Here is a 72,089-nt window from a genome sequence, read left to right on the forward strand (position 1 = left end):
ATATAAAAAAAGATTCTACAGTATCCTCCTTGTATAGTAAACTAAAATGTGTACAGGTGGATGTGGTGATGGAAACAGCCCGTCAGAAGAAAAGGCATTTCCTTAGGTTTGTAACCATTATTTGGGAAAAAGAAAGAGACAAGTATGACCCCCAAGTTTCTGGCTAAAGTAATGATGATGCTGTTACTTAGGGAGGAACAATTAAATCAGTTTGATATTATGGGACTAAGAGAACTAATTGGTGCATTCAGTGATTTTAGAAAATCTCCATCATTTCTTTAGGTGTTGGGTAGACTTGTTTTTAAGTTTGACCTCCTTTCACATCTGTAGGCACCATCTTCTCCACTGATAAGAAATAGCAGCTGTCTGATTCCCTGAGGAGACCTATTGGCTCCCACACAAAATCCGTCATACTGATTATGGATAATGACCCTGCCCTTTAGCTGTGTCCTCGAGTTGTGTGGTCAGACAGACACAATCAGATAAACAAGAAAAGATGTGCTGGGAAGTTGCATGGTTAGATCAGGAAAGGGCAGGGGGAGTTTTCTCTTCCTCTTAGAGTTGACCTACGTGCCTGCCATTTACCTGTTTTCTCTCAGAACCAATTCCCCCTCTTCCCTTGCTCTGCTCTGTATCACAGTGAATTATATCTCCAGATAGTTTTGGCCAGTGGGAGATGCTAGCAGAAGATCATAGGTCAAGAGGAGGGGAGAAGTTGCTTATTTCTTCTCTTGACCTGTCCTGAGTGAGGCTCATCTCCCATGAAACAGCCTCCTTCACGATGCCCACCTTCTGTATATGGCAGCCCGCACCCTGGCCCTATCTCTTCCAGTAGCCTGTGCTTCTGGGCTCTGACGATGCCACATCTTTGTACAATTTCTCCTGCCCCAGGGTGATAGTGGAGTCCTGCTGTGGCCTTGCTTTTTCTTCTTTGCTTCTTGGGCTCTTCTATTACCTGTTTAATCAATCCCCTGAATTCAATTACCTCTATTTCTAAGATCCAGAGTAGTTTCTGGTTTCTTAAGAGGCACCTATCTGATGATATATATTTTGTCTGATGGATACTGAGAATGTAGATGTTAGGCCATCAGCTTACAAAGCCCTGCATTTTCTAGCTCTACTCTAGTGCTCTGACTTCCTCACCTGTGACTTTCCTTCTTGCTCTCTCCTTGTCTGAACATTCATCTCCGTTTTGCTTGATGGCAAGTCAAGCTCATTCCCTACTCAGGGCATTTGCATCATTGTCTTCTCTGCCTAGAAAGCTTTGCCCAGATCTACATGAAAGGCCTCACTCCGAAATCAACTAGATGTCTAACTTCAGAGTTTTGACAGGTCTACTCTGAGGCTCTTCTCCATTGGACTGGGTAATCAAGACCTCCCCAGGGACTTCCCTGGTGGCGCAGTGGTTAAGAATCCACCTGCCAATGCAGGACACATGGGTTCGAACCCTGGTCAGGGAAGATCCCACATGCCATGGAGCAACTAAGCCCGTGAGCCACAACTACTGAGCCCACGTGCCACAACTACTGAAGCCTGCGGGCCTAGAGCCCGTGCTCCACAAGAAGAGAAGCCACCTCAATAAGAAGCATGCGCACTGCAATGAAGAGTAGCCCCCACTCGCCGCAACTAGAGAAAGCCCCGCGCTCAGCAGCGAAGACCCAATGCAGCCAAAAATAAATAAATAAAATAAAGTTATTAAAAAAAAAAAAAAGACTTCCCCAAATTAGCTTCTTTGCACATCCTGTTTCCAAAAGCAACCACACAAGCACGTATTTTGGAGAATCTATTAGCTGTATTTAGGGTTCTGTTTAGTTTTACGACTCTTTAATAACATGGGCCTTTGAAGTTTACACACCAGAAGGAGTTGTCAAGTTTTATGCATTAACTGACCTTGCTCAGCAGTTGAGGAGAAAAAAAATCTCATTTTGTTTTCAGCTTATAATATTTTCTGGATGTATTGTGCAATGTCTTTGTTTTGGTTAAAATGTCTTAGTTGGAGAACAGTAAAAACATCTGAAAAAGCTTTTAAAAAAAAAAAAAAAGTAGAGAAAGATGTGATTAGAGGAGACCAGAAAGGCTCTTCTGATAGAGCACATTTTGCCCAAGGGGTCTACTGTTAGATTTCCATATATGTGGAATAAGTCATGCTTTTAAAATGCAACTGCTCTTTGGAGAGGTGCTATCAATCCTTCTCCTGCTGGTGGAAATAGTACAATTAACTTTCTTTCTGACTTCTGGGTAGATCAGATTCTGAGGACACCAAGAGTTTAGAGGGAGTGGTAAAGGAAAGTAGGGTTGATTTTTCAGGAACAGGGGCTTATCCAAAGAAGGCTCATCAGGGCTTGCTGGGGTGTATTTGCACGTGTGTGTGTGTTTGCATGCCCTTTGAGTGAGCAGGTGCCAAAAAGGGTCGTGGGCAGAAATCAAGGCTTTTCTTTGACTATTTTGCCTAGGTCCATATCTAGAGGATGGTGTCCTCTCTAGAGGACAAGACATTCTGGTATATGGAGGATGTGTTTTATTGCCTCTTGCGCTCCTCCCATAAACAGAAATTCTACTTTGGAAATCCTTGATTTTGATAAAGAGAAGAACAACTTGGAATGAATGGAGTTAGGTTTCTCACCCTGTTTATACATTCCAATGAACATTTATGTACATTAATACAGTAATTTCCTCAAGTGGTTGAGTGTTAATGAATCATTAATAATAAATATGCAAAGCTCATTCCTGAACTTACAGGTGCTGGTGGAAAATAGTCAAGGGCTAACCTAGTTGTCTATGAAAAAACCCCTATTCTCATATATGTGATATGCATAAATAAAGTTACGTGTACTGCCTTCCATCTGGGGACATCAAGATGCTATGCTATCAGCAAGCCCAGACTAGATGGCTAGTTCAATATCCAGCCTGTTTACTTTGGGGAAGAAACAGCTGTTCATAAAGCACTTTATATTAAACAGGTGCACCATGGCTCTATCTAATGGACGTGAAAAGTAGAGTGGAGATCATCTGTAGACTGCCATTCTGCCATTTCCTCCTGGAAAGAAAATGGGTTTCTAAAGAAAATGCCATTTGCAAACTATTTCTTAGATTTTTACATGTTTAATGGCTGTTCTTTTTTTAAATTAATTTAATTTAATTTATTTATTGTTTTTGGCTGTGTTGGGTCTTCGTTGCTGCGTGCGGGCTTTCCCCTGTTGCGGTGAGCGGGGGCTACTCTTTGTTGCAGTGAGCGGGCTTCTCATTGCGGTGGCTTCTCTTGTTGTGGAGCACGGGCTCTAGGCACGCGGGCTCTAGAGCGCAGGCTCAGTAGTTGCGGCACACGGGCTTAGTTGCTCCACAGCATGTGGGATCCTCCCGGACCAGGGCTCGAACCCGTGTCCCCTGCATTGGCAGGCGGATTCCCAACCACTGCGCCACCAGGGAAGCCCTTAATGGCTGTTTGCTTGATTTTTTGGAACTAGGAGATGATTTACAACTAGCTAGCAATCAAGACTGTGTTTTTATTTTTCTTACCACCTGTATAATAAGTGGATGGAGAGAGAAGAAGAGGCTTATATATTTTTGGTACTTATCCTCCTTGTTGAATTAATGCATTTCATTTAATTGTTGATTTTTGATTATATTGGAGTTTAGGAGACTCATTTTAGTGATAAAAGTGGGATGACAAATGGCAGTTTAGTCAAATAACTGACATATACCCTGAAATTTATAACATGAGGTGACAAGCATGAGGACAAAATGCCAACACGACAAGACTGGTGGAATAAAGCATAGATTGAGCCTGCATCCTTGATATTGTTGAACCACTGTGCTGACCTGGCCTGCATTTATCCAGATTTCATATTGTGGTAGTTAAATGTCTGTTGCTTGAACTCTGCTATTTGAAGTTGTTTCTTGCAGCCAAGAAACAAACGCATTCCTAACTGATCTGATGTCTCAAACCAAATTCCTCCCTTCCCATCTCCTCTCCTATCCTGCTCCTCTTCTTATATCCCCTAAGTTAATGGCATCCACCAATTGCCCAAGTCAGAATCTCAGGCATCTTTCTCAACTTCTTTCTCTATTTACCTACCTCCTTGAATATAGGCACTATTTCTTGTTCATCCTTTTTATCTCCGATCCCTAATACAATGCTTGGTACACAGAAGACACTCAGAATATGTTTGTTGAACTAAATTAAAGTGACTAGATATTTGATTTCATGGATTAGTAGTACAGTTACCAAGTAAAGTGAAGAGGATAATCTCGGGAGGTATTTTATTTAATAGGCTATGGTGAGTTTTGATAAGCCAACCTTGCCTCTTATCATAGAATATTTTTCTACTGACTAAAAGTTTTTGCTCTTTTGATTATGTTTTTCACATAGACAATGTTGGACGAATACTGTTTTATTTTTCTTCTTGGACCCTTGTTTTAAAATTTTCCATGTTGAAATTGCCCTCTCATGACATTTCTGCTCCATAAATCAATACTATTGATTGTTACAGTTAGTGTTGTTCTTCCTATGTTTACCCTGACAGGCATTGTGCATCTTTATAATGGCTTCTGCTAATGTCTGCTCTCTTCTCTTATATTGGTTGATTATATTAATCTTGTTCTCAGGATCTTGGGTAAGTTCTCTGCCTTTCTGTATACAGGGTGAGGATATAATGACAAGTGAAGGGGTTCAAGATCTGGTGGGGAAATGGAGAGAATACCAGACTTGAAGTGGAAAGAAACTCCAGGGTTTTTGTAGCTGCAGCTCCTGTATGTATGATTTTAATCAAGTCAAGAAACCCAATCAATTTTTAAATTTTTATTTTATTCATTTATTTATTTATTTTTAATTTTAAAAAATTGAAGTATAGTTGATTTACAATGTTGTGTTAGTTTTAGGTGTACAGCAAAGTGATTCAGTTATATATATCCTTTTTCAGATTCTTTTCCCTTATAGGTTATTACAAAATATTGAGTATAGTTCCCTGTGCTATACAGTAGGTCCTTGTTGGTTATCTATTTTATATACAGTAGTGTGTATATGTTAATCCCCAACTCCTGGTTTATCCCTCCCCTCTGGGGATTTATCTATTTCTTTTCCTCTTTGGTAACCATAAGTTTGTTTTCTATGTCTGTGAGTCTATTTCTGTTTTGAAAATAAGTTCATTTGTATCATTTTTTTTTAGACTCTACATATAAGCACTATCATATGATATTTGTCTTTCTCTGTCTGTCTTACTTCACTTAGATGTTAATCTCTATGTCCATCCAGGTTGCTGCAAATGGCATTATTTCATTTTTTTTATGGCTAAATTATACTCCATTGTGTATGTATACCACATCTTCTTTATCCATTCATCTACTGATGGACATTTAGGTTGTTTCCATGTCTTGGCTACTGTAAATAGCACTGTAATGAACATTGGGGTGCGTGTATCTTTTTGGGTTACAGTTTTCCCCAGATACATGCCCAGGAGTAGGATTGCTGGATCATATGGTAATGTATGTATTTTTCATGTATTTTTAGTTTTTTAAGGAACCTCCATACTCTTCTCCATAGTGGCTGCACCAATTTATATTCCCACAAACAGTGTAGGAGAAACCCAATCAAATTTGTTTTCTTACATTTACAACATTTCTTACATTTACAACAGGAAGCAGAGTTACACCTCTCCTGTCCATCTCACAAAACTGTTGTGAGAATCAAGAGTCCTTCAAGTGTAAGGCTTATGTCATGTGTCTATTCCAGGGTGCAGTGACTTGCACTTGAACCACAAAGACTGAGCAAGATTATTATAGAAGGGGAGAAGATGGATCCCCAGTGGGAGGAAGTTTGGGCAAACAATAAATAAATTTCCCAAAGAGCTAGCTTATAGTACCCAGGCATACTATGAGATCTCTTGTGCTTGAGAAAAGTTGCCAATTTACTCTTTTCTATATGATGTAGGAAAAGTTACTAAAAGAAGGGATGGGAGAATAAATTGTTTTCAGAGATATAAAACCCCTTGATAAGCTCCAAGTCCTGTTTAGCTTTTCCTGGGATGGCCACACTTAGCTCCTAACGTCAGAATCCAAGGAGGGCTCTAAACAGGACCAGTAATTAGAACTGAAGTGGGACCCTTGTCCAAACTTCTCATGTTACAATAAAGAAACTGAGATTCAGTGAAGGGAAATGACTTGCTTTAGATCATAGGGCTAATCAGTGTATGAGCAGGACCTAGAACCCAGGTCTTTTAGCTGCTGTACTGAGAGATCCAACGATGTTACAATCATTTGTGATGTATTTCCAAATAATTCATTACTAGTTAGAGTTCAAGCACCAAGAATTTTTGAAAGACTTACTTTTTTATTTTTTCAAGGTTATCCCTACAGTCATGCTTATATCCCTTATTTACAATCAATCAATTTGTGAAGAGGAGAGAAAGTGGTGGGGATTACATTCCACCTTGGATACATCCATGAGAGTGTTTTGCCTATGGGAGCATCAGTTGCGTCCCAACAGAAAAAGTTTAAATACTACAATGCCAGATCATATGATGCTCAAGAGAGCCTCTGAGCTCCACCTTTTTGTGATTTCTTTTTCCTTTAAAGGGAAAAATATGACTCAATTTTCCCTGGACACAATGTTGAATGGAAGAGGATGCTATGTGCCTAACACCCACTACTCAAGAGGCATCAGCTAATTTTTATTCTCCCTTTTTTCATCTGGAGCCTCAGATCTCATTGGATATTTTTGCTACAAACTTTTGCATACTTGTTTATTAATTTCATTCATACTTTCATTTCTTAGCAAATATTTAGAGAGCCTAAATGTGTCTGACCATAAAATATAGATTACCGAATAAAGAGATAATTTGCTGGTGTTTATACTTCTATAATTTTAGGTTCCAAAACTGAGTAAAAATGATGATTTTTTAAAAAAAGTACTGGAACAGTATTAAGACTCTAGTGTGCTATTTTCGTGATTATCCTTCTTTGGCAAACTCTGCTGTAGGACACATTAGAACACATAGTGAAATAGAGTACATTTAAGTGGACATTTACTAACTATTGATAATGATGATGATGATGATGATGTTGGTGATCACAGTGAAAAGGATAACATAATGATGGCACCTTGCAATTTGTGGTAAACAATGACAATTACATAGCAACTTCTGTTTTTGTTGTCTTCCAGACAAGTGCCTGAAAACATTAACTGGAGAGATTGCTACAAAGTCTCTTGGTAACAGGCAGCCTTTAATCCAGGCAAATAGTAGAATCAGTATTAGCTGGATGTCTGGAATAAACCATAAATTGTAGGAATTACAGTGTTTCATGGTAATTATCAATCTCCAAAGAGGGACCTCTTGGGAGATAAATATCTTTGGGGGATTTCAGGGTGAGGTCAATGTGGTAATGAGAACTGGACAGGGTCATTGTGGACTCTAGTGTTTGATTCAACAGCCATTAAGCAGTATCTTTGATGAATCATCATGGCATTGGATCCTAGTGGTCCCATGGCAGTTGCTGTTGTTAGCTACTCTGAGGTCATGGGTAATTGGTAACAGGACTGAGTCAAGTGCAAAGGAAGAGTAGCTGCTCTAATTGCATTACGGAAGAACCTGGATCTGTTGCAAAATCTGGGTCTTGTCTGTTCCCATCTCATATAATTATTTGTTGGAGGGATAGATGAACACTTGCTTCTCAGATCACTAGGGTAATAGAATCCTTTGCCAGCCTAACAGACTCAGATTTTGTACACAAGTCTATAAAATCTTATATAATGTGTCCTGACATGGCATTTTGGCTAACACATTTTCTTTATACTTTAACTTATTTCACAGAGTGGGGGGATACTTTAAATCATATGTCAAGCAAAACAAGGGCACTTGATATGAATCCGTCCTCCCAAGTCTTGGGCAAGAACTCATCTTCCTCAAATTTGGGCCTTTGGAGTATTTATTTCAAATTAAGACTCGAATAAAGAAGTGAAATATTATCAATATTATTTTGTTGCTTGCCGTATCTGCCTTCTGCAGGGGCAGCCAGGGCTAATGAAAGTGAGGGGTGGAGATGGAAAAAGCAGGAAATGCTCAACTTTGTTGGGCGTCGGAGGAGACACGGGTTGAAGTCTGTGCTGACACAGCGTCAACTCACTGGCCTGGGAAGACAATGTAAAGGGGTCCAGGCATCTAATCAGTAGGGAAGGGAAGAATGACTAGACATAAATTATAACATGATACATTTTTTTCCCAGAAAAAAAATTATTTTACAGTTATGCCATGTGTTACCACAGCTCAGGTGCCCGCCCCTCACCCGATCAGCTCCAACAGCTGCCTCAAGAAGGCAGTGAATCTTCATAACCACCATGTCAGGCAGGGAGTTTTTACCCCTTTTCAGAGATGAAAATAATAGCTAAGAGACTTTACAAGTGGTTTGCATGAGTGATGATGTCATTTAATCCTCCAAACACACCTGTGACGCCAGTTGCGTTACTAAGTTCATTTTACACATGAGGAAACTGAGGCTTAGAGATGTGACATCAATTGCCCAAGGTTTCAGAGGCACCCCAATCAGTCTTCCCTGAAAGCCCGTCATGCTGATCCTTTGTTGATTCAGATGGGGAAACGAGGTTCAGAGAGGTTCAGTGAATCACTCAAGATCACACAGTACGTAGCAGAATTAGGATCAAATTTAGGGCAAATATTTCTAAGTTTAATGCAGTGGTGTTCTAGTTTTCTCATCCTTACAAACTTGAAGGACATGACTTAGCAAGGTGGTATCAATGGTGGCATCCTCATCATTTGAAAGGGCTCCCTGAGTCTGATATCTTTTTCAACCCATATTCCCTAGAAAACAGAAAATTAGGCAAAGCTTTAGAGGCTAAAGTTTTACTGGGAAGTGTAACTGAAGAATACGAAGAGGGAAAAGGGATGTGAGGCACAGAGGGACGGGAGGCAGATATAAGGTGGTGATTATCGGTTTGGCCACGGCTTCATGAGAAAATACAGCTGGGTACTCACTTACGTGGCATGCTTCCAGCCAAACCATAGAGGACCACAGCACCTCAGAGAAAGGAAGGGAGAAGAATTCTTCTGACGGCTCTTTCCCATTTTCCGTCTCTTACTGTTTACTCTTTGCCCCACGAGGCATGAACTAACTCCCGCACAGTTCTGGGTTTGCTCCCTGGCTTCTGTGGGTAGCTGCTGGAGAAGTTAGAGCTTTTGTGGGTCTGATTGGGTTAGATCCAGGGACCTGAGCTGTTGCTTCTAGCAGAGTCTGGCCTTCACCCAGAGAGAGGCCAAGACAGCCAACAAAGCTGGACGGTGAAGTGGTCAGGGGCCCAGGAGGCAGATGAGGCTGAACAGATCTGGGGAGACACACAGCTGTGTGTAAGACACTGTCAGACCGTCCTCTGTGCTCTGGCTTTCATGCCATAGCAGTGAACCTTCTCACAAGACCATTTGCCCCTCATTTTGTCCCTGACATGCTCTCATTTTGTCCCTGAGAGGGGAGGTACAAACTCAGTTGGTCACAGAATCCACGTTACTTGCAATCTCCTAAAAACACTAAAAGCGGGTTAGTGAACTAAGCTACTAACTATAGCTGATCCCAAGGACATAATTGATACCCATCACCAATCTCTTTAACCACCCGTTTTAGATTTCCTTCTTCCTAGGCAAACACATTGGCTGGTCTTGGTTGCTAGTCTGGTAGGAGTTCCAGCTCTTTCTCCCTAAGTGGTCTGAGTGCTTAGTCGCTTTGTCTTTGTGGTCTGTAGGAGTTACCGTAACTGTCTGTGAATAGCTATTACCGAGCAATGTGAGTATTAAGAAATGACCTGCTGAATCCCCTGGGTTCAACAAATAATCCTTTCATCTTATTGTGTAGTAGCAACCTGAATGCCTCATGGTAATCATTATTGATTACGTCAGCAGGAAGTACCTTTTTCTCTGCCTGCTGGTTCATCATCAAAAGGAGCCCAAAGTGGCCAGGTGCTAATAATCACAGCTTCCAAGTCAATGGAATCCTTCTCGCGTCACTTGGTGAAAGTGTTCGCCACCTCACCCCACTCCCCACCCCAAAGAGAAATAGAAACTCTAACTTCACAGAGCTTGACTTTTTAGGACAAGAAATAAAAATTCTTCTAGGGAGAGTAAGAGAGGGAGGAGCAACTCCTGCCACCACCTCTTGGCTCCTGAATGCATGGGGTTGAGATATCGGAGACAGAGCGCCATATATTACATTGCCATTTGATCCTGTGCATATAGTTAACCCTGGAGAACAGTGCCCCAACTGTGTATCCCAAGCAGGCTCTTTATCTGAGTCTTCCATAGGCTCTGCCATTGTTCTTTCAGGTCTTCTGCTTCTGGTCATGGGGGACGTAGTAGGACTAGTGAATCTGTGGTCATGGGTTCATTGTCACACCTCCTTTACCTTAAAATGGACCCCTTTGTCTGAGGTGTTATAATATGGAATACCATGTTGGTGGGTTAGGAATCCTGTAAACCTCCAGATGCTGGAGCTGACAGAGGCAATGCAGGCAGGGAACATGATCTGGAGTAAATATTGATTCTGATAGAGATAAAGCACTGTCCCTTTAAGGTGGAAGGTGTCTAATGATGAATGGTGCCATACTGAGGGCTCAGCATTGGTCTCTGCATCTGGGGGTTGAGTACTCAGCAGTGGCAGTAGCTAGATTCATCTTGGTGGGAGGGAACCTATGTTTTTGAGCCCATGCAGAGCTGCCATCCCTGGCACCACAGACACTTGGTTCATTCACTCGGTTCATATTGAGGTGTCCTTCAGAGCTTGGCTGACACCCGTAGGATGCGTCATCTTGTCCATCGCTCTCTGAGCTCCTCCTCTGCAGTAGATAATTTCTGGTGAACAATCCCAGGAGACACAAACATTCATTTCTGTGCCCACTCTCATCCATCCATCCATAGCCCTTCTCACCAGACCTCACTGTAACTGATCTTTCAGACCTGCTGCCACCAAGGCCCTGAACAATTAGCCAAACCATTAGTTAATGTCCAAGTCCCTGTTTACATCCATACCTCAGGCCAACTCTCCAACCAACTATAGTTCTTGGAAATCTGCCCACTGGAGGATTTGCCCTCACCAGTGTTTTCTGAGGCGTCCCCAAGTGAAGCTGTAATGTGGCAGCAGAACATTGCCAACTAACACCATCATATCATGCTGACTCCCCTGTGAACTCAGTCTTTCCTTCCTCTGATGTTTGTTCACAGAGAGCGTCTCAAGAAGCCGTGCATGTGGGGAGGGAGAGGCATCAGTCCAACAGCAGTAGGAATCTGGGTCTCCTGTTCACGTGAGTTACACCTTCTGGACCTGCCTAAGCCTGGTCTCCAAGTAGCATAGACACTGTGACATTGCCCAGCTTGTCATGGGCAGCTCAGGTTGTTTCGTCCCATGTGGATGCTCAGCCTCTAGCCAGTAGAATGTCAAGAGATGTATTTCAGACTGAGAGCAGTTCTCTGCCATAGGTCATAGGTTTGCTCCAGGGCTGTAGGGATCTGTGCTGTATTGCCTGGAAATGTAATCCTGCTTTCTCTCATCCCTCTTTGGATTATCTTAATTGCATTTATAACTTGTTTGCTCCTCTGAACATAATGTCATCATTGTATATGATGTCACTATAAATTATTGGAAAAGTCTAAGACCCTTTACTGGTGACCATTTATAGAGTATTGGTACTTTGTTTTAGAACTATTTTGTCATCCATCAAATAAATTAGCATATGCATTTCATTTGGAGGGAACGACTGTTTGCATGTCAATACAAACAGTAAAGGGGAGAGAGGACTGGGAAAGAGAGAAGGTGAAAGAGATGTTTTGCAGTTTATCAAGGTATGATAACTCTCCTTATGCTCTTAATCTTGGAAGGGTGGGGTGGTAGAGAACACTATTGGGAGAAAGTTTCATTTTAGCAGATCCAGGTGATATGCAGGCAGATCTTTACTGCAGGCTGAAGTCAGAGGTCATCCATCCAAGTTAAGTCCCTCCTTGGGGTGGGAAAGTGTGAGTGGTTCAGTTACTTCCTTCAGCTCATTCCACCATCTTGAATGGGTGTGGTGTTCCTTCACTAGATACTGTGTGGTCCCAAATGCTACCACCTCTTCCAATCTAGTCCAGGAGCAAGCATCTCCCTTATGGCTTCCTTCTCTTCACCTTGATCCACCTTGTCTCCCCAAAGACCTCTTCGCATGATCACAGCTCTAAACCTCAAGCCCTACTCTATTTTTGGCCCTGAGTATCAGTCATTCAGCTGCATTTGATTTTCCCCAGGATGAAACTGGAATAAAAAAGGATGAATGGAAATGTCACTCATTGGTCTAGCCTCAGGATCAAGTATCTATACTATCTTTGGATCTTTCATAATTTTGGTTTTTTTCCTGGGTGTTTTTATGGAGATCATGTGATGATTAAATTGATGAGCTCTGGAACGAGATTGCCTGGGTCCAAATCCCAGCTCTGCCAATTAGCTGTGTGACCTGGGGCAAGGCTTTAACCTCTGTTCCTCAGTTTTTTCTTCTATAAAGTGAGGAAAATAAATACATCCATAATGTAGGATTTTGTGAGGATTAATAAATTAATGTGTGTAAATTACTTAGAAGAGTGACTGGCATGTCTTAAGTGACTTAAAAGTGTTTGCTATCATGTCGTCTTTTCCTCTTCTTCTTCTTCTGCTAGAAGTCAATATGTTTCTTCTTTTTTCCAGTTGTATTTCAAAAGATCCTCTTCTACTATCCCACATAATATGGAACCAGGTCTTAGAAAGAGGGTGGATATATACCATGCCAAATTTGGGAGTGGAGGAGAGAAAACAAATCCTATTACTAGAAAAAACATTTGCAAGTTAATATGTAAAGTAATAGGGAAGACTATAACACTTTGTTAGGCCCTGGAATGTGTAGACATTAATTTGCTTAAAAGCACTAATGAATCTAGATAGTCAAGGGTGGAATTATAAATGATTTATTCTGGTAAGCTTGATCATGAATGTATTAATCATTTGAATAATGATTTATACATTTGGAGAAAGAGAGACTGGGAGCCAGAACACTGTTAGATTCTTTTCCAATTTTCATTATTATTTATTGTTTCTACTGTCCAGTAGAGGAAAAAAAAGTCAAGTTACTCTTTTACTTTTGAAGGTGATGTGATTGGTATATTGCAAAGTTGGGTTTAGTACATTGTGCAGATGTTCATGATAAGTTAAAAAAATTAGGAGATAAAATTTCCTTTTACTTTACCCATTTAAAACGAAACTGGAATTTTATTTTTTAGTTTTATTTAGAGAGGAATTAAAATTCAAGAATAAGTTCAGCATGTTGCCATAGATGGAAAAGAGTGAGGATCAATGAGCTGAATTTGATGGTTTGTTATTACATGTGTTCAGACGTTCTCCCACAAACACACAATTACTAAGAACAAAAGAATTAATTTCTTTCTAAAAGGGTTCTTTTCAAATAAAGTTTTGAATTTCAAAAGTAAAGAAAAAAGCAAAGCCATTTCGTATAGTGTTGGCATTTAATAAGTACTTAAATATTTGTTTGATACTTAGATTTAAGTTAAGATATATTAACTTAATGTTGTAGATTGTTTATATAAATGACTGCAATTCTTCTTCCCGGGATGCATGCCGTTTTGCAAAGTGACTCTCAATTCTCTCATCAGGAAGTGAAGTCTATGTCCCCATTCTTTGAATATGAACTGGTCTTGTGATTTGTTCCAATAAAATACACTGGACATGGTGCTGTTCCAACTCCAAGCCTAGACATTAAGAAGACTTCAGTCTCTTTGGAAACCTCTAACCACCATGTGAAAAGCTAAGCTAGCCTGGTGGGGAATAAGAGGCTTACTAAATGCCACATGACCCATGGCCATGGTGACAGGTAGTCAGTCACTGGATATATCAATGGGACCATCATGGATCAGGCAACCTGCAGAAGCAAAATTACCTAAATTTGACTGCAGCTGTTTGCAGCTGCAAGAGCAAGTCTGGCCAATATCAGACGAACCACCCTACTGAGCTCAGGCTAAATTGTCTACCTGTACAATAGTGTGTTAAGTAAAGGTAGTTGGTATCAGGTTTGGAGCAAGAGCTAAGATTCACTGAGCACTTACTATGTGCCAGGCACCTTTCTAACTGCTTTACAGTTATTGGCTCACTTTATCCTCATAACAACCCTGCGATGGGGTTACAGAAGAAGGAAGTAGCCTGAGGCTACTTAGATTGGTGTGATGCATCTATAAGCCAAGGAATACCAAAGGTTGCCAGTAAACCAACAGAAGCTAGAAGAGAGGCATAGAACAGATTCTTCCTCATAGCTCTCAGAAGGAGTAATCTTGTCGATACCTTGATCTTGGACTTCTAGCTTCCAGCACTGAGAATAAGTTTTTGTTGTTTAAGCCACCCAGACTGTGGTACTTTATTACTATACCCTAGAAAAATAATACAACTGTGTTGATACGCTCCATTTCTTTGGCTGTTTCACTGTGATGCAGAATTCCTCAATCTGCTCTCAGAGCTCATTAATTTGTTCTACAGCAATGTCCATTCAGTTTGTTATTTGGCCATTTACAGTTTCAAGACTGATTACAGTTCATTTTCATAACAGCCTGTTCTTATTTCATGGATACAACAATTTTTTTCAAAGTTCTTTTTCTTTGAGATGTATTAGATAGGATGGTATTCAGTTTTAAGTAACAGAAACCACAATAAACTGTAACTTGAACAAGTAATAGGTGTATTTTTCTCATGAATTAAAAAGTCCGTAAATGAGCATCTAGGGCTGTCATCTGGGGATTAGGCTCCTTCCATCTTTTTAGCCTACAATTCTGAGTATGTGGACTTCATTCTCATGGATGTAAGGTGGCTCTTGCACTTCACAGCATTGGGTATGCATTTCAGGCCAGAATAGAAAAGATAGAATACAAAGGAAGTTTTGGTGTCTATATTAGAATAAAAAACATCAGGACAAAATTCTCAAATTATAGTGACTTAAAGAAAAAACTTACCTATCTTGTGTATTAATGAAATCTGGAGGTAGGTGGTCCAGAAGTGACATTCCACCACATGGTGCTGGAACCTAGGTTCCTTTAATCTTTTTGTTCTTCCATCCAAAATATGTGGTTTTAAAAATTTGACCCAATATGGCTGCTCAAGATCCAGCCATCATTTCTTTATTCCAGCTACCAAGAAAGTGGGAAAGTGAGGAGGATATGAACTTACATCCACTGGCCAGAACTTAGTCCCCTCTCCCCTAACGCTGTCATTGGCTTGGCTAAAATTAGGGGTTCTGAAATAAAGTAAAGAAGAGAAAAATGAATATTAGGAGACAACTGGTCATCTCTGTTACAATTAGGGAAGCAAAACTTACCCAGAAATATCCAGCAGACTTTCATCTTACTGGCCAGATCTATGTCCTCTGACATGGTTGACAGATAGAGTTTTGTTAAATCGTTCAATCAATCAATCAAGATTCTGGTAGTAAGGAAAAGGGGAGAATGGATATTGGTCAGGCAACTAGCAAGTCAGTCACATTTGTTTATAAGTTTCTCAGTTTATGCAGTGATGCTTCTTTCACGGTATTTCTGTTTCTTATACTATTAGTTATTCCTGGTTATATGACCCCTCCTCTTATAATTGGTGTGCTAATTTATGAATGTAGGAGTTCCTATTATCATGCCTCTGAATGTTGCATCTGTTTATCACAGATTGACTGCCTCCAGTGATTTCAGGGAGGATTCCGTGCACTCAGAATACTCTGGTCTTTTGGGGGTGGAGACATCACCATCCAACCTGGGTCCTTGCCAAGAGCCCACATTCACTGCTGCTACCTGGGGACTAATGACCTCACTAGTTCACCACCTGCCCACGGGGAGAATGGCTGACCTCCCGAATGGACCTTTGGTAGAACCTCAACAAATCACCTCAAGAATTCATCTTCAGGCTCCTGTAGGCTCTCCTTATCCACCACTTCAGAACTGAGTGTCCCCAGAGTAGCTGCCGTCTTTTGCAGAAGTTCTCTGAGGTGCAGGTTTGGGTCACTTTTTGAAATTAATTAATTTCCCCCCCAGCTTTATTGAGATATAATTGACATATAATATTGTGTAAATTTAAAGTATACAACGTGTTGATTTGATCCATTTATCCATTGCAAAATGATTACCACCATAGCATTAGCTAACACCTCCATCCTGTCGTATAATTACAATTTCTTTTTTGTGATGAGAACACTTAAGATCTACTCTGTTAGCAAATTTCAAATATAATACAGTATTATTAGCTATAATTATAATGCTGTACATTAGGTCCCCAGAACTTGTTAATATTGTAGCTGGAAGTTTGCACCCTTTGACCAACATCTCCCCATTTCCCCCACCCCCAGCCCCTGGTAACTACCACTCTACTCTCTGTTTCTATGAGTCTGGCTTTTTTAGATTCCACAGGTAAGTGATATCATAACAATATTTCTCTCTCTGACTTATTTCGTTTAGCATAATGCTCCCAAGTTTCATCCATGTGGTTGCAAAAGGCAGGATTTCCTTCTTTCTCATGGCCAAATAATATTCCATTATATATATGTATCACATCTTCTTTATCCATTCATTGACACTTAGGTTGTTTCCATATCTTGGCTATTCTGAATAATGCTGCCATGAACACAGGGACCACGGCAGGCAGCGGTGATGGCCAGAGCAGGTGGAATGCGCGTCCTTGGCTGCGGGTGTCTGTGCAGTGGCAGGGGCCGGATGCAGACGCACATGTTGTGAGGGGGGCCAAGGCAGGCAGCAAGGGCCGTGGCCAGCTACAGGCTCACGGGCAGCTGTGGAATCTTGGCTGTCGGCGTGTTTTCCTGTGGCTGCAGTCTCCTGGAGGTGGGGGGAGGCGGCTTCAGGTACAGATGGAGTACCTAGCCCTGAGCGTGTGCGTGGCGATGGGGCTCAGCTGCAGGGGTGTAGGCTGGGGTCTTGTACTCATGGAGACACAGAGGCCTGAGCAATGCGAATCCCAGGCTCCAGTGGGGTTGCAGGGCTGGGGGCATCAGCGAACATGAATACCTGTGGGGCAAAGGCTGATGAAATCTGCAGGGGGTCCGTGGTGGCTGTGCGGGCCGTTAGTCTCTTCATTGGTGAAATCTCCTGGGTTTGTCTGCAGGTCACTGAGAACCACAATCCCTCCAGCTCTGTGACTGCCCTTGGCAGCCCTCACTTTTCTTCCGTGTTCTTAGCCATCTCTGTACCTTTCAGCGTTGCCCATCTGGGTGGAGTGAAACTAAAGCAGGACCTTTGCGCCTGTCCCAGAGGCTGGGGAATCTAGTCGCTTGCCCTGCTCTTCGTTTCCTCTTTCTAGCTGGGAAATTCCCTCTTGGCACTAAGCAATGGGATGGATGTTGAAGGCAAAATGAAGCAGTCTTCCTTCTTTTCTTTTATTTTTTATTGTTTTTTTAAGATTGATTGATTGATTGATTGATTGCTATGTTGGGTCTTCGTTTCTGTGCTAGGGCCCTCTACAGTTGCGGCAAGTGGGGGCCACTCTTCATCGCGGTGCGTGGGCCTCTCACTATCGCGGCCTCTCTTGTTGCGGAGCACAGGCTCCAGACGCGCAGGCTCAGTAATTGTGGCTCACGGGCCCAGCTGCTCCTCGGCATGTGGGATCTTCCCAGACCAGGGCTTGAACCCGTGCCCCCTGCATTAGCAGGCAGACTCTCAACCACTGCGCCACCAGGGAAGCCCTTCCTTCTTTTTCTTATGTGGTTACTCTCAGGTTTTTTGTTCCACTGTTCTGCTGAAGTTTTTTAAGTGGACTCCACGGTTCTCCCAGAGCTGTTTTCGTTTGTGGATAGCTGTCTAATTGTTGATTTTTGTTGGGGGACAAAGGTAAGGTCTTGTATGTTGGTGGTGTCATTTTGGTGACATCACTCCTCTTGGGGCTTTGGTTTTTATTTGAAATCCAATCTCATTTTACTTTTATATATAGGCAATATATAAAAGTAATGTATGGCTCCCTGAGAGTACCTCTGTGGTAGATAAAATAAACACAAAAGTTTTTCTGTCATTTCTAGGGATTTTGGGCAGATCTGTGTATGTACTCAGCCCACCCACCCTATTAATCTAATCCTCCATTGTCATTCTCTACTATGTATTGATCAATAATAGGTTGAATATAATGTTGATGTCATAATGGGTGTCAGTTTCCTTTGGCTAATGTAACAAATTGCTATAAACTTGGCGGCTTGAAACAGCGGAAACCATGTTATCACAGTTCCGGAGGTCAGAGCTCTGAAATCAAGGTCGTGCTCCCTCCAAAGGCTCTAGAATCCTTCCTTGCCTGTTCCAGCTTCTGATGGCTGTAGGTACTCCTTGGCTTGTGGCGGCATCACTACAATCTCTGCCTCCGTCTTCACATGGGCTTCTGCTCTTTGTCTTTGTGTGTCTGTATCATCTCTTCTATCTCTTATAAAGATACTTGTCATTAGATTCAGTGCCTTCCTGGATAATCCAGGGGGATCTCATCTAAATATCCTTAACTTAGTTATATCTGCAAACACCCCTTTTCCAAATAATGTCGCATTCACAGAGTCTGGGTATTAGGATGTGGACATATCTTTTGGGGGGCCACCATTCAACCAAGTTGAACATTTGGAAAGCAAAGTTAGAGATACTCTAGTGTTACACGTTGCAGCATGGAGCCGCCAACATTAACATTATACATCACACAGTCAATATCAGCTCCCGTAGACTCATTTAAACTTTTCTCCAACTTCTCTTACATTGTTACCTTATCTGCAGAGATATCTTATAAAGAAGCAAAAGAAGAGTATATGCTCTCTCACCTACCAGAGAACTTTAACTGTTAGTTTGCTGTACCCTTATGTCCTGAGAGGAATAGATAATAGTAATCAAACAACTCATGCTTTTCCTTACATCTTACTGAATCTTATATCAGCATTCACTCAGTAACTAAATCCTATATCAGCATTTGCTCAGTAATCACACATGATTTCCTCTTGTGAGGTTAGGGGGAGAGCTGTGAAAGGAATTAAATAATAGTGAACCAGAGAGGAGCCTTTGCCTTGCAGGTGACTCAGTTACAAGTAAGGCTTTTCAAATTCTTGAAGCAAGATCACTTTGGATAATGTCAAGCTGCCATTCTACCCCAGCAGCTGATCATCTCAGCAGCAGGTTCTCTGGGGCTTTGGTTTAACTCAGCTTGGGGGTCATTTCTTCCTTTTGTAAGAGGCAGTCAGCATCCTGCTGTGAGAATTTCTTTTGAATGGTCTGGATTCTCTGTGGCCCTACACAGCATCGCATAGGGTGCTCTTTTTCCTGGGGGCAATTTGCAGGTAGAAGGATTGAGGTGATGCCGTAAGATGTGAAAGGACTTTACTGGTAAGAAAACTTCTGGGAAATGTGAGGCCCCTTAGGGAACTGGAGAGTTGGGTTTGGTGTGGTCAGACTACCTGCCAGTGTCTGGTTTTCTTCCCAGCGACTAAATAGTCATTAATTTATCCTTGACTTCAAACCCCAGGAGGTTTAGATACCTTATTGGATGGAACCTGGCATTTCTGGCCCAACAGTGTGGCTGGTTACCTTATAGCCACTGCTCCAAAGGTGGTAACCATGTGATAGGACCAGAAGATGGGACCATTTATGATTAAAGAACCTGTTTCAGCAAGAGTTCGTGGTGCTTCCCTCCCTCCTCTCTCAGGGACACCACCAGGCAGAGGCAAGGGGTACAGGGGCTGTGAAGGTTGACAGGAGATAAGCCAGGTCCATTTCATTGTTCAGGGTTCACTGAGCCTTGAACTAGGGGATAGAATCAAAGAGTGAATTCACTGTTTAGATAGATGATGTAGGACTCATGGAGAAATCATTACGTGTTTGTAACAGGATGTTGAATGGGACTTTTCACCTTGGTTCAGAATTTTGGCCAAAGCACAGATCAGCGAACATTATAGCAAGGGCCATCTCTGAGCAGGATGTTCTAAGATACGGCAGAACTGGTATAACCACCGACCACCAGTCCACTGTCCGCCCTCAGCCGGTATAACAAGAGGATTGGGAAAGGGAGTGAGTCATTTGAGAGCCGGGTCTCCTGGAGGATGCGGTATTTGTGATGAGAGGTTTACCATCTTCCGGAAGCTCAGGGTGGGGACAGTGAGAAGAGACTCATTTTTAAAGATCAGGAGGTGCCCATGAGTGGAGGAGGCTAGCTCCTCCTTCCCTGTTTGGACATCTGCTTGGGCAGTGGAACTGACAGTCTACACCTGTCCCTACCTGAGTGGAGGATAAGCGAATTGGAAAGCAATGGCAGGGCCAGGTGGTGGGTGGGGTGATTGGAGAGGGCCGTGCTCACAGCAGTTGGCACGGCCGACTAATGAGGTACCCATGGGTCATCTGGACCTTGCCGAGGGTGCCTGAGCCATTCGCTGGGCTTCACTCTCCCAAGAGTTTGCCAGCTGGACCTTCTGGAACTCTGGCAACAGAAGCTGTCGGTGGATTGCTGGTGATGGAACCAAGGAGAAGGGTGAGTGAAAGATTTCGAGGGAACTTGCTCTCCCCCAGCAGGGAACCAGGCTGGGTGGGGAGGCCTTAATCAGCATTTGGATGTTTGGATGTCCGAGGGCACAGTGGGTCAGAGGGATTGTGGCAACGAACAAGAAAGAAAAGTGACCTTTCCCAGTCAGGGAACCAGACAGTCTGAGACAGGTGCTCTTTCTTTCCTCTGCACTGGAAAAGCTAGAAGCTTTAAAAAGGTAAACAGGAGGAGTGTAAAGAAGAGACCGTGCCCCTTCTCTGTTTCAAGTCCCTGGAGCCACAAGCACGGTGTGCTTTGGGGAAAGGGAAAACCCAAATTATATATGAAATTGATGCTTGCAATTGGACTGGACTAAGTTTTCACAGATGAAAATACTTGGAAACAAATGGAATCTGACCACGATATCCTTCAGCACCCCACAGGGATACAAGCGGTGACTTGTATGCGCAGGTTAAATTGAACAGCTTAGTACTTTCGTCCACTTCCAAGTCAATAGTGGGTTTGAGGCCGGATGGAGGCTCACACTCAAAGCTCTTTTTATTTTTTTAAATTAAAAAAAATTTTTTTTTAATTTTTAAATTTAATTTAATTTATTTATTTATACAGCAGGTCCTTATTAGTCATCAATTTTATACACATCAGTGTATACATGCCAATCCCAATCGCCCAATGTAGCAGTTAATAATAGACTTCATCTACCTTATGACTGGGTGGGGTGAATAATAGTGTTGATGCAGGGGCTAGGATTATTTTTTCACTTGAAAACTGATGTTTAGAAATAACATAGTATTTTCAGAACTCTTCCATGAATTTTTTGTCATTTTTTAAGGAATTTAAAACATGGAGCCCTGGAAACATCTTCACATGTAGCACCTGAAAATATTGTTTTGTTTTCTATGTTATTTGTATTTTCAAAGAAATCGCTCTTGATCAATTCCACTATTTTACTAATTCCTACTTTTACGAATTTCTTTCTTTCTTACGCTTTTTTTTTTTTACATTGATTTTGTTTTTTCTTTGCTTCTTTAGTTCAGTACTCTATTGTGAGCCACTTTCCTCTGTACAAACCTTTAGTGATATAAATTTCCTTCAGATAACAGCTAGGGTTGCTTTCATACATTTTAGGATGTAGTGTTATTATTATTACTTAGTATTAAACATTATGTAAGAGTTGATTTTCTTCTTTGACCTAAGAATTACTTAGGAGAATGGCCTTTAATTAATTTCTAAGTGGTTAAATTTTGTTTTGGTCAGTTTCAAAAACTTACCAATTGTTTTTGCATTGTGAACAAAGAAGTTGACAGACAACTTCTGCTCTTTGAAATTTATAAAAACTTTCTTTGTAGTATAATATGTGACAAATGTTTATGTTTTTTTCATGGGTGTTGAAAAGTAAGTTGTTTTGTCTATAGAATTGAGGGTTAGTTACCAGCACTTAAATCAGTCTTACTAATGACAGAACTTAAGTCATATTTATCATTATTTTGCCCAGTTGGTCTGTTGAAAATCAGAATGGTAAGTGAAATCGTTCTACTGTTATTACATTTATGTGACTTTATTCTTGCCTTATTAGATGTTTTTGCTTTATGTAAAGAAAGTTCATGGAAATAATATCCCTAATTTGAGTTGTACTCTTCGTCAATATAAAATCATTTGATTTCCCTTGAGTTATTTAAAAACACTTATGCAGCAGCAATTTTATTATGATAAATGTTTGTTGTAAAATTTTAAAATAATATAGACTTGTGTAAGTGGAAGCCAAGATCTTCTTGTTGCTCCCAAGAATTTTATTCCCCTGATGTTCCATTATTAAAAAAGTCTGTTGTATAATCTTCCAGACTTTAAAAATTCATATATAGATAATTATTTTTTTCATATTATATTATGTAATCTACTTTTGAAATTCAATAATATGATATGGATAGCTGTGTCATTCGTTAATGGCCACCCATTACTTAATTTTTTAAACTTACCATAGTTTATTTAACAATTCTCCTTTTAATAAGTCTTTAAGTTAGCATTTTTTTTTGCTATTATAAACAACTTTAGATCTTGAATTCTGTTTTTGTCTGATAATAATTTTATGAAACTCTATTCTCTATTTTCATGAGCCTGATGTACCTTTACACATTCATTTAAAAAAATGTGCTTTTGAAAGCTTACAAGTACAGTGTGTTTTTCTTACGTTCTCTATTCAAATGTCACCTTATCCATAAGGACTTCCCTAAGTGTGCTTTAAGAAATAGCACTCCCCTCCTCCACCTACTTGTGATTCTTTTTCCTTGCTTAATTTCCCACATGACATTTATCAACACGTGACACTTGTTTGTATATTTGTTGTTAATTTTTGTCCATTACCCCCTCTAAACTAAAACGTAAGCTCCATGAGGTGAGGGACTTTGATCTGTTTGGTTCATTACCTTACTCTCAGTGCCTGGCACAAGGTCTGGCATGCAGCAATTCCTCAATAAAAAATTGTTGAAGGAATACATGAATCCCTTTGGTTTTAAACTTTATCTCTTTATTTTTGCAACTATTGTATTAAAAATTACTAAGGTTCTAAAGTTTAGCTTCGATCTCATGATTCAGCTCAAAATATGCCATTTAAGCTGTGGCTTTGGTGTTCGGTTTTAGAAGACAAATCACCAAATGCCCACTCCAGTGTCATTTCTGGAATTTCTGAACTGACCACTTCTGGCTTACTAGCTTGTTGAGAGATGCCTGGATCTCAAATAGTTGACAACATAGCAAATCTGATAGAAGAAATATTCTTAGAAAGGAGATTCAATGCAACATCATGTATTGTCATTTACATTGCAAAAAACACCATGAAGGGTATGAATGATTTAACACTTAGAAGATAAGATGCTATGTTCACATCCTTAACTTGTGTGTTCAGAAAGGAATTACAGTACGAGGTACCATCATAAGATTACTGGCGGTAAGGTAGTGGGCCACTTACTATCCTTCCTCAGCAGGCAGACACCATGACATCCAAGAAGCTTTGGAATTGCCTTGCCAAATACTCATACAAAATATTCAAATAGAATGGAAGAAATACTACACGTTTAAAAGTCTACCTGAACACATAACAATACCAATAAGCAGGACTTAGAATCAATGGGTTTCTTGAAGATAAAACAGTTCATTTGCCAATGAACTGCATGCTGCTGAAGAAGTAACCTAACAGATGAGTTGAGAGGGCAGGTATTTCTGCATGATACCTGCTATAAGGATTCATTTCTTAGGCTTCTCCAGGGAAGATGCTGAAATTGCTGTGCATCCAGTGAAAGCTAAGGTTGTGAATAGAAATTCAGAGACTATTTTGTTATCTTGAAAGTCAGTTGTGGTGCTCTCTTGCCACAGTTTTAGATCCAAGGTTTAAGGGCAAATTAAAGTAGTACGTTCATGCATAATATTAAAAATAAAAAAGTATAAGTGAGAGCAAAAAAATTCCTTTGCTTCTGAAAATGTTCAGAAAGCATCTTCTTCAAGCAATGCACAGAGATTCTGTTTGTGAGGTGGTTTCAAGGAGACTGCATAATTACTATTGCCCAAATCTTTAAGTCCAGAAGGTGCAGAGGAGACAAGATGACTTGAATCCAGTTGCTACTAGAGTGGGAGGGCAACATTACTACCAGCAGTAGCCTATTCTGACTAGAGTTGGCAAAAAATATCTTCCTCTTTTGCTAACCTATTTGATATTGTCAGTGTGTGGTACATTGACCACACATAGGAGCAATCTGGAAGTCAACAGAGCTAGAAAATGATTATTTCTGCACTATAATGCCAATGTTAAACATTTGAGAAGTAATGTTTTAAGCAATAAGATTGAAGTGATGATTCAATTTATTTTGTGGAAAAATTTTCAGATGTATTCTTGTCTCAAGAATTTCATTCTGTGATGGTGATCCCAGCTTTGGTTTTGACTTCATCTGAATATTGAGTTCAAACTTGGCCCTTTGGTATTGAGCCAATGTGTATATTTGTTGCATTTCTATTAACTTGTGAATGCATATGAAAGAATAATCAGAATACAAAGACTATCTAGCACCTACCACCTGATTTAAGAAAAAGAACAACATGCTATTATTGTCAGTGCCTTTCCGCATCCCGTCCTTCTTCTCCAGAGGCATCCACTCTTCTGAATTTTGCATTTATCAGTTCCTTACTTTTCTATAGTTTTATGATATATGTTTACATCTTTGAACAGTATATTTTTAGTTTTGTACGTTTTTTATCTTGTATAAGCAGAATCATATTTTTGTTTTTCTGTAACCAAATTTTTTAACATTGTGTTTGAGATTAATCCATGTTGTAACATTCATTTTCATGGCACTATAGTATTTCACTGGCTAAACATTCCACATTTTATTTCTTCATTCTACTCTTTATGGACTTGTGTTGTTTTGATTTTTAAAAATTGTACTCTTACACACAGTATTTCTATGAACATTCTTATGTCATGCGTCCAAATGTACAAATGCAAGAAATTTTCTAATGTGTGTGTGTAGCGTGTAGGTAATGATGGAGTATGAGGTTGGAAGTCAAGCTTCATTTTCCTCATACGGATATGAAATTGTGTCAGCCATCCTTTCCCCACTCCCATGAGTGCCACATCTATAATATACCAAATGTCATTTATGAAGGAGCCCATGTCTAGTCTCTATTCTGTTACATAGGTTTATTTATGTCTTGGGGCATTGACACAATATTGTGTCTTTCAATCCGTGAACATAATATACCTCTCCATTTATTTAGGTCTCCCCTACTATCTCTCAGTGAAGCTTTATAAGTTTCCCTATCAGAAGTACTTACTGCACATTTTGTCCCTGTGAAGATGCCAAAACTACTGCCTCTTCTAGATTGGACAACTTGCTTTCGGCAAAATGCCAGACTCATACCTTTGGATTTCTGTTTTCTTGTAGATTTTGGCTTGGTAATTCCACACTCTCTTTTTAGCTTTTTGATACTTTAAAGATCATGATTTTTATATTTTGCCAAGATATTTTAGTTTCCTCCAGCAAGAGAGTTGGCCCAAATTACCCAGTCTGCCACCACTGGGAGGAAGTCCCTAAATCTTCTTGTACTTTCATCCTCTAGATCTTTCCATTTTATCTCCTCTTCTTTTCCCCTCATTCATGGCTTATCTCTTCTGCACCAAGCTTCACTTTATCCTTCACTTCTTGCTTCCTGTTTGCTTAAATTTCTTTCAGCTTCTCTGATGGCCTTTCCTTTCCCCCTTTCTTTGTATTTTAATACAAATATAGCATATTTCATGATCAAGCGAAACAGAAATGAGCTTAGTGGAAGCTAATTACATTAGCACCTCTCTCAAAACAAAACAACAAACCCCAATGTTCATTGCAGCACTATTTACAATAGCCAGGACATGGAAACAACCTAAATTCCATCGACAGCTGAATGGATAAAGAAGATGTGGTACATATATTCAATGCAATATTACTCAGCCATAAAAAGGAATGAAATTGGGTCATTTATAGAGATGTGGATGGACATAGAGTCTGTCATAGAGAGTTAAGTAAGCCAGAAAGAGAAAAACAAATATCATATGTTAATGCATATATGTGGAATCTAGAAAAATGGTACAGATGAACCTATTTGAAGGGCAGGAATAGAGACATAGATGTAGAGGACAGACATGTGGACACAGTGGGGGAAGGGGAGGGTGGGATGAATTGGGAGATTAGAATTGACATATATACACTACCATGTGTGAAATAGATACCTAGTGGGAACATGCTATAAAGCACAGGAAGCTCAGCTTGGTGCTCTGTGATGACCTAGATGGGTGGGATTGGGGGGGGGATGGGAGGGAGGTCCAAGAGGGAGGGGATATAGGTATACATATAGCTGATTCACCTCATTGTATAGCAGGAACTAACACAACATTGTAAAGCAATTATACTCTGATAAAACAAAAACAAAAACAAAACACAACAAGAAAACAACACAACAACAATCCCACCAGGATTTAGCCGTAAAGCACATTTACTTATCATGTTCATGATTCAGATGAAAACTCCTAGAAGAAAATGGGGAGGAAGTGTGGCTGTGTTGAGAGAGCTCGGCTTCAGACTAGGATAGACTTGGACTTCTGTCTCTCTCCACAGTTTGTAGCTGTGGAAACATGGGCACATCTAAGGTCTGTGATTAATTAATGTAAGTTGACCTCTTTCCCTCCTTTTGGTTGGCTAATAGATCTATATTTATTCCATCTAGGCTGCGTAACTGCCCTGATGCTCTTTATATTCCACAGTGGACAGAAGAGTTCAATTTTTTTAAAAAAGAAAGATCACTGCATATACTTTATCTGAAGTTCCAACAGGTAAATATTATTGGCTGTCAGATGTTTCAGGTCCTTTGAGTTATTTTGAAGTTTGAAATGTCCAGTTCACTGGATTGGCTGATGGCACCACATTACCTAATTAAGTAAATGTCTGTCCTTTGGTATTTCTTTGGTTGGCACTAGGAAAAAGAGTTATGGTTTTGATGTAGGAGACTTCTGGGAGAGCTCACTGAAGATTAATTACAGAAGATTTAGGGTGGGGAGGAGGAGAGGGCTTTTGAGAGATTAACATTTCAGGAATTGAAAATGATTATAGCCCTAGCCAGAGGGCTATAGCTCAATTTACACAAAACACAGAATTCTGAAAATTTGTATATGCATTAACTTTTGATAAGTGTAATCATGTTAGAATTCCCAAAGGGTCTTAGTACATAATGAAACCTGGCTGTGAATCTTTTTGTAAAGAGAAAAAGGTTCTTCTTTTCTTATTTTTAAAATATCAAATTCTATTAAAACAAATGTTGTATGGGCTTGAAATGTTACCTATTAAAAATATACTTGAAATATAAACATAATATTCATTTACCGAGGAGCAGATTTTTCTAAAATAGACCAGGATGAAAAGTGGCATATTGTTACCTGCTTGAATTCTGGCATATGCATTTTTTCTAAGGAATATATTTGCAGTTTAAATTTCAGCAGATCAAGTATTTAGGTTTTCTTCTCCCTCTCTCCCTCTTTCTCTTTTTCCTTAATTTAGCAGTTAGTTTTCAAAGCTGAGAACTCCTACATTTTGCCTCTTCCACTTGTACAGCTTGTACATGTAGTACCATGTACAAATAGCTATACAAGAAACATAGAGGACATCATAGTCTTATATAATACCTTATGTTTTTTTCTAATAATTTAATTACTTCTTTCTTCCATTTCCCTAAGATCCCTGGGGAAATTGTATAATCTTGAGTAAGTAAACTACAACGACTTAAAGTATAGTTTTGTTATTTTAGGAAGCTTCATTCCAAATTCTAACTTGGCATCCAGTATCCTCTTTGGATGGTGTGTGCCAGTTCAGCACACTAGCACCTTTTGTTCAGAGCTAAATTGACAGAGATATGCTTAAATAAATTACCATTCCCGTTTCAATGGATACCTCAGCAGGGATATGAGATTATAAACTAGTGGAAATATGAAAAGGGGAATCGGTGTGGGTGAAAGGATGGGGTAGAAGGAATATTTTAAATCTTATTAAGACAGGAGTATTGACACTTCAGACTGAATGGAACCTTGCCTTTGAAGCTGCCCTTGGAAATTTGAAGCTCTCTGGGAAAGAAAATATAAGCTCTGGAATCCAACTGTGGTGAAATTAACAGATAAAGGTTTGATCCACCCTGGTGTTTACAAAGAACAGATATTCATGGCTAATGGCAAGTCTCTTTCAGGAGGTCACTTCTGAACTCTTCTGCCTCCTGGAAAGTGATATTTATCTTAGAGAAGTTTCATCTCTACAATACCCTGCCTGTGTTGTCAATCTGTCAAATTAGGAGTTTCCATTACAGAGATTCATCAAGAGAAAAAGACAAGGATGATAGTGCAGCCAAGAATAATGTTCATTTACTTATTTTCTCCAGATCCCCAAAGTGTTACATAAATAGGACAAATTAGAGAAAGAATGCTGACGATTCCTACATTAACTGTGCTTGGTGGTAGATGACAGTTTTCTTTGGAGCCCCTTCAAAGCCAAAGTATGCAGATTTATCACATCTGGTTGCATTATTTACATCAAATAATATCATATAATTTTATAGGCCTTGTAAGCTCATTTTTGGTATGACCTAATGCAGCCCGTTTCTTTGAAGGCAGCGTGAAATGCCAGGGAAGATATTTCAACTCATAATGAGGATCAGGACACACAGGAAGAATACAGTTCCTGCCTTGTGATTAGTGAGGCTAACCTCTGAAGTCCGCACTCTCCCAGAAGTAAGTGCTCCTCTTGGACTTGATTCATAGCAGGGGGTGTTTGGGTCTGGGGGATGATGTCTTTGATTTTCTCAGTGACTGGAGAGCACAACTGAGATTTAGCAGGTAAGGACCAGTGATGCGGAATGTCCTGCAAAACACGAGGCAGCCCCACAAATGAGGCATTGTTCTGCCTGAAGTGCAAATTACATTCCTCTTGAGGAAAAGACAGCGAGAACCACAGAAACACTGTCTACATGTTGTCTGAGTTACCAATTCCGTGTTATAAGCTACCACAAAACTTAGTAAATTAAAACAACAACGCTGTATTTTTCTCATGATTCTGTGGGTTGATTAGGCTCAGCTGGGCTGTTCTTCTGCTCCAGGTGGTGCAGCTGAGGATATTTGTGCAGCTGCATTCATCTGGGAGCTCAACTGGGCTTGGAACATTCAAGATGGCCTCCCACTCTCCAGAGTCTTTCTCTGAAGTGGCTCCTCCTTATTCTGTAGCCTAGCCTGAGCTTCTTTATGGCATGGTGGCTGGCTTCCAAGAGATTTTCCAGAAGTGCAAATATGGATGCTACAAGGTCTCTTGTAGGTTAAGCTTGGAAACCACACATCGCTCTGTCTCATTCTACTGGACAAAGCAATTCCCAGGGCTGGCCCAGGTTCAAAGGGATGGTAAATAGAAGAGAGGAGCAGCAGTCTCATTGCAACAGCCATGCGGATGGGAGGGTTTGTCGTAGCGTCTTAAGAAATGATCCTCACACATATGATCACATTTAATTCTCTGTGAGGTAGGAGTTATTATCAATCCCATTTTACAGAAGGTAGAACTGAGGCTTTCAGAGGTTAAGTGACATGCTCAAGACCATACCACTGGTAAGCAGTGGGGCTCAAAGCCAGGTTGCCTCACCCAAGGTTCTTTTGTCTTCTTATTTTATTTTCTATTTTCTTAATTCAGAAGTTATTTCAGGGTTAGGCAAAATGAATGAGGCTTGTGAATTTGGTGACTGCTTCCCTATCAGTGGCTGTTGAGTATCTTCTGGACTTTCATCCTAAAATGTCATGCAAATTGCCCATGGCGCCTATGCTATGGTGTCCCCTCTAAGTCCCACCTCTTTGGACTGTAGTTGAAACTTTGAACACTATCCTCTATTCAAATGATGACATTATTTCCCCTGTCCTGCTTTCAGCTAATACTGAATCAGAAAACAGCTAATAATCTGACTTGAGTGTCACCCAAGTATAGTGATTGCCTGATATTGCCTCCCTATCCAGGATCTGTTTTCCCTCCTGGTAACAGAATCCCAATTTTCCTTGGGGAATCCATTTCTCCCTTCCTTTTATTTCATGTGGTTCAAATGGCACTGAATGCAATCCCTACTCTAGGAGTTGGCAGGTGCTGAGTGCTGGCTAATCAGAGGTTTGAATTTCTTTTGTTATAATCATTGGTTCACAGGTGAGCACACGACTTGAGCTAGGTCAATGATAAGCCGCTAAAATTAAATTCAGTCCAGGACTTTTGGAAGGAGATACAGAGAAGAAGCATTTTCTTTTCTACTGGGGTTTCTGGGAGGATGAGAGGTAAGCCCAGAGCTGCTGGGAGCCATCTTGTCCCCACAAGGCTAGAGCATACAGGAGAATAAAGTCAATCAGGAGAGAGAGGGGAATTGGTAATGAGGGTGAGACGGTCCAACAGCATCATTTGAGGATTCTGGAAAGGGCCAAAGCCAGATTTACCCCTGGATTTTTCAGGATGTTAGCCAATAAATCCCCCTTTTTTTTGCTTCAACTAGTTGCAAAGGAGTTTCCTATCAACTATAATGGAAAGAGTCCTGATTGATAGATCATTTCTGGTGGCCAAAAGGACTCTTAGAAAAACACTCCCCAATAAATATGCCTATGAAAAAGAAATAACAATTCAGGAATTCCATTGTGATTCAAGTGATGGAGATTCTAAGGTAGTATAATGATAAAACTCCAGGTAAATACAGGCAAGTGTGATGTGAGATCAGAAATTCTATTCATAAGAAGCAAAATAGCAATAAGTGGTATATATTGTATTCCATAGCCGGCTAAGATTATGAATTGTACATTTTGTTTCTAAATGCAAGATTTCTAGTTCATTGCCTTGTACATAGTCATTTCTAAAGCAATAACAACAACAATGCTAAACCTCAATGCATGGAACAGAGAGCCTCTCCTGAAGAGATGGCAGATAGGTTTTTCTGTCATTTGCCAACTCTGATCTTTGCTAGTGCCTCCCTGGGGCACAGGCTGGAGAAGACTTCTGAAGCCTGGTGGAGGTGTGGGAAAGGGTGAAGGAGTATAGTGTCTGCTATGGGGGAGGAAGGGTACAAGGAAGCAGCATCTAGTTTCTAGTATATGGTGTCGACAAAAGGAAAGAGAGGAGAGCTGCATTTTAATTTAAAAAATTTAGGTGATTTCTTTGTCTAGTTATCTAAGCCTTAGGTCCCAAGGTATGTTTGGGGGTTGCTGTTCACTTGGGTCATTTAGTGGCGCATATCAAGAGGTTAAATCTACCCAACAGGCAAATATTTTCTGCCATTTTATTTGGTTGGTTTGGGTTAGAGACTGAGTCTCAAGTAACCCTTGGAGGCCTGATATCCTCTTGCCAATTCCTTATCCTCTCCCCTGTGATCGTTAGAGAAGGCAGAGTCACACACCAACTTGAACTCGTGGGATATACTGGTGGTATTTGTCAGAACGTCACTGGGATAGTCAGAATAATGCCCTCTTCCTCCCCCGACTCCAAGTCAACCATGTCCTAATCCCTGGGATCTCTGAATATGTTATGTTACATAGAAAAGGGGAATTAAGGTTACAAATGGAATTATAATTGCTAATCAAGACATTTACATAGAGACACTATCCTGGATCATCTGGCTGGGCCTAATGTGATCACAAAGGTCCTTAAGAATGGAGGAGAGGCAGACAAGGAGGTTGGAGTGATGTGATATGAGAGACTTGGCCTGCCTTTGCAGCTTTGAAGTTGGAGGAAGGGGGCCATGGGCCAAGAAGCTGGCAAAGGCAAGGGAATGGATTCTCCCTAGAGCCTACGGAAAGGAAGGCAGTCCTGCTGAATTCTTGATTTTCACCCCATAAGATCCGTGTCAGACTTCTAATCTACAGAATGGTAAGATAATAAATTTGTATTGTTTTAAGCCACTAAGTTTGTGGTAATTTGTTATGGCAAATAGGAAACCAGTACAGATTGCCTTGCAATGAGAGAAAACTCTATTACATGCAGTTAGAGTCATAGAATCAGAGTTGAATGAGATCTTGGAAGTCTTTAGCCTGCTCTTAATGCCTCATCCACAAATCTCCTCTAACATATACTTGATAAATGGTCTTCCAGGCTGTGTGAACCTATCAACAATGGGAATTGCCAACGTCCAGAGGTGGTTTCTTCCATTTTTGGATGGTTTGAACTGTCAAATTTCTTCCACACAGCAAAAGCGGAAATGAGCTTTCCTGTAGCATTGCTTCTTTAGTTTTGGCTTTGTTTTCTAGAGTTGCACAGCAATTTTTCAAGTATCTTGTTCACAAAAGATAATCCTTTAAGTATTCGAAGATTTAACCATGATTCCTTAAAGGGTTCTCTTTTCCTGACTGAATATCCTCATGCTTTTCTTGTGGATTCCACAGCACACATTCCCCAGTGACTAAAACTGCAGCCAACACTACAGATGTGGTTTGATCAATAGAGAGTCTGCAGAGGCTTAATTATCTTCTTTGTTCTGGATATCACACCTCCATGTGGCATTTGCTCTAGCAGAGACATCTCTACCACAAGCCCCATGCTGGGTAATTAGCTCTTTCTCCTGCCATGATGTACACTCCCTTTTCCCTTCTCCAAAACTCTGAGTGCTCTGCTTTACACCTAATAGATCCCTGATATGTTTATTCTTGAAACATGCCATGGTTTCCATATCCTTCATCTTCCTGGGCTCATTCCTTGTATGACCTGTGCTTGGGTGTGAAGTGGAAGAGGAACTAAAACTGATTCCATAACATAGAGGAAAGAGCAGGGACTGTGTAGTCAGAAACTTGGGTTCAAATCCTGACTTTTTGTTTTCCTGGCTCTGAGCTGTGGGCAAGTTTCTTAGCCTCTCCTGAGCCTCAGTCTTCTCATCTGGAAAAAGGTGAAAGATAATTCTTACCTGAGGACCGTGGCAAGGTTAAACGAGAGTGCCGTGAAATGTGCCAAATACAGTCCTTGGCATGATTTACTGGCTCTTCTCTCCAGCTTCTCCCACTACCTCCCACTTTGTTCCTCCTTTACCTTATACAATTAGAGAACAGTAAAACATTGAGCCACAGGGGCTCAACCAAGAGAGTTCAGGATGATCATTACTGTGGGCTGGGCCAGTAGCAGACTTATGGATGGCAGGGCCTGGACTCAACCTTGTAGGTTGGGTGGGAGTGGGCTGAATACAGGGATGAGTAGGAAGGTTTGTTCTCTGACTTTGAAAGTGCTGTTCATTTTTAAGCCTTCTGGAGATGAAGACAAAGCTGCTAGCATTCTAGGTAGGAAGGAACATTTTGTTTCTAACTCATTAGTTTTGAAATCTAGCTTAAAGGAGTTGGGACATGATTTGACTGCCGTGATGAGACAAACATGAAACAACGAAACAAATAAACAGGCTAAGGTTGGAATTGCCTAGGTTCTGAGCAAGGACTCCACTGAGTATTTGCAAGCTAGAAGAGCTCATTTTCTGTTTCCTTGGGGCAACTTTTTTTTTTTTTTTTTTTAAACTTAGCAGTCCTGGTTTGGGTAATGAAGACCAGACCACTGATGCTACCATGTCACCACGATGATGGAAAATCAGGTTCAGGATGGAGCACTCAGAATGGCCAGGAAAAATGGAAAAGTTTTACACTATTGAGAGGAGCTAGACTCTATAGGCCTATCAATGTTTAGTTTCTAAGTTTTCCCAGAATTCGTCCTTTTTATATAGCTTGGCAAGCAATTATTTTATTTTTTCTTATGAAATCATAATCTGGGACATCATTTTGGAAGGCTTGCCAGTAGCTATTCTTTGGTCTGCTCTGCCTCCGCTAGTTTTATTTTTAACCCTCTCGATTATTTCTAAACCCCTTAATCATAAAAGCTCATTTTCTTTTATTAGGAGGGATTTATTCACAAGGCTAACTCAGACGTACATGGCATCTTTTAATATACATTGCTGAGTGCTGACATGTTCCTGCAAGCATTCAGAAATGCTTCTGATACAAGATACACAAACTATATGGAAAAATAAAGACGCTCAGACCTAAGCTCATAACTTGAATCAGTTCAGTTTTATATATGCTGAAGAAATTATTTTGACAATAATAATGAACTCAGCAGCAATGGGACTGACAACAATGACCTCTTACCAGGTGCCAGGTGCCAGGTTAGGTGTTAAAGATGAAACAAGATACATCTCTGATCTAGGAGGGATCCCTGACCTCAGAAAATTATGTTCCAGTATGGAAGGTCCCTCCAGCACCACTAGTAAATAGAAAATAAATGAAGTAATTGCAAACTGTATAAATATTATGATGAGAGCAAAAATGAAGACGAGATTGAAATTAATGAATTGTGCTATGGACTGAATGTTTGTGTCCCCCGACAAACTCATATGTTGAAACCTAATCGTCAATGTAATGGTAATGGTATTTGGAATGGGGCCTTTGGCAGGTGATTAGGCCATGAGGGCAGAGCTCTCACAAATGGGGTTAGTGCCCTTATAAAAGAGACCCTGGTGAGCTCACTCACCCCTCCCAACATGTGAGGGCACAGCCAGAAGACAACCATCTAAGAACCAGGAAGTGGGTTTTCATCAGATGCCAAAGCTGGCACCTTGATCTTGGACTTCCCAGCCTCCAGAACTGCGAGAAATAAATTTCTGTTGTTCGTAAGCCACCCAGCCTATGGTACTTTGTTATAGCAGGCCAAACAGACTAAAATAGGCTGTGATGGGGGCACCTACTTGTAACAAGGTGCACAAGAAAAGTTTCACTGAAGATTAACATTTAAGTTAAAACCTACAGAGAAGAAGGAGCTTATCTTTCAAAGTGTGAGTAGAAGAATACTCAGGACAGAGAAAATAGCATGTCCAAAGGTCCTGAGGCAGGAAAGAACTTGGCATATTCAACAAACTGAGAGAAGGCCTAGGGGCCTGGAGCACATTGAGTGAGGAAGGAAAAAAATTAGGTTGGAGAGATTTCATCAGATCAATGATATTTGAACTGATCCTACCCCAATAACAAATGCCACTTCACTTTCCTCCCATCCATCTGGCGCTTCCAAATTTTCCCCAACCCTTGCCAAGCCAGGGGAGTAAAAGAATCAGCCCATTGCAAATACTGTCAGTTTGCCTGACTTCTGTCTCTGCTACCCAGCCTTGAGGCTGCGGAACATTTATAAACTCAATTTCATCTCAAAACCTTAGACAAACCTTGACTTCCGGTAGCAGCATTTTAAGGAGTAATTGCCCAGGACTCTGGCACTCAGTCTCATATGTCTATCGATGGTCTAGCTCTGATTTTGTGCCTTTTCTGATAAATAGCTTCTGCCTCTTCTTGAAGATCTGGTCCCAAACAATTCTTGTCAGTGAATTCATTCATTCAAGTCATTTATTCGGTGTTTATTGAGGGGCCTACTTTAGGCAAGGCACTGCTTCAGCCCTGGGGATATAAAGATAAATCAGATGGCTCCCTCCTCTGGGTCCTGGCAGGGTAGCAGAGAGGCAGGCGATGTGGTGAGTGCAAGGGCAGGGAGCACAGTCTGTGGGGTTCAGGGAGGAATTCCTAGAAGAGGGGCAAAGATAAGTAAATTTAGCCAAGCACAGGGACAGGGTGAGAGGAGCAGAGTAGACAGTGGGGTAGAGCCTTCCCAGCAGAAGAGATGGCAGGAACCAAGAAGACCAGAAACAGCGAGGTGTGATGAACTCTGAGCGGCAAGCAGACCCCTGCCACGTGTCTGTGACGCCAGGGTTGGGACTTACGTTGCCCCCCACCAAGGTCCCAGTTGTGCACCTGAACTCAGATCCACTGACCTGTGCAGACTTCCCTCATGCAGACTTGGTGCCCTTCAGAACCTGCTCTGGGATCCCCCTTTGTCGTCTTCTGCCCATTTCTGGGGGCACAGTGGCCTGTCATCTGCTGTGCTCTGATACTGCACTGATCTCCCTGCACTCATGCGGAAACTTCCTGACTCCTGGGGTGTTCTAGCCTCTTCTTGCTATTATTAGGTCATCTGGGAGTTGAGTGAGAGGGGCTGTGACTCTGATTGCACCCCAGAAGACATTTTTCTTGGCTTCTTAGGGTGGGAAGAGGGTTCTTGGCTTCTTGTTTACAGAGGGTTTCCACTGGCCTCCTCTGGTCTCTGCTCTGGGGCAGGGCTGTCATCCTTTTAGAGTGACAAGGACAAGAGGAAAGAAAGGTAAGGAGAATGTAGGCAGTTTGGCAGTGACAGAGATCATCTCTGCCTTTAGAACAAGAAAGGGTTATTGTGAGAAGCTCAGGAAGGAAACCAAAAGGCCAGGATTAAACTAACAGTGCTGCTTACCCCTGGGTGTGCACCACTCAAAACAAGCAAACAAAATAACCACTGGGGCATGCCCAGCAGAGATGCAGAGGATGGAAATCTTGGGGACAACTCTGTAGCAATTGACTGGCACTTTTTTCTTCCCAGAAAGGCCCAGGCAAGAGATCCTGGAGAGAAAGTTCTGGAATAATCACTCTGAAGGCAACACAGCAGCGAGAAGGGAGTAGGACCTCTTGAGCAAAGTAGACTTTCAGGCAGATTTGAGTGATGACAGATGCTTTTGCCTTCCTCATCCATTCATTTGTTCCTTCATTAGTTTATTTAACAAGATGCATTCATTAACTTTTGTGCTGGGCACTGTACTAGGTTTGGGGAATATATCTGTTAGAGTAAGTTTCTTTTTAAAAAAATTTTTACTTATTTTTTATTGAAGTATAGTTGCTGTACAATATTATATGTTACAGGTGTACAAATAGTGATCCACAATTTTTAAAGGTTATATTCCATTTACAGTTGTAAAATATTGGCTATATTCCCCATGTTGTACAATATATCCTTGCAGCTTATTTTATACCTAATAGTTTGTACCTCTTATTCCCCTTTCCCTATATTGCCCCTCCCCCTTTCCCTCTCCCCAGGGGTAACTACTAGTTTGTTCTCTATATCTGTGAGTCTGTAAGAGCAAGTTTCTTGACCTCATAGCGCTGATAGATTGAACGGTGTGTGTGTGCGCGCGCGCATGTGTGCACGTGATTAGAGAAACGCATATTTAAAAATATATATATATGTGTATAAAATGTGATACATAGCACAAACGAGCCATACGGTGTTCCTTGGGTGCACATAGCTCGGGCAACCGATCTCCCTTGGGGGTCCAGGAAAGCTTCCTGGGACACGTAATTTTTTTTTTTTTTTTACATGTTTTTCTTCCTTATGATGAGAATTCTTTTTTTTTTTTTTTAATTTGTTTATTTATTTTATTTTTGCCTGTGTTGGGTCTTCGTTTCTGTGTGAGGGCTTTCTCTAGTTGGGGCGAGCGGGGGCCACTCTTCATCGCGGTGCACGGGCCTCTCACTGTCGTGGCCTCTCTTGTTGCGGAGCACAAGCTCCAGACGTGCAGGCTCAGTAGTTGTGGCTCACGGGCCTAGTTGCTCCGCGGCATGTGGGATCTTCCCCGACCAGGGCTCGAACCCGTGTCCCCTGCATTGGCAGGCAGATTCTCAACCACTGCGCCACCAGGGAAGCCCGGGACACATAATTTTTAAGCTGAGTCCAGATAGCAAGGTAGGGTGGGGAAGAACGGGCAGGGAGAGGGTTCTAAACATCGGCAGCAGTGTGTGCAAAGGCCTGCACATGAAGGGACGTGATTCTTCAAGGTCATCCAGGCATTATGACTTCTAATAAGGGAAGTGATACTCAGGTGTTGTTTACCACCTCTGAGGATTGGATGAACAAGGGAACGCTGTGAGAGAGCCTCAGGTTGGGGTAGGAAGCACTCTGGTGCCCCCATTGAAGCCCCTCAGACCCCACTGATCTTAGCCTCAGCTGTGGAAGCTGGTTCCACGGAGCGCACATCACTGGACGGGGCGTGTGTGTGTGTGTGTGTGTGTGTGTGTGTGTGTGTGTGCCTAGAATCCCTCCTGGAGCTCTCACCCTGGGTTTCTCCTCATCCCACCCAGATCCTCTCCAGCTGCAGCAGGATCTTGCTAGAGTGAGTGCCCCTGGGCCAAACTTCAGCCAATGGGGACTGGAGTGATGGATAAATTGCTCTGCCATCTTTCAGGTGAGCCCTTCTGGGAGGCATTCTGTATTCTTTTCAGGGATCCTGATGCAATTGAGCCCCAGTTGCTCACAGCAGTGACCTTGGTAATGAACCTTTGCATTGGCTTCCCCTCCTTTTCTGACTCTCCCAATCCCTCTCTCTTGCTCCCTGGGATCACATGCCAAATAAGCCACCTGTGCGCCAGTCCCCATCTCAGGGGTGCCCAAATTTAGAGAGTTTGCCACCTAAAGTCAAGAGAAACTTTCCTTAACTTTTAATTGGGTCCTTCTTTATCAAGTGCTGCATCTTTATTTTTTTTTTCACACACACACACACACACACTGTATTTTATTTTTACAAGAGATAAATAGACTGACACCAAGCATTGTAAATGGATGACCACAACAAAAGCAACAATGATTGCAATTACCAAACACGAAACACACTCATACTGTGTCATAATATTGACATTCAGTCCAGTAATCCTCCACTGTAACAGCTCCTTTACTTTGCAGTGAAAATTGATTTGTATATTCTTTGCCTCTGAGTCCTTGTGGGATTTTTTTTTTTAAATTCAAACAGAAAGTCACAAAAATTATAATCATCCTCATCAGTTCACTCAGTCCCATGTAATTAATTTTTTTTTCATCTTTTGTTAGCACTTTTATGAGTTCATCAGTTTTTCATTAGAGTTCTGAAAATGCTTATTCATTCAGTTCAGCAGTACAATCAGTTACCAGAAACCTGTACTTGTCAGAGTCTTTTCCATGAATTCCTTGAAGATGAAACCCTTTTATAGGAACATTTTTGCATAAGCATCAGAGTACACCCAGAACTGTCTGTAAATGACAAAAGACTTAAAAATGACCACAGTTAAAGATTTGATGAAAGTTCATAATAATGCAATTGACAAGGAAATTTAGTTATTTCTGAGATATACATTTTAAAGTAATAACTAGAATTATGACTTATAAGATTATACCAGAACATATAAGATTTTTAGAAATTTCATGTAATGTCTGAAACATTTATATTAACGTATTTCCATACAAATAACCCAATGAAAGTTTAGTATTAGTTGTTTTGTTTGTTTGTTTTTTTATACTGCAGGTTCTTACTAGTCATCAATTTTATACACATCATTGTATATATATCAATCCCAATCGCCCAATTCAGCACACCACCATCCCCACGCCACCGCAGTTTTCCCCCCTTGGTGTCCATATGTCTGTTCTCTACATCTGTGTCTCAACTTCTACCCTGCAGACTGGCTCATCTGTACCATTTTTCTAGGTTCCACATACATGCGTTAATATACGATATTTGTTTTTCTCTATCTGACTTACTTCACTCTGTATGACAGTCTCTAGATCCATCCACGTCTCAACAATTGACTCAATTTCATTCCTTTTTATGGCTGAGTAATATTCCATTGTATATATGTACCACAACTTCTTTATCCATTCATCTGTCGATGGGCATTTAGGTTGCTTCCATGACCTGGCTATTGTAAAGAGTGCTGCAATGAACATTGGGGTGCATGTATCTTTTTGAATTATGGTTTTCTCTGGGTATACGCCCAGTAGTGGGATTGCTGGATCATATGGTAAATCTATTTTTAGTTTTTTAAGGAACCTCCATACTGTTCTCCATAGTGGCTGTATCAATTTACACAAGTGCTGCATCTTAATTGTGTTCCTCAAGCACCTGTGTTGCCACCTTCTCTAAGGAATGCTCTGCCCGTCCCCCCCATTTTTGCAAGTGGGTGAAGCTAAGGCTCAGCCCACTTCAAGTAAAGCCCAGGATTAAAGCTCAGGATTTCTGATTTCAAATGAATACCTTCTGGACTGCTCTATTTTGGGACATCATACTTCTTCTCAGGGGAGTGACCATTCTGTATACTTGCTCCCTGAGTTTTATTCTACCTCTTTCGTCAGAATTCATCCCCTCAAAGGAATAATCCAGTCAAATGTGAAGCATTTGAAAATGCTACCTGGCCCTCATTCATGATGTTTTGGAATTATTGATGCACAAAAAACCACACCACTATGTTTTAGGGAACTCAAAACAAGAGAATCCAGAAATCATTTTGTTTCAGAGATGCCAGCTTCCATCCCCAATTCCATGTCTTGAGACACAAGGTCATTGACTGCCATCCCATACTAAGACTCAGCAGTGTGGTGACACATTTAATACACCTGCTCCAGTTTAGAAGGATGCTCTAGCTTTCAGATGGGGTCTTTCCGTTCATATTTTGCAGGGAAATGCCGTAGTTTCCACTATGTCGAAAACATGCTAACCTCCTTTCTGGGCTGATTGTAGTTTGACTGGTCTGAGTGGTCCAGCTTCTTGTAAATTCTCATCAGCAGCATTACAGTGAGATACTCCGGGTCTGCTCTCTCCTTTCTCAAGTCTGCTTTAAATGCTTGGTTTATACTGAAGGAAAAGAAAATCCCCTGACCTAACTAGTATATCAGAAAGAAGAAGAAAATAGAATTTTTGGCTCTTGGGCCATTCCAGTTTGTCATTTTGTGAAATTAGTGACAGATGGGTGCTGTCTGTGTGTTGTGGGAAATTCTGTCCTACATTCCAGCCGATGCTGGAAGTTTTGGAAGAGGACAGAGAGGGGAAGGAGAAAGCTATTTGGACGAGGCAGAATATATGCTAATTCTGTGACAAAAATAGCATCAAATCTGCAAACATTAATTTTCAGCAAGTCTCATTCTCAGCCTGTGTTCTTTCCCTTTTCCAGATTTCACAGTAGAAAATGAATTTAAACTGGTTGTTAATGGAAGAGGATTCAGAGGTCATCTGGCTTGTCTCTTACTGCAGAATATCAGCTTATTATAAGTTCTAGGAGGTAGAAAGGACCACTGACGGTCAAATAATCAACCGATATTTAAGGCAGATCCTATCTAATCTGATTAGATTGTTGTTCCAAAGACTCAAGTAGGTGGCAGTATGTGGGAAAGGGGCTGTTGTGTGGAAAGAGTTGGGGTTTGGAGAAGAATAGGGTCTATACTGCAGGGTTTCCATAACATAGTGGATCTCTCTACAAATAATCCCATCCCTTCTTACAGGCGTCCTGAGACTTCTGGGATCATGTCTGGGGCTGAAGTGCAAGGGATCAGGTGGATCCATATGTTGGAGTGAGGAAAGATACAGACAGTGAGGTGCTGTAGAGGAACTGGCAAGGTACTGACGAGGCTCAAGGAGCATGCGTTTAGGTAGAAGCAAATAAAAAGGACCCAGGTATGAAATGCTGAGGATTCAGGAGCCTTGAAGTCACCCAGGCAGGGTCTGGGATGGCCCTGGCGTGATCCCTGCCAGGTACAAGGCAGTTAGATGTCTGATTTACAGAGCAAGGAAAGGGGATTAAAAACAAATCAAGGTCTGAGGAGTCTCTGCCAGCATTGCCTGAAAGAAAGTGAAGGGAAGTCTTCACAGGAAAAGACAGAGAGTCAGTATAAGGTCAAATTACAGAGAGAATGAGTCAATCTCCATGGAAGGGAAGTGGAAAGTGGCTATGTATCCTTGGTCCAACTTTTTTTGAGCCTCAGTTCCTCATTTGTGAAATAGACACAAAAATTCTTCCTACATCCCATATTGGGAATGAAAATCAAATGAGATCATTTTTGTAAACCATAAAAAAAGATGGCTATACGAAGTTCGATGATGTTCTATCATAGGGCTAATAGGCAGGGGGAAAGGAGGCATTCCTATGGTGAACCACACACTTTATTGGCTAGGGGATGGACTCCCCACCCCACAATAGATCCTAAAGGGGGCTTCTCATCTATTCTGTAGTTCTGAACATAGAATTCTTTTTAGTATTGAAATTTTTGCTAATTCACATTAATTTTCATAAATATCCTATTATAAAGTTAAAAAAAAGAACTTTCCAAGGATGGGAACTTTCAGAATGGGGTTAAAAGCTATTGGCCCTTTGCCCAGGAAAATATCTGGACAGGATAGTCTCTTCTTCCATCACTGATGCTTAGATTGGGCAAAACTAGGCAAGCAGACTCCTTTGCAGAATTCTGTTCGACTGCCCCGAGCACGGTGTGTGCTGAGCGGGCCAAGAAGTGAACAATCTGCGGTAGGCAGGGTTTGCTTGGATCCAGCACACCACCCTTACAGGAAGAGAATAAAATGGAAGACAAGTGAATTCTTAGTCATTGTTGTGAAACTCCTGCTTCCCTCCTAGGCTACTTGGGAAGGGCCTGACCACTAGCGGGGAACCACCATAATAAATCACACAGCCTTGAATGATTTGGTAGTTCTTTGAAAAAGACTACTTATATGTGAAAAGAAGTCTTCCTTAGTGGGCTGATTGGAAATAATAGCAGCATGTCATTCTTTCATGATGTCTCCCTTGAAATATTTCCCCACTCTTTAATTGAAGGATTCACAGTAGGAAGCAGTTAAGATAAAGGGTTTGGTTTTGATCTATAATTCAAGCTCAAAAGGGATCCTAATGGTACCTGAGAAGCCATGTAAGTAGCTGGGTCATGTCTGCACTTCCCAGTTTCATCTACTCTCTGTAAAATAATAGGCTTTCTGGAAATTGGTCATTAGGAATCAAAAAGGTTCAAATACAACATCGCTCCTGTCATAGATCTGTTTTTTGTCACAGCTCTTCTGACACCAAACGTATGGGTTTTTCCACACCATGCAATTCTCCAGTTCTCTGCAGATACCAACTAGGTACCCTAAAATTCCGGCACTATCTACCTGGAGTTAGCACACACCCCACAGGTTAAGGGCTCAGTCGCACAAGACTGCTCCCCACTTCAGATTCCAATCCTAGGTCCCCAGTTTACCCAGACTTCTGTCTAACTTGGCTAAAAATTGGGGGTTTCCATGACCCCCTCCTCAGATTTGGGAATTTGCTATAATGGCTCATGAAACTCAGGGAAACACTTTCCTTACTATTACTGCTCTATTATAAAGATACAGATGAACAGCCAGATGAAGAGGTACACAGAGAGAGGTCCAGAGGTGTCCCGAGTTCAGGAGCTTCTATCCCTTTGGAGTTTGGGATGTGCCACCCTCCCAGCACATGGATGTGTTCACCAGCTCAAAAACTCTCTGAACTCTGCTGTTTAAGGTTTTTACGGAGGTTTCATTATGTAGGCACGAATCATCAAATCATCGTCCATTGGTGGTGAAGTCAATCTCCAGCCCCTCTCCCCTCCCCAGAGGTTGGGGAGTTGGGCTGAAAGTTCCAACCCTCTAACCACATGGTTGGTTCATCTGGCAACCAGCCCCCATCCTGAAGCTATATAGGGATCCATCAAGAATCACCTCATTAGCATAAACTCAGGTATGGTTGGGAGGAGCTTATTATAAATAACAACAGACACTCCTCTCATCCCTCAGGAAATTACAGAGGTTTTAGGAGCTCTGTGTCAGGAATCGGGGATGAAGATCAAATATATATTTCTTATTATATAACATCATGTTTCCCTACTTAAAAAGTAGTTTGTTAGTATATAATTGTTAGTAAAGATATTGAAAATCTATGCTAAAATTTAACATATATTTTAAAAGGTAATTTACCACTAGTCATTAAGATCTTATTAAGAATTATTTAGTTGTATTGTCTTGGAAGGAAAAGAAACCTGAGAATTTGATGAGGCAGACTTGTGAGGAAAGGTTCTGAACTTAGCAGGAGACTTCACTGGATCTCCTGCTAAGTGAATTGGTGGAGAGACTTCACTGATCACTGGTTGATCAATATGCTAGTCACGGGGTGGGTGAGAGGTTGAGGGTAGGAGGGTACGACGCATGGGTATTAAGACAAATATGATATGGTTGCTGACTTTAACATGCCCGTCATCCAATAGGAGAGCTAGACATATAAAACTATACTTAACAATTTAATTTTATTTTAAGCAGGTAGTTTCAATATAATGTGACACAACGGGGAAACAGATGACACTGGGTGCTATAGGAGCCAAAGGGAAGTCGCTCAACCCAGTCTGTGAGTTGGATAGAGTCATGGAAGGCTTCCTGTATAGATGAGCCTGACCTGAGTTTTTACCTGTTTCTTTTTTTAAAGCAGAGTTTATCGAGATAGCATTTACACACAGTAAAAGTTATCCTTTTTAGGTGTACAATTGTATGAATTTTAACAATTGCACATCATCACATAGCCACCGCCCCAATGAAGAGATAGGATATTTCCATCCCCTTAAAACGTTCCCTTAAGCTCTTTTGTAGTCAACCCCTTTCCTCCATACTGAGCCCCTGGCAATCCTTGATCCGATTTCTAACCCTGTAGTTTTGCCTTTTCCAGAATGTCCTATAAAGGGAATCATAGAATATGTAGCCTTTTGTGTTTAGCCTCTTTTATTCACCATAAGTGCTTTTGAGATTTATCCATGTTGTTGCACGTGTCATGTTTATTGCTGAGTAATATTCCATTGTATGCATGTACCCCAGTTTGTTTATCCATTCATCAGTTGAGGGACATTTCGATTGTTTCTGGGTTTTGGCAATTATAAATAAAGCTGCTAGAAACATTTGTGTCCAGGTCTTTGGGTGGACACATGCTTTCATTTCTCTTGGATAAATGCTTAGGAGTGAGATTGCTGGGTCATATATTAAGTATATGTTTATAAGAAACTCCTTGTTTCCACCAGCAATGCATGAGAGCCCCAGTGTATAACAAGAGGGCCTTTATTGTGGTACAAAGAAGAGAGGTAGGGAAGACATCTTTGGCCTCGTGCCATTCAGGCTGAGACGTGAAAGAGACGAGGAGTTTTTCAGGCAAACAGCCTGGGGGACAGCATTCCTGGCGCAAAAAGTCAGCAAAGAGGCTTTTAAAAATAAGGATACAAAATGTCCATTGTACCTGAGGCGATGAAGATTCTGAGTGATATTTGCAAGAGCAGTTTCAGTGGAGTGCTGTGGGTGGAAGCAAATTTGCCAATGTTTAATACTGAATAGGAAATGGAGGGAGGGGTCTAGAGCCTCCTAAAAAATGTTAGCTCTGAGTGAGAGGAGAAAGAGAGGGTGGGAGCTAGAGGTGGTCCACAGGGTCCAGGAAGGTTGTTAAGGCTGGGAGACACCGGAGCAGGATGAGGAAGAGGGTATAGATGCAGACAAGGAAGGTGGCAAAGAAGGGACTTGGCTTAGAGGAGAGTGCAGGAACTAAAATCAGGCAGCCTTTGACCTGATTGTCTGACGTTGCCTTCTTGGCATTGCAGGGAGGAAAGGCAGGTGTGGAGACAGCAGGAAGCTGAGATAGTCATGTCTGACTTACCTCCTACGTTATTATGAAAACTGAAGAAGACACCATAGAAAAGAAAGTGGATTCCAGATAAATAATTTAGAAGTTCCGTCTAGGCTTCCCCCCAAAAGGCAGATTCATAGAACTATATAATAGGTTTATATTAAAAAATTAGTACAGGTTTGGGTAAATATCATATAAATACAATAAAGTGTATAAAAATCACTCACAATCCTAAAATACATTATTATATTTTGTTGGATTTCCTTCCGATCATTTACTTATCCATACACTTTTCATGTAATTGAGATGATACTGTGTGGGGAGCCATATGTAAATATCTCACTCGGGATATTACTTTCTTCAGTGAATGTGCCAGTTGTTACTGCGTGCACACTAGAATAGAGCTCCATGAGGCCAGTGTCCATGCTGTCTTGTTGACTAATCAGAGCCTCAAGTTAAGACTGTGACTTGCACATGTTAAATGCTTCATGTATATTTATTAAATTAGCATGTGTTTGTTAACATTACCCCATAAGTATTTCTCCCATGTTACTAATATTATTTAAAGGCACTTTTAATGATGTCACACTGTTTCTTGGCACATACATGCTGTCATTTATTTAATAATTCCTTGTTTGTTAGAGGCATAATTAGCTTTTACAGTTGGTCTAATGATGTTAGTTATGGTAGTGATGGCTATTGTTTATTGAATGCTTACTGTTATGAGCGAGCATTCATTACTGTGCTTTATACACATTATTTCATTTTATCTTCCCAACATCCTAATTAGGTGAGTAGTATTATTATCCCCATTTTACAGCTGAGGAAAATGAAGGTATTCTAAGTTACTAAGAAAGGTTTAGTAACTTGCCTAAAATCTTAAAGAAAATGAGTGGTATAAATGGACCCGATCCAAGGGCTGTTGACCCCGAGCCTGTGCTTCATGGCTCTTCTCTGTGGCCTCTGGGCAGAGGCTAGCTCCTGTTACTCAATCACTGAACATTTACCAAGCGCCTATAATGCGTGAAGCAGTGTGTGGGCACGAGAGAGGTAAAGAGAGAAGAGACCGGTGACAGTCCTAGACCACCTTCTGGATATAGATGGACACGGATGTAAGGTGTGCACCAGAAACAGAGAAAACAAAAACGTAACTCCTGCTCCCCGGGAGGTTCAAAAATCCAATTCGATTTAATTATGAAAAGTTTACTGGCCATCATTTATGTGCCAGGCTTTGTACTAGGCACTGGGGACATTTGAGATAGACTGGTGCCCTGAACTCATGAAGTTCACAGACTAGTGGAGAAGAAGGGCTTAAATCAACAAATCCAAGTGCGGGGAATATTAGGGAAGGGCACACATCATGGGCTACGGGAGCAGGCAGCAAAAATAATGAGCCTCATCTCCGGGGTTGGGGAGGGTCTCGCGGAAGCAGTGTTATCTCAGTTGAGATCTGAAGTAAGTAGGAGTTGGCCAGATGGAAGAGGAGAGGAAGCATGGTGGGAGCACATTGAGGGAAGGCTGGAACCAAAGAGGACCAGAGCAGACAGACTGAGGGACACAAAGCAGTCCAACGTGGCTGGGGCAGAGAGAAGGGGGTGAGCAGGGTGCAGGGAGTGGAAGGAAGGGAGAGTTGGGAGTAGGAGTGGTCAGGTGGTGCTGAGCCGGGAAAGCCATACCCGAGTTTTTCCCTTCATCCTAAGAAGCGATGGGAATCCATAAGAGGGGGTGAAGTGGGGTAGGATGTGGTCAGATTTGTAGAGAGAGCGGCGAGTTGATTGGAGGGGACAAGTGAGGGGCTGTGGGAGGAGCCCAGGGGATGCGGAGGCACGATCGGGTGGGCTGAGGTAGGATATGGGCTAGACTGGATTGAGTGATTGCCTGGAGAAAGGAATATGGGGAGAGAGGGGGCTCATCCTTGACTCCTTGAGTGACTGAGTGGATCTGGGGTCATTTACTGACATGGGGAGGAAGGGAGGCTTTGGAGGGAGGAGTAGGAATTCAGTTCTGAATGTCTGAAATTTGACTTGCCAAAAGACCATGCAAATGGAATGTCTAGGAGGCTGTTGGATGTCTAGGTTCTAGACAAAGATATCTGGGCAAAGAAAAACACTTGGGAGTTATTGATCTATTGATAGTCATTGAATCTCTGAAGTAGGGCGAGGGTGCTGAATGAAGAAAGCAAAGGGTTTAGGAGAGAGAAGGGCCAATAGTTTAAGAGGCTGGAGGAGTAGAAACAGCAGAGACTGAAATGAAAACCTGATACAGGGGGAGATGTTTTGGAGCCCAACTGATGAGAGTATTTTTCTCATAGAAGGGTCTAATCAAATGTTACATCCTCCTTCGAGGTCAGAAAAAATAAAGGTGAAAGTTGCCTGTTGGATTCTACAGCTTCTAGGTCACTGGTGACCTTGGCAGGGGCAGGGCTGGTGGCGGGGAGGGCAGAAGCAGTCTGAGTCGGTGGGGTCCGGGAGCCCGCACCCCGCAGCGAGGGGAGGTGGGTGGTTAATGCGTGAGCTGTGGCAGCTGTGATCCTGGAAGAGGGGCTGCCGTGAATGTTCCTGTTGGCCATTATAATTTTACGGGGGTAATTTTTTTGCTTTGTGACTTTTTAAGAACTGGCACTAAGAGAAAAATGAGAGGCTTTCCAGGGACAGCTGTTTTGACAGCTCAGTGGCACCACGCGCACCCTGAGAAAGTTAAGGCTTAAAGGGAATGAGAAAAACTTACAGGCAATTTATTAGTTGTGTTTCAAGCTGTGCACAGTGCAACAGACTAACGGTATAGTAGTGCCTTCCTCAGAGGCTGCCATTCACCTAGTCGTAGAAATATAGGGATAAAAATGGTCTGTGAAGTGAGAAACTCACTCAGGATATACAGTGGGGCTCTTTGAAGAAATGACCCTCACACTCATGACAAGCTTTTTATTGAGAATCATTCTTCAGAGAGGCTAGCTTTATTTTTTTTTAAATTGCTGGGATTAATGCAGTGGGGCTGTGCATTAGACTCACTGGGACCCCCTGTCTTGTCTCAACAAATGGGGATTGCTGACCTGGGAAGGTGTACGTATATAGTTGCTCCTAAAACTAGGAGAACTGAAAATCTCAGATTAATTTTTTCTTGACTTTGGTATGCACCATGATTTTTTCTCTTGCATATTAATTTTTCTAATTATGTTCCCTTCAGCCTAATATTGAAATGAACTTGCTTTGTCTAAACACACCTTTTTGGACTGAGAAAAAGGCAGCCCAGGAGCTCCCTGGGTGATGAGGGGAAGTCAAATTGGCTGAAGTTTTAATTTTGCTGTGGAGATACCACACGTGGAAATCCATAGGCAGATGATCTAACTTAGTAGTGGGTGGGACAATCCAGGGGAGACCGCAGAGTGTGTAGGGGAGGTGACGTAGATCTCAAGAACCAGGAACTGAGCTGATAGCTAGGGTACAAGGGTGTGCCCAGACTATGGTCCAACCAAGTCAATCATTTTGAATGTCTTACTATCAATGAAGATGGCAGGTGATTAGTCTCTAAATTCCTATACAAGTTCTGTAGGCTCATTCATTGCCATGGGCTGCAAGTGGTTCATTTAACTATAGGTCTTCATATTATTTTAGCATCTGGGAATATGAATTAATTCAAGACCCACCAGATAGGGAAAACAAAGGCGTCTGTTGAGGTTGGCTAAGTAATTGGGTGGGCATGGGGGAGAGTGAGCCTTCAGGCCCTGATTATTAGCACTCTTAGCTGTGAGGACAAGGACCAACTCCCTAAAATCTCTAAGATACTCTTTAGCTATGGAATTGAGAGACAGGAGTGAACTGTGTACATTTTCTTAAATGTGAGTGGTCACTCCTGAGTCTCAAAGTGAAAAACTCCTGACTTTATTCTAAAAGACTATCTTCTTAAATAATTGTTTATGATTATCTTTTTTAGAATTCTCTTGAGCCCAGATCTTTTGTTGTGCTCAAAATAAGCTCCATGATGGAATTAGTTTCAGAACACAAATTTGAAATTGAGTCCTAGATTTCAAATGGGAAGAGGTTTAGCAGCCTAAGCTATAATAGGAAGCTTCACCCCACTTTTAACACCTTTCCTTCATAATCTTTCCTTTAAAGCCAAACTCTTTAAGAAAAGGAATTTCCATACATTTGTCAAATGTCTTCAAATTGAAAATCTCACCAGAATCCAAATGTATGCGAAAATAATACCAATTTTCAGGTTAAGCAGCTATCCCAAACGCTTAGCTATAGTTTTCATTGCTAGGAAATGATCTGATGCTCACAGCTCAAAAGTTTTAGGAAACTAATAAAAATCAAATGATACTACTGCTATGTAGTTTGACTAACTTTGAAATTTGTCTTAAAATTGGATGATGAGATCTATCTGTTATATATTTAGTTGCATAAAAACATAACCCTAAAGAAGATTTATGCATTAAGAAACTTATTCCGACACACTTCAAAACTGAATGTCTTCGTGAGACATGGCAATTGGATTAAGCAAGAAGATGATAAAAATTCTAAAATTGCTTTTATTTAAAAATTTTAAAAAAGCTTTTTGTGTACTCATACAAACATACATGTGGATACATGGAGAGAGGGGGGAGGGAGAGAGAGAGGACATGCAGATTAGAAAAGCAGTGAGCAAAACAGCACCACAGGTAGAGTGAATTTACAGGTGCACATTTAATTGCCAGCTTTCTGAACTGTGTTCTTTATTCTATCAGATCATTCCCTCAAACATTCCTTTAGTCCTCCTGGGTTCAGTGACATTAGGATGCATCTTGAAAATTTGCAGGAGATTTGCCTTGTGCCCAGTGGTCTCTGGGATAATTACTTTGGATGATTTTCCTTAATCCTTCTCCTTGGTGGTTCTGGAAGGTGCCACATTATGCCTCTTTGCTGACACTCTGCCTGCTCTTTGTAATTGCTTCCTGTTCTACGCTCTCTTGTCAGAGACCCTGAAGGTGAATAAGGAATAGTAATTGTCACTAATCTTCTGACTTGTCCTCAGAGAAGCAATGTTATAAACAGACCTCATATTCCAAATACTGCATTATGTATTTCTGGTGCCAAGTAATGTACTCAGGGTTTAAATATAATGCATGCCTTTCCAAATTGTGGGAATTAAGGGAGAGTTTGATGTATTCAACAAGCACATAGGCATTTGAAAAGTTGGGCCAATCAGGGTTAAAGCAGATGTTGCTTAAATAGGAAGAAATACAAGGGAAAAGAGAGCTGTCAAAATTTTTGCTCTATTAAAAGCGTCATTTTCTACTCGAGAATTGTAGAATTTGAGGGTCAAAGGGGTACTTTTGAGAATACCTCTAAACTCACATTCAGTGCGTTAGTCCCCTGTTTTTAAAAGAACAAGAATACTCCTTAGAACCAAAGGCTTAAAAAACAAAGACAAAACGCCATATCTAAAAATCAGAAGTGACAATTTAAAAAAACGAAACTGAGAATCTGGTTTCCTGGAAAGATTGATCAGGAGAGTTATTTCAGATTGATTTTGCAGGTCACTCTTGAACAGAGGGTTCCTTTTCCTGTGAACAATTCAGCAGTCATAAGCAATTGGATTTCTTTATTTTACCCCAGAATCTGGATAACTTGAGAAAAATAAAGTTTAGCTATTTACACAGTCCCGATCTAGACCTATTGCTGTTTATTATCACTTAACGATAATTTTTTACCTCCTAAATTGGGCATTAGAAACGTTGGTGTCTTGCTTTTATTGGCTTGAAATGCTACTTTGTCTCCATGAACTCTTTTTCTTTGACTTGTTTTTAAAGTTCAATGTTTTTATTTAAGAAGTCAGTTGCTTCCTGAAAAATGTGAATGTAGCTAGATTTCCACTCCCCAGTAGGAGTTAAATCTTTTGGTTACTGAGATCAGATTGTGGATATGATTGTAGATGGGGTTTAAGAAGGCCAGAGTAGGAAACAGTGCCTGGATTGTCTAATTAGGTTTGCATATTCCATCCTGCTCTTCCTCTAGCTGCAGACTACACCTGTGCATACTGATACCCTTGCACCATCAGGCACAGTCCTCTGCTCACAGGTTAATGTTTGCTTTACTCCCCATCACTTCCAACTGCTTTAAATTTTTTGATTTATTTATAACCTGTACTATGCCACTTAGCATCCCAAGGAAGACAATGCTGTTCATGGCCACTGATCTACCGGAAACTCATCTCATTATATTACAATACATACACTGATTGTAAAGGAAAAGGGTAAACAGGGTTTTTCAAGCACTGTTGACATTTTGGGCTGGATATTTGTTTGTAGGGTCTCATCCTGTGCACCGGAAGATGTTTAACAGCATCCCAGACCTCCATCCACTAGATGCTGGTAACAAACCCCAGTCACACCAACGACAAATGTCTCTAGATAGTGCCAGACGTCCCCTGGAGGGCAAAATCAAACTCTAGTTGAAAAACACTGGGCTAAGAAAATATGAATGATTTTTAAGGAGCACATCATCATCTTCACCACAACATCCCCACCATGTAGAGCAGTTCCTGGTTACATGATAGGGTTCAGGGATACTTATGGGCCTTACTATACAGAGGACAGGATATGGTGTATCATGTGAGAGTGAGAGAACCTGTTAGCTTCTATTTTTCTGGCTTACAGTAGGTGCTCAATTAATATATATTTTTTTCAATGACTACATAATGGATGAATGAATTAGTGAGTGAGTGACTTTCCCACCTGGGACTTTAGATCTTGAGAGGAGGGTAGATCTAAGCTGGGTGTTACTATAGTTCAGTGATTCTTCAAGTTGGGGGTCACCCTCCTACTCTCTTTAGAAATCTGTGAATGCTATGGTGGGATGTTTACTCTGTCACAGATACGGCTGCAGTGAACAGGTTCTCAGTGGCCCTTAATCCCCTCCAGCTCTGTACCTCTTTTCTTATGACCAGATATTCACCCTCAGAATATCTTTCTCCCTCCCATGTTATTCCTCATGCACAGATGAAGGCAGTTTTCTTCAACCTGAGGTCTGTGACCCATTATTGAATTCTGAAATTCTGATTGTGTAGGTCTGATTGGCCAGCATTAAAAAAAAAACAACAACAAAAAAACAGGAATAGGATAAAACAGAAGAGAAAATATTAGAGTACATCACATGTCTGGGTAAATATTATCTCTTAAAATTTTTATTTCAGTCATTTTGTGTTTGTCTAGTTCCTGGGTTGTGTGGTGAAAATATTGCTTTTGTGGGCCCCTTTCAGAAAAGTTTGAAAGTCACTTGCTGGTGGAGTAGCCCAGGGACATGGTAACCAGAACAGAAAACTCTCTCTCCCAATAGGTGGGTTGGTAAATTAAGGATAAGAGAATGATAAGGGGTGTGTAGAGCAATACGGCAGAGACTCTGGGCTTTGTGGGCAGTGTCTGCCCTTATGACAACACAAGAAGAAATGGCTGTCTTTTGGAGTGAAGCAGTGGGACCTGATGGGAAGTAAGGTCAGATAACCCCAGGTTTAAGCCTAGATTTCTAGTGAAAGTAGTGTCTGTTCCCTTTGTGTGTTCTTTTTTAAAGTATAAAAAGAATATAGCTGTTCTGTCTGCAGAATTCCTTTTCTTGGCCCCATGAAAAATGATATCAGAGCATTTCACTGGTCTTCTATTTACCCAAGTTGAAGGAGTTCAGTGTTTCATTAGTCTGATCAAATGTCCCTTGCAACAATATTGACTCAGATGATGGCAAATGAAGATATTTCCTCTAAAATAAAAACCTGTCACTCGTGACATTTAGAACAAGTATGGGCTAGCTGGAAATGCCTCTTTTAACATTGCTGACATGAAGAACAAATGGATTTGAAAAACATATGTGCTCTTGGTAGATCTTTTTCCTATGTAAAACACAATTTATTTCAAATTCAGAAAGTGATTGATTTTATAGACAATAATGCTATGATTAAATTACATAAAACCAAGTACTGATATTTTACTCATAAAAAAGATGATAACCACATTTCCCTTTTTACTTTATTTTAAAAACCAGAAGGAAAAAGAACTACCAAAAAACATATAGAATTAACAGCCAGGAACATTATAAAGCAAAAGATACTAAAGCAAAAGGTACTAAAGACTACATAAAGTCAGTTTTCCTTTTAAAAATGTGCACAGGGACTTCCCTGGTGGCTCAGGGGTTAAGAATCCGCCCGCTAATGCAGGGGACACGGGTTCGAGCCCTGGTCCGGGAAGATCCCACATGCCACGGAGCAACTAAGCCCGTGCGCCACAACTACTGAGCCTGCACTCTAGAGTCCATGAGCCACAACTACTGATGCCTGCGTGCCGAGAGCCTATGCTCCACAACAAGAGAAGCCACCACAATGAGAAGCCCGTGTGCTGCAACAAAGAGTAGCCCCCGCTTGCTGCAACTAGAGAAATGAAGACCCAACGTAGCCAAAAGTAAAATAAATAAATAAATAAATAAATAAAAATGTGCACAATGCTTCCAAGACTCACTGGATCCTTGATTTTACACAGGATTCCAACAGCATCATCAGTACCAGATAGACTTAGGCCTTGGGCATCCTTGCCAAGACCACAGCTTAGTCCTGAGAAAACTTTCCCTGACCTATTTTTGGTTCCCCATCCTACCCTGCTCCCAGACCCTCTGTCTTCTTACTTTGTTACCAGTCCTTTTCAATGCTATGTCATCTCAGTCCTGATCTACAGCACTTTCCCCTAACTATGATCCTAATTGTATTTTTCCATTGTCTCCTTTTTCCATTGCCTCTTTTGGATTATATTTTTTTCCAGATCTAGCATATCTCCAGGGCTTTTTACATTTAGACAGTCTCCTTGTGGATGGTATTTCTGTAGGGCTCTTGCTTTTCTCTTGGGTACAACTTAAACAGTGTAGGAGAGGAAGAGTTTTCCCTTCTTCCCTTCTAGGTTCTTTGCCTGGTCCTACAGTAGAAATGATGTAAGGCAGATTAACAGGAGAAAAACACATTTAATTTTGTATGTACAGGAGCGCCACAAAGACAATGAGACTCAAAGGCAAGTCGGGCAGTTGAGGCTTATATGCTGTCCTGAGCTAAAGAATAGGATGGGATCTGGGGCTTCAGAGGGGAGGAGGGTCATTCACATGATGATAAGAAGAGCAGATGTTTTCCCTGCCATGTAGATAGGTCTTTCAGATAAAAAAGTTATCTCTGGTAATAACGCTCTTTCTGGGTCAGGCCCCCGGTCTAAATTTTTAGGCAGTTAAGGGAGAGGTAAAAGTTTTTCCTGAGTCTCCTGGGTCTTCATTACCTTTAACTCAAAATAATCCACACACCAAAGTGACATATATTGGGGTGGCATATTCTGCACCCCTTCAATAGACAAAAATAAGTACATTTACAGCAAGTTTTAGAGCACTAAGAAAAAGAAAATATTGAGTGTGTTAAAGGATAGGTTGTCAGGTGATGTAAGTGCTTATATACAGAAAAGAAATCATGTGGACTCTTGGTTTGTTTCTACTCTGAAAGCACTCTGGGGCCAGAGAAAGATCAAACCAATGTGAAATCAGATGGACTATTAAAAATAATGAGAATTTCATAAGGCATTTGTATACAAGATAAAGATGTAAAAATCTAAGGTTTTTTTCTGTTCTAGCAAAAATCACCCCAAAATGGAAATGGGAAAAAATGTCCCATGTTTGACATAGCAGCAAGATCTAAAAAGTGCTTAGCAATCAAAATAACAAAATAAAAGACCTATATAAAGAAAATCATAAAATTGTTATTGAAAGACATAAAGCAAGAGTTGAACAAATGGAAAGATATACCATGTTCTAAGACAGAAAGGCCTTAAATAACAAATATCAATTTTATCAGATTTAATAGATAAATCTACAGTGCTCAGTAAAACTCCAAAAGGGATTTTCTTTTTAGAGTTGGATAAAGTGAACTTAAAGTTTACATGAAAGGATAAATACTCATGAATAGAGGAGAAATTTTGAAAAAGAAAACTAACCAAAAGTTGCTGTCTTCTCAAACATCAGATCATACTATAACGCCACAGTAAGCAAGTCAATGGTCTTGGAAAAGGAATAGACTAATAGTGCAGAAGAGCTGAATAGAGAATCAAGAGGTAGAACTGAGTACGTATAAAAATATGCCATACTCATCTAAAGTATGTTTATTGCATGCCTATTCTATAGCAAGTTTTATTCTAGGTGTGGAAAAGTTAAGTATTGCTATTTAGAGAGAAGGATAGATTATTTAGAGCTGGCACAACTGATCATTCATGTCGAGGAAAATAAAATTAAACCTCTCTCGCATCGTATACAAAAATACATTCCAGTTTCAAAGCATACAAAGTTAAAACATGACACTCATATGACTATAAATTGAACACAAGTCAAAGATTTATGTAATGTATGAATGAGGGAGCCAGCAGGATGGTAAAACCGGTTCAAAAAGCATTTGGAGAACAGAGATTTAAACAATTAGTTGAGAAAGGCAGGCTGGAACAAGCTTACTAAGTTAGAGACAAGAGTGGTTAATGTCCTATAGGGAAATAAAACTGACTTATTTTCTCTCTTGGACAGAAATAATTTGCACCTCTATTGGAGAAAAACCTGCAAGTTAACATGAAAAGTCATAGAGTCTGGGTCTTAATCAATAGTAAATCACAGATCAGGAATGGCACATTTCCTTATCTCTAGGACCTAGAGAATTAAATAATCATTGAATGGGGCTGTTAGTGCTCTCATATGACAATGAAGGGACATGCAGTCATTCTTTTGCTGTATTTCCAAGTTGTGGACAATTTTTCTTATTACCATATAGATTGAAAATTTAAATGTAGGTAATAAAACAAATTTTAAAAGTACCTGCAAGAAAAGCTAAGAGATACCAACATGCACATTTTGGACATGAGAAGATTTTAAACAAGACTGAACATTCTGAAGTTATAAAAAAAGACAAACTATATAAAAGTGAAAAAGAAAAATGCTTTTGCATGGAAACAGCTACTATAAATAAAGTCGATAAATAAAAACTAGATTTGGAAAACTACATGTGATGTAAAGGATGAACAAAGGGGTAACGCAAAAAGAACTCTTACAGATTGACAAGGAGATAAACACTCCATGGAAAAATGGACAAAGGATATTCAGAGGCAATTCGTGAAAGAATGAAGATGCTCAAACTCACTAGAGCCTGAGCAAATGCAAATTAAAGCAACAAGGTCATAGATAGCCTTACACCTAACAGAACGTTGGAACTTTATGAGTGACATCCACTCCTGCCAGGCATGTGGGGAAAAGAATATTCTTATACTTTGCTGATGGAAATGTGGGTTGTTATAGTCTTTTTTTGAAAATAAACTAGAAACAGCTATTAAAAATTAAAAATACATAGATTGCTTGACCTAGCAAATCTTACTTCTGAGACTGTTCAAAGAAAAGCACCAGGATTTAAGAATATATGCTCAAGGATATTTCTAACAGCATAAAGCTGGGTAAAAGCTGGAAGAAAATGAATGTGTGTCAACAGGGCAATGGTGAATAAATTATGGAACATTCATCCCATGTAATATAATGTTTCCATTAAACAAAAAAGAATTAGACCCATATCAGGTGCTTGGAAGGGATTTCCATGAGTTATTGTTGCATGAGAAAAGCAAGGTTCAGAAAAGTTTGTAAAATATGATCTTATCCTTATAAAACAAAAATGCATTCCTGCCACATGTTTATATAGAGAGAGATGTTTACATATAATTGTATAAGCATGAAGACAAATGGAGAAAGATAAATATCCTAGGTAGTTAACATGGATGACGATGAGAGAAGGAGGGAAAAAGAGAAAACCAAGCAATATAGAGAAAGAAAAATTGAAAACACTGTACTAGAAACAACTCTAGTATGATCACATGGATGCATTTATAGAAAACCATATTTGTGTATATGTAATAGAAAATTTAAGAAAAGACGTCTGACTTTTATGAGAGAGAAAGATATTTGCACAATAAATATCCTTTTTTTCTTTTTCTTTTTTTAATTGAAATATAGTTGATTTACAATGTGTTAATTTCAGGTGCACAACAAAGTGATTCAGTTATTTATATGTGTGTGTATATATATATCTATTCTATTTTAGATTATTTTCCATTATAGGTTACATAATAAATATCCTTAAAGGAGGAGTAAGGGCTGGGTGAGAGAAGAAGAGATGAATAACTGTTACTGGGGCTGGACGCTTTACAGACACGTTCTGGATCTCCTCAGAGACAGTGGAGAGAAAGACAAGTCTTGGTTAACAATTGTGTTAAGCCCTTGCAGGCTGAGGTTCAAAGCTGTGGCATGCTCCTGGATGTGTAAACTGTCTGCTCCTCCCCAGTAAGCATTTAGACCGCAGAGATGGAGGAGAGATGAATTCCTCTGCATAAAGAAAGAGGTGGAAAGTTGGGGGTGGAAAGTGGGTAAGGATTCTGAAAGGGAGGGGTCCCAGAGGAGGGCAGAGCTGTGAGAGAGGATGGCTAAGCGACAGGCAGAGCAGCAAAGGACTCAAATACAGGATGCCTCGAGCTGATTCTAAATTCTTTTGCTACAATGCCCCCCTCCCCCTGACACACATACATCTATAAAGATAGCTGTGCAGCACCAGAGACAAAATGGTAGAAGCGGTTGGATGGATAACAAGGTGGGGAGGTGAAGTAGATGTGGTAGGCTGGTATTACTGGTCCTTGTATTGACTGGGAAGTGTCTTAGACGGTCAGGAACAGGGCATAAAGCAACATGAGTTCAAACTTCTTTGGGTGGAAAGGTCTTTTCTTGAGATCGCTGTGCATGTACCCAACTTCCTTCCTCCCTTCCTCAGTTCCTCCCTTCCTTCCTTCCCTCCTTCCTTTTCTTTGCCAGATACTATGATATCACATCATGATAGGACATCATCATGGGATACAACAAATAGTAAGACACTGGGATTCCTGTCCTGGAGTGTATACCCCGTCAGAGGAGACAAGTATATAAACAGTGGTTTGTAATTGTGGTGAGTACTATGAGGAAGTCTATGGGTCTTTGAGAGTTTATGATGGGGAAGCTGGTTGGAGGACAGCGGCAGTACTTCTCATCAGTCCTACTTGCCAGCCATTCTACAGAGACCTTAAGAAAATAGGACAAAAGACTGGGAAGGGGCCAGGGAGAAAATAAACAGATACAGAGGGAGCCGTGAGGTGTTTGGATATAAGAGTGCTAAAATGAAGTTGCAGTTTTGTCTAGCGCCACTCCCTAAGGGAAATAGAAGTGCTCAGAGGGCCACCAACGTTCAGTTGTTTTCCTGTAGTTGAACTGACTGGCCAAGAGTCCTGTGCCTAGAGAAAAAGGAAGGAAGGCACCGTTATCGTGCATCCACAGTGTGCCAAGCGCTTCCCTTAGGTTACCTTGTTTATTTGTCTGTGAGAAATACTCGGTGAAGTAGGTATCGTTAGCACCTCTTACATGTGTGAAAGATAAAAGAAAAACCCAATAAATTATGCATGTTTAAAATCCTTTTTTGGGTTTTGTTTTGTGCTGGTTGCCTGGTCAGCAACTGGCCCTTTGTTGTGCTGATGGGTGAGAAGGGGAGGGAGGGTCAGAAGAGGCCAAGTTGAGTTGAGTTGCACAATAAAGCATGCAGGTCCCTGGGGAAAATGTCTCGGAGCAGGAGGAGAAGCTAGCCAGGGTGGAGGAAAGCCAGCTGGGGTGGGAATTTTAGGTGGGCAACTGCAACAAAAGCAGTCAGGCACAGGGCTTCAAGGAGGGAGACGTGAAAGAGATTTTTAGGGCAACTGTCCAGGTGCTCTGCCAGTGGAATACCCCTCCCCCTTTGCTCTCTACCACACAAGATCAACATCATTCTTCAAGGCCTTTGGACCTGTGTCTCTTTAGGATGCTGAGATAAACCTTAAGTGGGGTACACTAAGGCCAGTCTTTTTCGGTTCCAGACGGATAAAGAAAGAAGGTTCAGGTGGTTTAAATAACATTCCAGAAGCCACTTCACCCCTCTGCCCTTCAGTTTCTTCCTGGAAAATGAGGCATGCACTAGGCGATCGCCACGAGTTCTTTGGGGGAGAACAAGCCGACTTCTTTTCATACAGGTTAGGCCGGCAGCTTCACATCAGTTAGTCCCTGTGCCTTTCAGTTCCTCTCTTTCTTGGCTGCGGCCACTGGAGGAGCTGGAAATAGCCCTGAGACGCTGTGTTGGGAGGTGTTCCCTGACAGTGGGCCTGGGAGCCCCAGTCCTGCCTCTGTTCTCTTCACATCAGGGGAGAACAGCTTCGAACAAGCTCTTTCTTCCCAGGAGCCCCTGCCCACTCCCCCCCGCCCCCAGGTGGCCTGATTTAGGCTGGAGGAGGTGACACTGCACATCACCATCCCCAGGGCCTCTCGGGGGAAAAACTGCTGATTGCTGTCAAGGGAACTTGACAGCAGCCCGATTTTTCTTTCCATGAAAACGCAAAGTACTCGTTTTCTCATGAAGCTTCTTTAAAAGTAACATTGCTTTTCTGATTTTAAAAGTAACACAGGTTTACGGTAGAACATTTTAAAATTCAGAAAATATATTAAGGAAAAAATTAAAAATTTCTGCAATCTCATATTGAGAGATGATTGCCTTTAGTATTTGGTGTATATAGTTTCTCTTAACAAGTGGTATCACGTTATGTATAAAGCATAGTTTCATTCATAACTAAATGTACAGTTTCAGTTAACAAGGATTTGTTGAGCATCTGTGTTGTGCTAAGCACTGGACTCAGATAAAACCATGAATAAGGTGAAGTTTCTGCCCTAATCAAGTATACACCAAGCTTACATTTTTTATAACATGATTATTATACGATAGATATATTTAGTATCCTGCTATTTTAAATGAACATGATTGTCAGATTGCTCCAGAATCTCTAACTAGTGTTTATGAACATCAGTTGTAAAGCCTACACATATGGCCTCTTATGGACACTCCTTCCTCTGTCTAACCCCTTTGGTTGAATGGGCGGTTCTGTCTTCTTCCAGATCCACTTGTTGGCTACTGTTGCTTTTTCCAGGGATGTCGTCAGAGCCAAGCTGGACCAAACAATGCCTTTCTCCAGGGGTTTTGAACACTGGACCAGGGAGAGTAACTAGTATTTCTAGTCTGGGAATGGAGATAGGAGACTTTGGAGGATTCAGCCTTTAGGTCTCTTGCCAAGCTGGAGTAGGAGAAAATGAGACTGAAAGATAGATTTTAGCAGAAATGTATGTGTGCATGCGTGTGTGTGTGTGTGTGCGCGCGTGTGTGTGTGTGTGTGAGAGAGAGAGAGAGAGAAGGAGAGAGAGACCAAGAGTTATGGACTTAATGTTTGTGTCCCCCAAAAGTCATATTTGAAGCCCTGACTCCCAGCGTGATAGTATTTGGGGCGGGACTTTTGGGAGATTAGGTTTAGATGAGGGCCTAATGATGGAGTCCTCATTATGGGATTAGTGCCCTTATAAGGAGAGGAGGAGGAGAGAGATATCTCCCTCTCCCCAAGTGCACATACCAGGAGAGCCACATGAATATACCATGAGAAAGTGGCCATCTGCAAGCCAGGAAGATATTTCTCACCAGAACCCAATCATGCTAGCGCCCTGATCTTGGACTTCCAGCCTCCAGAGCCATGAGAGAATAAATGTTTCAGCCACCCAGTCTACGGCATCTCTGTGCCTGTTTACCAGTTGTTTGCTCAGCCCTCAGCCTGGCTTCCTGGCTGCCCAGCCTGTGAATACCTGAACTAGCCAAGATATTCTGCTTTTGTCTCAGCTAGTTTGACTTCGGTTTCTGTCACTGACCATCATGAGACTTGGCTTAGAATAGAGAAGTAAATACTTGTCTATTTATATTTGGACATATTTTGAGTTTCATTTCGTAGAGTTTCTGTGTTTTTAGCAGGAATGTGGGAAGTAAAGGGGTAAGATGAAAGCCAGTAATGAAGTGAATAGACAGAGGCCACACCTTTTAGGCAGAATTTGTTCTAGTTCATAAGGATCACCCTGAAGTCAGAAGTCATAGGACTGAGAAAATACCTTGATGTAGCCACAATCAAACTTTTAAAAACTACAGAATTTTTTGAGAGAATATTTAATCCCATATAACACAACTCATGTTAAAAAACAATAGCAATTTGCTGAAACCCTTGCCTAATTATTTTCCTAAAATCTTGGTTCATTAAAAAATGAGAAAAGAGAAAGAAGGAATTATTATTACCCTCAAACGAAATACTGCTGGTGGTAAGAAATAATCAGTTAGTCTTCATGGAGCCCCAGTGGACTCTTGCTAGACCCACACTTGAGAGAAGAGAGGTTGAAGAACACGATTTGAAAACCATAGCGCTCCTGGATTTGACCCTGATCAGAAATCAGCAGTTGTTGATTTCAGGGACTTAATTCTGCCCTTGCTTTGCTCCCCCCTCTGCCTATATACAGAAAGAAATTGGAAAGGAATGTATTTTTATATTTGTCAAGAGTGCGCTTTATATGTGCAAAGCCCAAGTGCTCAGATCCTTGTCTCTGTCGCAAATTCTGGCTCTAACCAATGTGCATCAACCACTGTGTCCCAGGTGTTCCCTGGTAAGTTGTCAGCGACCACATAGCCATAAGGGGACCCAGGAAGGGTCATTTTCTTTGTGCTCACCCCATTACTTTGAATGTAAAATGAGGTTAAGACTATCAAATTACTTAATAAGTCATGCAATACGTCGCTGCTGTTTGAAATCCCTTAACCATGTGGAGGTTTATGATGCTGTGGAAATGGAAGGGGGAGAGAAAAAATCCCCGCTGATGTGAATGGAAAAAAATATGACAAGTCTGAAGATTCTGGGCAGGCTGGGGAGAATTAGGCATTTCTAACGTGTAACGGCTTATGGAAGAGGATTAGGTGTCTGATCTTACTTTCTGAGCAAACACGCCAGAGCAGCTGTATCACGCCAACAACAAAGGCACACAGGCAGCCCTGGGACCAGACTACACCGGGAATGTCACGGTCCTAATTAGTTCCATACACTCCTACAAACACACATCGGCTTCTTCCTGAAGCAGAAGGAGTCGATCCTCTTCTCCCATCATCATCAGCAGACTGTGTTGTGTCCTGTGGGAAGGGCATGTTGATTCCTACACCAAATGATGGGACTGCGGAAGTTAGTTTTCAGTGTCCTCTGCATTTCCCACTTCCTGTCTTTTTGGTGTCCTTCAAGCCCCTGTCCTCTTGGTCTGTTGTTCCAGGCTTCTCAGAGCAACAAGGCCTGTGACCTGCCCATGTCCCTGGCCCTCAGATTAACGGACTCAATCTTAATTCCCACTTGGGGGCAGAAGAGAAAGAGTCCACCCCTCATGAACTCCCCAAATTCTGTATTTTATGTCCATAACCAGCAATACCCCATTGCCCGGAACCAGTATTTCTATACGTTGGAATTGTTTCCTTCGAAAGTTCCAAACCTAGTTCAAACTGTTTCAAGCAAAAAAGGGAATTTGTTGTTTTATTTTAGTGAAAGGTCTATGGGTGGATTCTCAGTCAAGGCTAAATCCAAGGGTAAAAATTAACGTCACTAAGGAGAGATCACAAGAACGATTGGATGTAGGCCAGGCAACAATAATAGATGTATATTAGTGTCTCCTATATGCTACAAAGCACAATGAACAAGACAGGCAGGAGTTTAGAACATAGAGGAGAGCCACATAAATGCGCAATTGAAATATGGCTTGATAAATGTCGAGATGGAGAATTACAGCATGCTATGAGCATGTAAGAGGGGTACCCCGCCCAGCTGGGAACAGAGTAGGATCAGGGAAACCTTTACAGAGTAAAGGATATTTAATAAAGTATGTATTAGAGTTAGATGAGAGGGGATTCAGGGAGGTGGTGATGAATACCTTCTTTCTCATATGAAATTGCCAGGTCATCCATCTAAGAATGATGGTGTTTTCTAAATAAGAATGCCTTGTGTGATAGGCACGCTTAGTAAGAGAAAGACTGTGCCAGAAAATTCGGGATGTATAATCACCACCTCTCTTCCCTCTCTTCTGCTATTAAGAAAATAAACAGCCAATCCCATGAGTGGGTCCTAGTGCCAGTGGTGAAAGGAAACTAACATAAATTGAGCACCAATCAGGTAACAGATGTTGTTCTTACGTTTGCTCATTTGATCCTCACTACCATTCCGGGAGATAAGTACTATTTCCAATTTATAGAGGTAAATGAAACAAAACGACAACAACCAAAACAACCTAGCAAACAAAAACCATGAGGATTCAGAAATTTAATCAACTTACCTGTAAGTGTTGGAGCCAAGATTCAAACCTAGTTGTGCCTGGTTCTGGGCACACATTCCATTATTCTGCCTCCCAGCATATATTCTAAGTTTTATTGGAGTCTTCCAGAACTGATTCTCTAATCTTGGTTGTTTAACCAACACGAGATTCTACTAATGAAAATTTAAATGCCAGCCGGCAGAGAGTCCTTTTGATGTTTTAGGAAAAACCAATCTGGAAGGTATCACCTACCCAGTCCAAGTATGGTGAATAATGTTGCTTGTCATAGTCTCCAGTCTCTTACAGCAGGGATTCTCAACCTATGTGCCCCTACATTTTTCTCAATCTACATTAGTAGATTGAATTCTTTACTTCTCACTAACAGAAATATACATCCATATTCTTGCCGTGGTTTCATAATGGAGGGAGGATACTTCTTTCCTTTCACCTTGATTTTTGGGATTGACCATCTGACTTGTTCTGACCATTGAGATGTAGTCAGATGTGACATAAACAGATGCTTCAAATGTGCTTGTGTGGTTGAGCTTGCTCCTCTTGCATTCTGGTCATCTGTTACAAGAAAACATGTCTCTTTTACCTGGGTGACACAATATGACATGTAGAATAGTTCTGCAACTCACAGCCTGAAGCCATGCCTAGTTGACCTGGGACATGAAGTAGAACTGCTCAGCTGAACCCTGCCTAGATTAGTCAAACTGTAGCTGCCCTGCCATCCCAGAGCAAGAGAAGAAATGCTTGTTATTGTAAAATGCTGAGTTTGGGGATGTATTTTTACATAGCATTATTATAGATGCAGCAGACTAATGCAACCAGTGAATAATGTTTCCTTTTGCTACAACTGAGTTTACTTACTGTCTTGAAGGTATCTATCAGATGTAACCTTGAACAGCATATATAGCAGGGATATATATATAGCAGGGAGTACAATTTAGCAGGCAGTACAATTTGCTATTAGTAAGAGGTAAAAATGGCATTGAAAATCCATTGAATGCTTATTGGAATGTGTGAGAACTTTGTCTCATGAGTTTATAAGAAAGGAAATTACAGGCAATCAAGAATTCTTCTAGAACAGTGACACTCTGCTATAAGACAGAATAAATGATTGGATAACCAAGTGAATTTTTATAAATCTGTGAGACACTTTTCAGTCATAATAATGATTATATTGTAATTGTTTCTGGCTTATTTTTTGTTGCTTCGAAGCTTTTAATTCCATCTTGAATGTGGACAAAGAGTCTTGTGTTCATAAGTATGTTTTGAAGACAAAAAAGTTGAGCACCACTCCTCTAGTGTAAGGTTTTTAGAAGCTGTTGCACAGACTGTTCTTAGTTGCTTTACTGATTAAAGAGAATTATCTACTTCGTATTTTACCCAAAATAATACAAAGATGACTGCAAAGGCACATCCTTTTGTTGCTTGGAAATTAGATATGGAAGCTTTGGGGTACTCAACTTTCTGTCCAGACACTGGACTTTTCTTGGCTCATAAATACTCCAAGTATTGGTATTTGTTGTTAATTTACCTTGGAATATGTTGAATAGATAGACCTTGTTTTATTCATTCTTTCAACATATATACTGAGTGCCTTCCCTATACTGAGAACTGGGGTAGGTCCTGGGTATGCAGTGGCGAACAAAATAGACACAAGCCCTTGCTTACCAAATGCTTTAAGTGCATTTTAATCCTGATGGCATGTGACAATAACCAAGAGAGCATTAAAAATGTAGGTGCCCACGCGCCACCCCAAGAGATTCCGATTCCATTGGAATGGGAAGGGGCCTGGGTATCAGTGTTTGTAAAAGCTACCCAGGTTCTAATATGTAGCAAGGTTGAGAGCTGGGGTTTAGCAGGCAGTTAACATTTCTCAAATGTTATTCTGGACAAGACGCTGTACTGGGCATTTACGTGCAGGAGTTTACTTTATCCTCACTGAGTCTAGAAGGGCTGAGTATGACGATGCCTTCTTTACTGATGAGCGGTTAGATAACTTTTGTAAATTACACAGAGTATGGACAGAGCCAGAATTCTAACACAGATCTGTCTTAACCACCGTGCTGCACCATCTTTGAAATACAGTTTATGTGGCGCATTCACAAAAAATTAAAGTTCATGTAATAAGAGCTTTTAGACATTGAAAACTAATTAGAAACCCAATAAAGCATTTCTGAATAATGCTATAAATCTGTGGAGAAATATGAAGTGATTTCCTAAAATTTGGTTTGATTTGTACTTAATTTTTCAGGAATTTTATCTACTTTGGAAGTTTACGTTTTCATGTGCAAACCTCTTCTTTCATCTTTCCCTTCTGCCTCCCTCCCTCCCTTTCCCCTTCTTTTTCTTTCTTTCTGACAGAGAGCCTGTACTGGAGAGAACTGATCAGTCTAGGGTTGACATTGAGTGACTCTGTGAGTGCGCTTGTGTGTGTGTGTGTGTGTGCACTCATTCACTCATTAAACCCAGTCATTGAAAAGCTCCCCCATTTCAACCTTGATCTGAGAAACTTTTAAGTCATATAAATTCTCAGTCTGGAATTTGTAAATGTACTAAGTCCAATTTAATATTACCTAATCTGATGGTTTCAGGCAAGAACACCAAGGGTCCAAATTCCCTTCCTTATATACTCCTGTGTTCAAGAAATTGAGAATTGACAGCCTACTTCAAAACCAAAGAGCCTTCAACCAAATGCAAAACATCAAAATGCTCTGATCAACGAGTGTTAAAACTTTTTCAAAGATGTGATTGTGAGACAGACAATGTGAGTCATGATCATTCTTTGGTTCTCAGCCCCACACCCTGCCCCATCTGTTGAGTAGGATATGTCACTAGTACTGAAGGAGACAAATGGACATATGCTTACATGGTTACACTGAGCCCAAATCAAATTTTCACCCATACTCTTGTCACTAAGCCAGCCAGATCTACATTTGTAGACAAGAGTGTCAAAAGTCCATCAAGCATGTCATCCAAGATAGAATTTTCAAAACACTGCCGACAAATGTTTTTCCGTCAGCTGCTGGCTAAAAATTTTGTACCCACGTGTATATGCACGATCATGGGTATACCATGCCTCACATGCCGGATAAACCACATTGCAGACAATCTGTTGCCATTGTGACCACGTAAGAGAGAGACTAAGTAGCTTTAAATTTAATAGATCTGAATTATTGGCTGCCTTCATGTTTCCTCTCATGGAGTGGTAGATAATTTGTAGTTGCACCTTCTTTCTTAAACTGTGCAATTTCATTTGAGAAGAACAAATCCTTGCCTCTTCCAAGAATTATTTTCCTTTTTACCCTCTCAGCAAAAACCATACCTAATTTTTCTTGTCTCTAATTTATGCAGCAATGAGGTTGTTTTTCTTCTCTGTTCTTTTTTTTTCCCTTCTCTGTTCTTTTTATGAGGATGGAATTGAATGGGAGCCATAGCAGTGGAACAGTTTCCCAGTAGACGTCAACATCAAAAGCTTTCTACTCTGATTCCTTTTTTTTACAGGGAAATGCTATAATACCAAGTTTGACCCTGGACAGGTCGAAGCTGCCACTTGTTTCTGGAGAATCTTTTTAAGTAGACACATATGTTCCTAGTGCTGTATGTATGCTGGTGTTTAAGATTTTCATAAGAGTTCTCTGGGAACAGTAGTTGTTCCTTTTTAATCTTTGTTCCCGTTCATCAGTTTATAGCATTTACCAAAATACAGTCTCTCCCTCACCATTAATTTTTCCCCTTTCTATATGCCCACCTCTATGCCAGAAACATTTCTTCTATGGCTGGGCTTACTTTGACTTTTCATTAATAATGTCTAGAACTTTTGGCCTAACAAGGCAAAAACAGGAGCATCTAGCAAATACCTGGCCAAAAGTGAGTCACCGATACATTAAAAATCAATCAACTCATTCATTAAGTTGAGGGAGGAGATAGGTGTGAAAAGTACATATGGTCTATGGTGTCATAATTTGTCAGGAAGTGTCACTACCGAATACCTGATCATACTCTTCTAAGTTCTTTTGATGCTGCAGTTTATGTAAATTGAATTTTCTCAACTTAATTCTGGAAGTTCATAATTAAGGTTATTGAACATGCTTATATTTAGGGATTCCTGTACCTGACCCTCGGATAAGAGGAGAGCATCATTTTGGTTCTACTTTTTCACATGCCTTTGCTGTCCCTTCGTCACCATCATCAATATCACCACCAATAATTTTGTGATTGCCACTATTTATTGAGCAACTAGTATGTCCCAGGCATTACAAAAGCACTTAATAGTATTTAATTTAATTTTCACTACAAGCCTCTGAGGTAGAGAATATTATTTCCATCCTACAAGTGAGAAAACGGAATCTTTATAAAGGCTAAGCCATATATTACAAGAAAACATCTAATAAATGGCAAAGCTGGAATTTGAACAACATCAAAACATCCCCAGGGCCAAACAGCTGCATTAAAGGGGCAAAGTCATGATGGCTGGTCAAAATCACTGTATCAAGCTGTCATGATAGCTGAGATATGTGAGATGTGGGCAGGTGTTTCCCATAAGTGCAAGGAAAATATTTCTGTGATGCTAATTAATTAAAAATTATATTTGCAACTTGAGAAATGACTTTTTAGAAGGAATTTGAATATGTTACTTGAGGTATAAGCTCAAAGAAAGCTCTGAAAGACGAAGGTGCTATTTATGTGGATGTTTTTGCAAACTGGAACACTGAATACACTAAATCCTCTTAATGCTACAGCATTATTCACAACAGTGTATAGAAGGAACGATTTATACCTGTAATAGTCAAAGTAAACCTGGGTATGCATGCAGAGCTAATGGTATATTGTTTCAAATGCTGGGCTGGAAATTAATTTCACCAAACATTACACTTCAGCCAAATACTATGTAGCTTCACACTTCCTGATATATAAACTTGATGAATTAAATTTAAATTGACACTATTCAAACTATTTCTTTTTCCTATTATTTTTGTTTATCAGTTGGCATTGGTTACTTTCTAAATAGTTCAATTTACTTTCCAAAATAGTTTGACCTTTAATGTTAAGCACAGTAATTTTTCTTGTATTTTTGTAAGTATTGCAATGCAAGAAAGAGCTATAAAAAAAACTTTGAAAAAGTATGTATATACATTATTATAGAATTGTTTAAAGAAATATACACCAAAGTATTAACATTAATGGTAATTATTTCAGAGTAGTATCACTTACATTTTTTTAGTCTTTACTAATTAGTATTTTCTATTTTCCTACAATAATTTAAATTTCCTTGAAAATAAGAAAACTCACTCCATAAAGATCTTTGGAAATAATTGACTAAAGAGGTAACAATGGATTGGGGAGAGAAACTGGAGCTAATGTAAGTGTCAGAGCAAGGGTAGACATGATCTCAAAGTCTAGATATGTGCCCTTTCAGCTTGAACTTACAGCCTTATCTAAGGGGCTCAGCACCATTTTCTCCACTTCTCGTCTCTCGCTGATGTAGGTACCTAGCTCTTTGCTGGAAGTGCCTACTTATCACTATTGAGGTTGAAAATTCCAGTGCTTGTTTCCTTTGCCTCCTTGCAGCTTGAGCTTGGCCATGAGAACTATCCTTGTCAGTGGTCCCTGAGGGGACCTTCTGGGAAAATTTCCAGGGAGGGACATCTGGGAAAGATTATTCTCCTGGTAAAAAGAGATGAGTAAGTGGAAGCTGCCTTCTTTTGCATTTGGATGTGACTGTGATATTGTGGTCTTCTTGAACCATGAAGCTGGTTGGGTTTTGATGTCCCTTCTGCCATAGATTTTTCAGGGCCTGGTCCCAGATGGCACTTGGCTGGTAGTGAAGGCTGTCTAATCTAGGGTTTGGTTTAGGAGAACCTTTATCTTTATCTACCTTTCTACTCTCAGCTTTATCAGCAATAAAGGTGATGTCTTGCTCTGTGTCTTATTCCTTGACTTTCTCCTAATTAGTTCAGAACTCAACAGGGGAAGCAGGGTGTATTAGTTTCCTATTGCTGCTGTAACATATTACTACAAGCTTAGTGGCTTAAGACAATACAAACTTATTATGTTATAATTCTGGAGATCAGAAGCAGAAATTCGTCTCATTGGGCTAAAAGCAAGGAGTTATCGACTGCATTCCTTCTGGAGGCTCTGGAAGCTTTGAGAGCCTTTTCCTTGCCTATTTCAACTTCTAGAGGCTACCCGCATTCCTTGGTTCATGGCCCCTTTCTCTATTTTCAAATCCAGCAGTGTAGCATCTTCAAATCTCTTAACTCTGACCTTCTTCCTTCTTGTTCTATCTTTTAAGGACTCTTGTGGTTAAATAGGGCCCACCTGGATATTCCAGGATAATCTGCCCATCTCAAGATCTTTAACAAAGTCTCTTTTGCCACGTAAGGTAACAGGTTCTGGGAAGTAGGAACTGGACGTCTTTGCTATGGGCCTTATTCTGCCTACAACAAAGGGTATTACTGATTAATTACTCCTCAACCTCCTGATGGTATTTACTTATTAAAATTCTTCCACCAATAAATGGACTCACATTATTAATGATTGTTTTATATTTCACTGAAGCTCAGTGTAATCTAGACCCAAGGCTGAGACCAGACCTCTGTTTCCTGGTCATTATCTTGCTTGTAATTATTTGTCTGGAGGTTCTCACTGCCGTGGCACTGGGCCAGGTACCAAATGAGGTAGAAAATTCACAGTGACTCAGCGAAGTCATTGCTACTTGGTGGAGCTGTCACTTGTGTATGCTGCAATTCAGACCATTGACTTCCTTACCTCTTTTAATTAATTAATTAATTAATTATATTTTTGGCTGCATTCATTCTTCGTTGCTGAGTGCGGGCTTTCCCCAGTTGTGGTGAGCGGGGGTTACTTTTCCTTGCAATGCATGGGCATCTCATTGTGGTGGCTTCTCTTGTTGAGGAGCATGGGCTCTAGGTGTGCAGGCTTCAGTAGTTGTGGCGTGTGGGCTCAGTAGTTGTGGCTCACAGGCTCTAGAGCGCAGGCTCAGTAGTTGTGGTGCATGGGCTTAGTTGCTCCACGGCATGTGGGATCCTCCCGGACCAGGGCTCGAACCTATGTCCCCTGCATTGGCAGGAGGATTCTTAACCACTGCACCACCAGGGAATTCCTTATCTCTTTTTTTTTTTTTTAATTTATTTATTTATTTTTGGCTGTGTTGGGTCTTCGTTTCTGTGTGAGGGCTTTCTGTAGTTGCGGCAAGCGGGGGCCACTCTTCATCGCGGTGCGCGGGCCTCTCACTGTCGTGGCCTCTCCCGTTGCGGAGCACAGGCTCCAGACGCGCAGGCTCAGTAGTTGTGGCTCATGGGCTTAGTTGCTCCGCGACATGTGGGATCTTCCCAGACCAGGGCTCGAACCCGTGTCCCCTGCATTGGCAGGCAGATTCTTAACCACTGCGCCACAAGGGAAGCCCTCCTTATCTCTTTTTTTTTTTTTTTTTTTTTTTTTTTTTTATTCTATTCCCATTCAATTGTGTACTTTTATTTATTTATTTATTTTTGGCTGTGCTGGGTCTTCGGTTCGTGCGAGGGCTTTCTCTAGTTGCGGCAAGTGGGGGCCACTCTTCATCGCGGTGCGGGGACCGCTCTTCATCGCGGTGCGCGGGCCTTTCACTATCGCGGCCCCTCCCGTTGCGGGGCACAGGCTCCAGACGCGCAGGCTCAGTAGTTGTGGCTCACGGGCCCAGCCGCTCCGCGGCACGTGGGATCTTCCCAGACCAGGGCTCGAACCCGTGTCCCCTGCATTAGCAGGCAGACTCTCAACCACTGCGCCACCAGGGAAGCCCCTTCCTTATCTCTTTAATGGCAATTTTTACTCACTTCTCTCCTCTAGATTCTATAGGTAGGAGTAACATAAATAGAAAATATGTGTGTGCGCACGTGTGTGTGAATGTGTATGATATTTGAAGTAAGGGGTTGACTCCACATATTTATCATGTGTTTATTTCCTGGGAGGGATAATATTTCTCGTGTCTCTCCTCCTGGGAGCTGGAATGTTCTGACTCATATTTGCAATTATGACTCAACAGCCCCTCCTATCATGCAAAAAGTCAGATGAGCTGGGTTGGTCACAATGGAAACTTTAACAGTCAGTTTGTAAGAAGTGGGTTCAGTGCAGCAGGTTGACAGCTTTTCCACAGAGAAAGCTGTGAGCAAGTGATGGGAGAATAGGAGAGATGGCCATAAGGAGCAGATAACCAAAAGAATAGTGCTGCTAAGAGTCTTATCCTGACGCTGGGGTGAGCTAGGAGGGATGGCCACCTGGGATTGGCAGTAGAGACAGGAGGGCATTAGTGAAGATGATGCAAGGATGGGTTGCCAAGGTGAGGAGGCAGGAAGGTGGTTGAAAGGATATACATAGGTAAGATGAATGAGTCAGAGAGAAAAAGAATGCTATCCACTGGGGAACTTCAGAACTATTGAGTGACTCTAGACTTAGCCCATGAATGAAGTGTT

The 72,089-nt window shown here is 40.9% G+C and overlaps 1 long non-coding RNA gene across 1 annotated transcript; it reads left to right on the forward strand.

The window, feature by feature from the left end:
• The first annotated feature begins 7,359 nt into the window (after positions 1-7,359).
• LOC118895984 lies at positions 7,360-32,012 on the forward strand. Its single transcript, XR_005020058.1, has 3 exons — positions 7,360-7,371; positions 15,432-15,436; positions 31,940-32,012. It is a non-coding gene; the product is annotated as an uncharacterized LOC118895984 (long non-coding RNA).
• Positions 32,013-72,089: the final 40,077 nt, after the last annotated feature.

This window comes from Balaenoptera musculus, chromosome 5, assembly GCF_009873245.2.
Source record: "Balaenoptera musculus isolate JJ_BM4_2016_0621 chromosome 5, mBalMus1.pri.v3, whole genome shotgun sequence".
NCBI classification, from domain to species: Eukaryota; Metazoa; Chordata; class Mammalia; order Artiodactyla; family Balaenopteridae; genus Balaenoptera; species Balaenoptera musculus.